This window comes from Zonotrichia leucophrys, chromosome 10, assembly GCF_028769735.1.
Source record: "Zonotrichia leucophrys gambelii isolate GWCS_2022_RI chromosome 10, RI_Zleu_2.0, whole genome shotgun sequence".
NCBI classification, from domain to species: domain Eukaryota; kingdom Metazoa; phylum Chordata; class Aves; order Passeriformes; family Passerellidae; genus Zonotrichia; species Zonotrichia leucophrys.
The window spans coordinates 6,863,411-6,930,157 of record NC_088180.1 but is presented as its reverse complement, the minus strand read 5'-3'; the positions used below and the strand labels follow the sequence as shown (position 1 = coordinate 6,930,157).

Here is a 66,747-nt window from a genome sequence, read left to right as displayed (position 1 = left end):
ACTCTTTGCTGACCATGTCCACAAGCACAGTGGGAGGCAGGCAGTGCCTGCAGTCTGCTGTGGTGACATTGCCAGGGTGGTAGCACAGGAAATGTTAGGATGCACTGTGGCCATGACATTAAACACCTGTCCTTCAGCTTTATTTGAGCAAAATAAGGAGCTTTCTTTACTTGTGCAGTAGCTGCTTACCTTGCCTCTTGGTGAGTGTTTGTATTCACCTGGTGGCTCTTACTGTAAAGCCTCACAATGCTTTTCCAGGGAATGCAGGTGCTTATGGCTCAAAGCTGGATTACCCAAGCCTCAGGAGGCTGTGACTAAACTGCAGCACCCATCCATGTCATTAGCAGCTGCAGCTGAAGGCCAGTGCAGGTGGAGGGAGGAAACTGGATACCAGGAAGCTCAGTTGGTTCTGCAGTCAGCTCAGCTCTGTTCTGTGGGGTGTCAGCACCAGTGCACAGGGTAATTCCTGCATTGAATAGGTCTCCACTCTGAGTGACTAAATAGTCCTGCACTTCCTATGCCTGCAGAGTCTGGAGCACTAGATATCATGTAATTGAGCTTTTATTCCACAAACTTTTGTAAAGTCTAGTAATTTTAGCTTTTCTTTTCAAGAATATTAAATTATCAACCAAGCACAGAGGCACTGTGCCTCTTACCACAGTTGTGAGTGTGCCCAGCTGCCAGCTGTGAGCCCTGGGAGGATGCTCTGAGGATGAGCTGAGTGGAGATAGAGTCAGATACAAGCAACACGTTTTAACTTTGACTGGCACTTTATCTTGTCAGTGCAATTTTTCTTACCCCCGTTGCCATTTTTACGAATTAGAAGTAATGTAGAGGAAAAATGGGATATTAACACCCAGTTAACTTTGCTGCTCCTCTGAAACGATTCTGTGCTTAGCAGAGCTTGGAATTTCTGGCTCTTGAGAAAAAAAAATACTGTTTTTCGACGTAAGACGTTTGGAAATCTTAAACTGGGAACTGCAGTGGGGTCTCGGCTGAGCTCCAGCAGGGCGGGGAGAAGGCGCGGGGAGCGCGGCCCGCAGGGGGCAGCAGAGCGGGGCGGCTGCGGCCCCTCGGCCCTGAGCGTCTTCGGTGCCTCCTCCGCGGAAATCAATTCTCTGCTGAAATCCGAGACAGAACTGCCAGGTTTCCCTTCGGGAAGTAGTCTGTTCAGAAAGTGACATGCTGCTCGACAAAAATCCTTTTCAGTGTAGAACCATAGTCAAAGTAGCATTCAAGGTGTTAAGGTAAATGAAGTGACTGATGTGAGAAGGAGGATGGTGCTTTCCTATCAAAATGTTGGTGCTGTAAGTACTCAGATACTATTGCAAAACTCTGTAAGAAGACAGAAAATTGAATGGTTCTGAGTATGAAGAAATTTACCATTAATTTATGAAGCACAGAAAAAGCACAGAGTATCTCATCTTGACTGTTCAGTGACACTGTAACAAGGTGACAACCTCCAGAATAGAGCAAGGATAACAAAAATTGGTACTTTAAAACAAAAATATACAGCATGATTAGACACACCGGTCTTGATGGTGATAATTTATCAAAACACAGAAGTTCACAGCTGGTAAGAACACCCATTATTCATGAAAATGTGATGGCTGGAGTTATGCCAGACAAAGATCAATCTAACCATACCATCTGTACGTGTGCTTGTGTGCCTTTCCTGCACTGCAGACATCCAGCCTAGAGATGAGGAAGTTTATGTCACGTTCCCATCAGGGTCAAAACTTCAGCCAAATATGTTTTTCTAGATGCTTCCTTTGTTGTCAGAAAATCACCTTTAAACTGAAATTATTCCAAATGATGATGAAATCCTGCTTATGGTTACAGCATATTTATGCAGAAAAGGCATCCTATTAAACAGGAAGATTTGTTTGTATGGGTAGGATGCATAAAGTGTTCTAGTCATACTCATCTTCCTTTGCAATTTACGCCCACATTGGGCACTGTCTTTGCATAACCCAAGGAGAGGAAAACAATAATCTATTGAGAAATCTACAGAAATGTTCAGCAGGAATACAATTATGTATTCCAATGTCAAATTCTATAGGATCTTTTTGTCTGTGCTCTCTTCTCTTGTTACTCCATCAAAATACTATATGTGTGTTTTAACAAAGGAAAACCCCAAAATTCATAGAGATTCTGTAACTCCAGTTATATGAGAAGTGGGAAATGTACCAAAATGTCTTAATAAGACCTTGCTAACCTGTCTGCTGTCAGAATATTTTGGTGTACTTTTCATTCCAATTCTTTAGCAAAATACACTGTCATAGGACAGTGGATTAAGGTTTTGAAAGTGTTTGTTTCTCCTCCATATGGTTTACTAAAAACAAGCTAGAAAATGAACAATCATCAGGTGTTTTCAATGTACCCAGTGCATGCTATTAATATATTATAACCTCTGTTCTACAGAAGTAGAAATTGCTGGGAATTTGGCTATGGACTATACAGGGAGGAGGATTGGATCTTGTGTTACTATATTAATCATTGGGTAAATGTTTCTCTAAAAGGTAGGATTATAGAAATTTCCAGAGGCAGACTGATGGTCTAACATCCTGTTTTCAACAGCTCTAATTCCCAGGGCCCCATAGGAAGGCAGATCCCCTCCTTTCCTTCCCCCCATGTCAGCTGTGTCAGAGACTGCTGTCAGTCTCTCTCAGGTAAATCTGGCTGATAACTCAGGCTGATTTCATGGCAACCATTCTGCCTGACCTAAAGCTGAGCCTGTAAACCCACCCACAACCATGTGTGTATCAACCTCTTCCTTCAGGGCTTCTTTACTCTGTGACCTGTGGCAGCATTGGATCTCCAGGTTAATTATAACAGGCAATAAGATATTTCCTTTGTACTACTTTAATTCTATTAACCCACATTAATATCCAGAGCATCTCCGTTTACTTTTCAGTTATTATCAGGTAGATGCTAGTAAAAAATGAGAGCACAAGTAGGGCAATTTTCTTGTCATGATTTTTGGTGTCTTTCTGTTCTTGTTCTGTACCAGGGAGAATTGGTGTTTCAGACAGGTCTGTTCTGAGCACTCATTGCTCTCCATACCCCTCTTGTATCTGTTTTCTATGCTTACATCCAAACTGTCACGCTTGTGACTGTGTATCTGTGAATTTTAAAAAGCTTTGTGAGTTCTTCTTAGAGAAAGCTAATGGGAAAGAATACCCCTTGCAGAAGCTGCATTTTGAAATAAATACAGCAGCCCTATGATATTTGCTTTCCATGGAAAGCTGCAACAGAGAATTTAAGCACACCTCTTGATATGCCATTTCTGTTTACTCCTGCAAGGTGATACAATTCTGCCCCAGCAAGAAATATAGGAAAATGTGCCCTATTAGGCCAACTCAAGGAGGCTTAATAGAATTCCATTAGTTAGTCAGTCCAGCCACTCAGGCAGATTTTTAGTCTTTCAGTAACTCCTCTCAAAGATTTCCTGAGGTGGGAATGGTGCTCTATTATCCTGTAGTAAACTCCTCAAAGAAGTAACTTGGTTAGGCCAGAACTGCAGCAAAATGCCTAAGCAAAGGGAGGTTATGACAAAAAGAACAGCAGCTGATTGTTCAGTGAAATGCAAGTTTCAAGTTAATGCTAACGACAGAAGTTTTATCTCTTTCTGGGCTGCAGCATCCTGAAGGATGACACATGGGAAATCTGGGGAGTGGCCATCCAGATTCACAGATACAGTGTGTGACCAAATATATAAGTGGTGAGGTGTGTAAATCCATTTCCTTTCTAGGACCAATTTAGAGGGAAGTCCCCTAGGTAATATTTAGTCATGCTGGCTCAGCTATTATTAAGTACCTTAACTATTTAGTCCTTCCTACGTTCCCTCCTAATAACTTTAGTCCAGTTAGACCCAACATTATCTTCTGTATTGATTATGACTTTACTTTTTTCTATTATTATGACCTATGCACAGAGGAAATGAGACAGTTCTTGGTAAGAGGATTAGAAAATTTCATCATACTGTAGATACAGAGATGTCTGCGAGAATACTTTTAGAGCTGGAGGGACCCAAGTTTCCTCTTGAAGGTCCCCTGATTTCATGAGTCATATGACCTGCTATTTTATGGTTTAATACCTCCCCTTCCTCCTCTTTTTATATGACTTCTAATAAACTTATTTTTAGTATGTAGAAAGGAAATAAATTATAGAACAAACAGAAGATCTTTCACTTACACTAAACAACTTTTATGGACAGCTTCCTGTCCCAGCTGTGTGTGTGAACAGGCAATGGGCTGTGAGAGTCCATTAAGGACTGATAAATTCCCATGTACATCATTCTGATATGAGAGACCATGGCATCTGTACAGATGTTCTAGACAAATGCCTGGTTTCCATCATCCTCTGCCCTGAAGCAGGGCTGAAGTCAACCACTTGCTATTCTGGTCTTCTATCATAAGATAGAGCTGAAGCAGAATATAGGTTTTGCCCTCTTACTCTTCTGTGTTTCCTTTCCTGTGGAGAAACAAAATGAAATATTTCATCTTCCCCTTTTAAACTAAAAGAAGTCAGTTGTGACTTCTTTTACGCATATAGTGATTTCCTGTCTTCATGCTCCCACTCCCTGAAATATGTCCATTCCTCACACCTGTGGAAGAACTTGCGCTCCACAATTTATTTCTGCCTCTAAAATTTCCTTATTTCCTGCCACAATGACAGTGCTGGAATCAGAAGAGATCTATCATTTGCTATTATCTCTAGGGAGTGGAACATGATTTTAAATGCAGCTGCCTGGCAATTTAACAGTGGGTGTGCCTGTTTTCTACTCTCCTACCTACCTTAACAGGTTCCATTGCATGACCTGGTCAAGCCACACCCCTGTGTGAACAATGCTGCTGCTCCTGTGCTGCATTATTTTTATATGACATCTCTGCTGAACTGTCCTGCTTGCATGACTGACTAAACCAAACCTGCTGCTGGAGAATGAGTGACAGGCTTCCAGCATTTCATGTGCATCTCCAGCCACATTGGGCTGTGACCCACTTGTGACTGAATGGGAGACCTACATGGAAATGGCGAAGATGAATCAGGGGGTGGTACTTTTTCTGCTGAATCAGAACTGCATTGATGCCCTATACACTTCAGCAACATCTGAAGTGATGCTATCTAGATCCCTTAGAATTTGTGACTGAAAAATTAGAGTGCTATCTTTTCATTCAGATACTGACACACATGATAAATTAAACTGTCCTATATTTGTCTCAATCCATTTCATATTTCTAAGTTGATTTTAAATTCCAGTCTTTTTTAAAATTTAATAAATCAAAAGTCATGACTATAGAAGTGTACAATTATGCAACTATGATTTATACACATGCTTAATGAAAAGCCCTCCCAAATAAAGGTAAAAAATACCTTTTTATTGAAAAACCTGCCCTTCTAGGGCTTTCCAGCCTTCTTTAAAATCTTAGTAGTGCTATTTTTTGTTTCTCTATAAAAAACTGCTTTTAACAGTCTGGCTCTAAAAATCACATCAACCAGGTGTAATTTTCATTTTTCCCACTGCTCAGGGTACAAACTGTGTGAAATGCACTGACATGGATGCATAAAGGTACACAGCAGAATCCTGGTACTATTATCATTACCTGATTGGCTTCAGTGGACTTGCTCTGTGGTCATGCCCAGACACAGCTTTTCTGACTAACCCATTCCCTTTTGTCCCTTCTGTCTGTTCCAGGGCAAATTACTGTCCATGTGGCATTGTATTACTTATTGACCTATCTAGCATTTTTTTGCTTTGTTGGTACATAGTTAAAAAGTATTTTGAGAACTCAACAGAAAGATGGACTTTGAGTAGAAAGTAGGACAATTAAAAGTAGAAGACATTAAAAGAAAGATTTTCTACAATTGTAGTCTGTTACTCTACATTATCAGTAAAGATGGAAGCAAGGTATTATTGCAGGTAAGTCCAGGAATTTAATTTTTACTCAATTCAACCATAACTGAAATTATTACATAAAATACATACTGAGGGTTTTGCACAAATAAAATGTGTATTCTGCATTTGAAACTCCTTATGAGGGAATTCCTAATTATAGATTTATGGGTGTGAGATCAGCAGGAACTCTCTGAGTTTTTATATTATAATCTTACATGGCTAATCTTATATTAGCCATGTACCAAGCATGAGAGCAAACAGTTATATCAATTGGTCTGAGAAGTGATTTGATGCTTGTAGCTAAACCAAGCTGAACATTCAGGTAGCTGTATGTGTTACATCAAATCAAAAGGTAACAGTAGGTGCAAATGCAGCCAAGATGTATTTGCCAGTGAAAGACAAAATACTACTTAAGAGAAAAACTGCACACTATTATATATTGGTTTGTATATTGCATATAAGAGCATCTATGGCAACTGACTTTGGGGGCTCAGTTTCTGATATGTGTCAGGCTGTTTTAGCAGGCTAAAATTTTCACATGAACTATAATATCCAAAAAAGAGAGCCTGATAATTACATGGGGCTGAGCTAAATGTGTGTTTGAGAATACAATAGTGAGAGCTGGCAGAAAAAAAGAAATAGATTTCAGGAAACATCATTGATCAAGCCTCCAGTTCTTACTAAGTCTGGTTCTGAAATGTTTTACATGCATCTGTCCATTTGATAATCTCTGCTATAATGGGTTTCATGCCTTAGGGATGATGAAGGCAGAATAGATCTTAATCCCCCTGGAAAGTGAAGGCTATTAGAAGTTAATTATAACCTCATTTTTGTAGCAATGCGAACAGGACTTTATAACCTTAATGACCACAGGTGTGAGTTCTTGTACAATTTGTGACTACAATTATTCCCAAATCTCATAGGATTAATATTCCACTTGATAATGTGTTACAGGAACTTTTCTTTTTCCTCTGGACTATGTCAGCAGTTAGCCTGAAGATGGACAGGAGATTTTGATTTAAAAAAAAATCAGCCTTTTAGCATGTCTACATTTAGGCAATTTGTTTTTGTAGGACCAGGCTACTCACTCCTGCTGTTCTACGAGGGCAGACCTTCCTCCTCCATGTACTGCATGCTCTACGTCCATCTTGTGATCAAGGGCTTTGCATAGAAAAGCCTGTTGATCCTGTGCCATCCCACTTCATTTTTCCTACAGCATAATAGTCTTTGGGCCTCCTGGGAAAAAAATATTTCAGTAATGCTGGTGATAGGAAACAGGGTAGTTACAAAAACCAAAGGTGTCTACACTTTAAATTTCTTGCTGTTTCCATGTAATTATATTAGCTTTTTCACAATAACTATTGCTTCAGATATTCATACTGTAGTGTAATTGTGTAATTAACCTACTGTGCCTTTGGACCATTGTAGTCAGAAAGCACCAGCAGGTTTCAAACTGAAAGCTCAGCATCCTGGTTGGATTATGTTCTGCCACCATATTGTATATTGTCTATGAGCAGTCTGTATGATAATGTATATGTTTTGGGCAGTCTGTCCAGCTGTAAAAATCAGCAGAATGGAGTTATTTCAGTGAAACTAATTCCCAAGGAGTGATTTACTTTTTATTCCTCCATCTTGTTTCTGTAAACTACTGCCATCTCCCAAGCAGAGTATGAAGGGCTCCCAGCACGTACAACGACTCTTGCAGGAAAAAAGAGCTGTAAACTGTGGCAAATCTACTTCAGATTATCAGAACCAAGGAGGTAAGGTCATGGGACCTGTTTCAGGGACAAGCTGAAACCAAGCACAGACTTCTCCCTGAGGTGTCAGGGAGCGAAAGAGGGAGACTGTGGAGAAAGAGGGAGTGACTGTGTTAAACTTCCAAAGGGGGTGAGAGAGACTGGAAAACATGGAGTAATGAGCTGCAGCCATGAATATGTGCAGAGTGTGCCCAAGGCAAGCAAAGCTGGCCATGGGAGCACCTTGGCAGAGCAGAGGAGACCTGTTGCTTGCTAGAAGCTGTCACCTCTAGTACTGTTGGTGGGGAGTCAATCCTGCCCAGGAGGACAAGGGAGTGTCAGAGGTCCTTTGACTGGGGAGGTATCAACAATGCAAACCCACATTCTGGGGACCTTCTGAGTTGTAAGCCTGTCTTCATGTTTCATAGCCCTAATAGCTTGTTTTCCATGAGCTTACCCAGCTACTTTTTGGGAGCATTTAAACTCTTCATGATCAGTGATTCTTCTGACATAATTTTCACACAGAAATGTGGTGCCCGGTTTTCTTCAAATCCACTATTCTCAAAGGTAGGAAATAATGAATAGCTATTCCCTGTTAACTTCTGCATACCAATCATGATCTTCTATGCCTCTGTCACTCATTCCCTGCCACTGTCTTTTGTCCAAGCCGAAGATCACAAATTCGCTTCTCCTTTCTTAATCCAAAAATAATTCTAGAGTTCTTTTTTTCAGCTCTGCTGTGTATGTCCCATATTGCTTCAACAGCTTCTCTTAAACTTTCTTTTTGCCACCTGGGGAGTCCCAGATGTTCACTCCATACCAGTGGTTGGCTACATAATTCCTTTAGTGTAGACAGAGCTTTGGGGATGAAGAAAAAGTTGTTCCAAATGTTGCTTTCATGCAGAAGGGTCACACAGGCTACACAAGGGGTGAAGAGACTGCAAATGGTTGCATGGTCAAGTAGCAAGGCAGCAAACAAATTACTCTCATTACTACACTTGTGCATCTTGTTGGCAGGGGAAGGGAAGGTGTTTCTGAGTGTCCAAAATAGGGAGACTACTCACCATGCATGTAGGTTATTTTTTCTTGGAGGATACTAATTTGAGGATTAAAATGAAGATGCTCCTTTTCAAACTAATATTGGTAAATCAAATAAACATGCATTTCTGCTATTTTCCAAGAAATGGAGAGAGCTGAACTAAAATGGATGCAACTGAGAAAATAATATTTTTATTGTCTGTCTATTATTCATGGACAAGTCTTTTCCTCATCTGCACTTATAAGATTTCCATCAAAATTATCAATATTCTCAAAGTTGGTGCAGACCTTGAAAAATTTCCCAGAGATCTGATTATTGTGCCTTACTCTCTTATGTCAATGATTATTGTGCCATACTTTTATCATATAGGAAGGGAGGTCCTTTTCCCTCATGTACTGCAAGTTTAGTCTCTGACTGTTCTTAGAAAAGCAGTTGTGTTTGTGCCTTGCAGCGACTGGGCAGCCCCACATACACACCTTGTTCCAGAGGGAAATACAGTCCAGAAGATACAACTTGTGACTAACCAGAGCAATCTCACAGGTCTGTGAAATCCTTCTCAGCTGCAGCCACAGAGGTCACCAGGTGTCTGCATACCAGAATTTAAATAGACTCACCAGAATGACCAGGAACACGTGCTAAGGGATAACCCCACGGGTAGACAACATACTTGAGAAAGACCATGTTCCTGTTGATGATCACACACCTATTATCCACCTGCAAACCCACAAAAGCAGCATTACAATCAGGACTTAAGACAGGGGGTGATTCATAGGGAAATGCAATTGTTTGTAGGAACAAGACACTTTGCCACAAAAAGAAATGTGTAACACTCAATCTTGCCTTGAGAGAAATCCAAGTACAAGTGGATGTTCTAATTCATCTGCCTTGGGCTATATTACCTTCCCCAGGAGGAGAAGAGAACAGTAATTGGGAAAACAGCAAAAAAGATGCTGAGTACTAAATGCAGACCCTTCATTCATCCCTCTGTGCTGGGCAATGATTTCTTCCTCTCTTGCTCAGATCCTTGTCATGTTGATAGCTCAATATCCTGCCCTGGGGACAGAAAGCTGAGAGGAGGAAGGGAGCAGAGGCATTGTACACAGAGAGGGTGAGGCACCCATAGTTCAGTGCAGTTTCTATTTTTCCAATGCAGATTTCCTCTCTTCAGCTCTCTGGTCATTACCATCTTAACAGGTAAGGACATTGCAAAGCCATAACTCTGTTTTCTGGTGGTCTTAATTTAATTACATGAAGACAGGAGATAAATTATTTTTAAAATGTTGTTTAAGTTATTTGTTCTGCCATTTATTTCAAACAAAAGCATCTTCTTTGCTTATAACTCCCTTGATTACTGAGGAATGTAGTGCTCCTGACAGATGCCCCAGGGCTGCAGATGAAGACTGTGTGCCTAGGCCGTGTAGGGCGGTATGGGTTATGGCGTTTCCTCAGCCCAGACGCGGAAGAACTGAGCATCGGAAATGCTGAAGTCCACACCTGCACTCTGGCTCGGGGCCAGCCGGCTCGGGCAGACCACGCTCACCTTGTTGGACCTTTGGCACTGAGGCGGATGCTGCCATCCATGCACTGAGCTGCACCGGCTTGGTGCCTGTCAACCCCGAGGCTGGCTGGGATCTGCGTGCTTTCTGATGAGCCTGGTACCCATTCCTGGAGCACGGACAGCAACTGACAGCCTGGGTGGCTCACGAATTGCCGTGGGAAGAAGAGGAGGACAGTGTTCAGCTTTCACAGAACACTTACAGCGCTCAGAGGTGGGTGCCAGAGATCGGGACTGAGTGGCCGCCAATGGCTCCTGCGAGCCCTAACCCCTGTTTTGCGGTGCCAGGGGTGGCTGTGTGACAGATGGACCTTTCTGGGTCTGCCCTCGAAGCTCCTCTCCCCAGGCTGCACCCCGACACCCAATATTCCCGTGAGCAAAGGGAACGCCACCCTGCCCTGGCACCTCAGCGTCCCACAGCGACTTTGCCCAGCGTCACGGCACGGGAGGCAAGCGGGCACTTGGGCGGCCCGAGAGCCGGCGCGGGGCCGCGAGTTCCGCGGGGCGGAGGGGGAAGCGGAGCCCGCGCAGCCCCGGCCCGCCCCCGCCCGGCCCCTGCGGCCGCCCGCGGCCAAGTGCGCGGGGGCGGAGCGGCGGCGCCGGCCCGAGGAGCCGCAGAGAGCGCTGGCCCGGCGGCCCGCGGGGATGCTGCGCTACAGCTCGGGACTCACGGTGACCGCCACCACCCCCCGGAGGCCGCCCGGCGACGGCGGCCGCTCCCGGCGGAAGGTGCGCGGGGCAGCGCGGGGGGGCGGCGGGGAGGTCCCGCGGGCGGGGTCGCGGGGCGAAGCGGAGGTTCGACATCCCCCCTCGTGGAGTTACCTGCGGAGTTAACACCCCCACCCCCCTTTTCCTTATTTTCAGTACTTTCGGGTGAAGCTTGGGGTGTGCGAGAGCATCTTTTTGTGCGTTGTTTTAGGTGTGGGAAAGGAAGAGTTTTTGGGGAGTCCTGCAAGGCTTTTGTAGTTCTAGATCCTGGCCTGTTCTGTAAATCTGCGAGGAAGGTGTACTTGTGTTGAAGACTTTCCCCGCATCATTGCAATGTGCCTGGATATTTACAATGCGAACTCGCCTATCCTATCCTGAGAAAGCTCACTGTAATGATTTAGATGGCAATAGTAATTTAACTGTTTAATCAATTCCTCAAATGCAGATATGTAATTTGCTGATTTAAAAAAATTTCTTAAATGCACTAAATAACAATCATCTCTTAATCTGTTTGGCTTCTAAAAAGTTGTTAAAACAAAGGCAGATATGATAGGAATGTCTCTACAGCCACTCAGCTTTAAATAGCCCTTTTCTTGCTTCTGTAACTACACTGATATCATTGTGAATGAGAAGAAAGAAATAAAAAAAAAGTGATAATCTTATTGTCACAAAAAAATACATCTATGTGACCATGATGGTTCTTGAATTATGCAGTTATTGTTTTGATGCTTCAAAAATATGAGTTCATAATCTAAAAAATGAAGAATGGTTTTACGTGATAGCAAGAAAGTCAGTGTGGTCTTCCTGACAAAAAGATCCCTGGTCTTCATAAAAAATGAAATTACTCATACAGAAGAAAAATTACAGTGACTTGAAAATCATAGGTATGTTCCCTATATGTCTTCTGTGTTCCAATAGAGTTTCCCTGTTCTAGTATTTCTTAAAGAATTTACAGTAAGGGAACTTCTGTTCAGGTGATAAGCTTCTTATTTTAATCCCCTTGATAGATTTATTGGGAATGATGAACTGCATTTGATACATTCTTTTAAGAAAACTGGTAAGAATTTAATTTGTGACTACAACCCACTGGGAAGCTGTTGTTCCTTTTTTTAGTGAAGTGTGGCTCCCTTACCATGAGTTGTCAGAAGAGGGGAAAGAGACAATTGGAATAACTGCTGAATAAAAGGAAGATGTGTGTCACATCCCTGTGTGCCTGTGGTCAGAGGAAAGTGCCCTTTAATTGTGTGTGGAATCTCATGGTAGAGATTTCATAAATGGAGCAGGGTAATCAACTAATAAATGACCAAAGAAAGTACTTTCTTCTTTGCTTTTTAGAACTGAAATTAAACAAGCACTGTTTGTCTGCTTTCACCTTCAAAGGTCTAAAGCCAACACTTAGTCAAAGGGAAGGATTTTTAGCCATTGAGCTGATAAGGTAGTAGGTAGTTATTCTACAAATATGTTGTCCCCATTTCTTTTGTCAGTATCAGCAGTATGAAATTCTGGTGATATAGAACTCCAGGGCTGGTTTGAAGCTTGCTCAATATTGAACCACATCTTTTTTATCTATGGGGGTCCTGTAAAATGCTTAGAGACTGGTTGCTAGTAGAATAGCCTGGTTTTTTCTGTTGCTGTACTAGTAACTTTTGTTATTCTGTAACAGCATTGCATTGATCATTAATTTAACAATTAATTTTAATGAAAAAATCTGTAATTATTTCAGCCTATAGTTAATTCTGATTAATGCCTTTCTGGATGCTTTGTTTTTTGGAAAGGGGGAAGAAGAGGCTGAAGAACATTACTTAAACTGAATCTGTCATCTGTATTTGTTTTAAGTTGCACCCTAGTGATTTGAGTAGGGTGGTAAACATACATGTGGATTGTGGATCTGGGCCATGGATTCTCAACATTTTAAACAAAACTAGATTGGGTTTTTTTCTTAACTGCCATATTGCAGTAGCTCTCCTCTGTGCTGTCCTACCAGCCTCTTAGAAATTTGGTAAAAACCATATTTTCACCTATCACTTTTCATTGCAGTCAGGAAGCTTCCAAGGTCTGGTGTTGTGTTGAGGTGAACCTCTCCAGTCCTTGCTTTCCTGTCTGTGTCTCTGTTTCACAAATGATGTCAGATGAGCTTTGGAAATGCCACTCATGGGTTGTTGGTGTCAAAAAGCCAGGAGTGAGCATAAAATGTTGGCAAAATTAAGATCATTAATAATGTTGATTTGCCAAAGCTGCAGATGCTGCAAATTAAACAAAAGTCAGACAGTCTTGTAGGACTGTTAGAAAGATACCTTGTTCTTCTTCTACCCAGTATTTCTTTTTAAAATTTGTGCTCACAAAGTTACAATGTTAATGACATTAAGGTAAGGTGGAAGTCACGTCTGTCCCTGTTTTCTCTCACTTGTTCTTACTGTCAGTAAGCAGATGAAGGAAATTGAATTGCAGCTCTGTCCCTGTTGGAGTAGTTCTCATTCTCCTCCCCATTTTCGTTCTGCATTGCCCAGTTTGTTTCTGGAAATTACTTTTTCATCCTCAGTCGCACGTTATCCTGCCACTGTTTGGCACTGAGTCGAGGCTCTTCCTGTTAGGATTTCATTTCCATTTTAAGGCATCACTACAGCAGTGTTTGCTGTGGGAGGAGGGCTTGCTGTGATTTCCATGTGAGCCTGCTCATTGATTTGGTAAGGAAAGTCACCGCCAAATGGCACAGTGTGTTGTTCCTTCAGGAAGACCTGCAGAGCAAGAACAGTGCATGTGCAGTGTTCAGAACTGCTTCTGGGGGCTGGAGGAAAAAGCAGTGCCTGTTGGGTTTCCTTTCCATTCTCTGTAGTGTTTCTGAATTTTAGCAGATGGATCTGTAGTCCTGTCCTTAGGTAGAATGCATCATCTGGTGCCCAGAGGAGCAGGACTGCATGGCTACTTTATACATTTGTGCTGTTTCCCCAGGGATGCTGAGGAAGTCCCATTGTTGTAAACAATGGCAGAGTACAGCCAGTGTAAGTTTGTTCTAGCAAGGAACTGGGTGGTTCTGTGCCACAAGCCTTGCTGGGCACAACTTCAAGGCTGGAATCCTTATGATTGCCAATTGGGGTAGGGTGGGGTAAGTCATTTGGGGGTAATAGATAAGGCAAGGTGAAAAGGGCAAGAAGAAACAGCTTAAATGATGACAACCTTGTGTTGTACAGTGGTTTTAGTCTCAACAAATGACTGTTGTTAATTTATATTTCCAGTGTAGTTGTGACGACATGACTACTGTCTGTATTGGACTTCTGTGATTTCCTTCATAGCAGTCCTGTGACACCTGTGATGTGAAGGGCAGTCGTATTCACTCACTGGTGTACAGGTACAGAGATAATTACTTATTTACAATCACTGCAGTGTGCATCTCTGTTAGCTATAATTAGCCTCATACTGATTAATAGGCAAGTTATTTGCTTCAGAGATTCATACACAGCCTCATTCTCCTAACTTTGAGTTGCCAGTCATTATCTACTTCTAGTTATTTCAGGCATTTTTAATGTTTCATCCTAGCAATATGTTAATTCCATTTTGTCCAGTTTTCCTTTGTTCAAAATCACTGTAAGAAAAAGGTGGCCTCATCTATCACCTGCACAGCACAAATTCACTTCTGTTTCCTATTTATGGCTCTGGCCTTTGTTTGCCTACATGGACAAATGCCAGTCTGTGTTTCCCTTCTTGTTGTAAACAGGAATGTTTTAAGAGGAAAGAGCCTTAATAAGCTAATAGGAGGAAAGGGCATGAGGAAATAGATGAGGAAAGGTGAAGTTAATTACCTTATGAATCAATGAGTTCTAAAGATGAGGAATTTATTATTATTATTATCTGGATAACTAATCTGTAAGTAGGAAGTACCACCAGCTTCTGTAGTATATGGAGACAGTCTGGTGTTCTTAGAACAAACCTAGCAGCCAATCAGTATCAAAAGCCAATGTACCAAGTTTCATAATTTTAGAATGCATTTCATTGTTTCAGTGTTCTTTAGCAAATATGAAAGCATAAACTGCTTTTAGGTTTTGAGGGCTTTATTTCACTTTGTGGCTTCTTGTCCTAGATTTTCTAGCATATAGATAAATGATAAATTAACAGGGAGGAGGCCCCTGCACAAAATATTGATTTTACAGATATGCCTACAGAAAAGGTTATATCTCACCTTAATCTTCTTATAGACTTTCCCCCCTTTTTATTCTTTATAATACAGACACATCTCACATATTTTGTAAGAACTTTATCTATCTTAGGACACTGTTTCTTACTGTCCTTGCAGACCTGAAAGACCAAACTGAGAGGAAGATGGAAGGCAGTACCTAATATTTCTAAAATACAGTTGAGAACATACCAGTAGTCTAAATGCTATTGATTTGTCCTCTCAACAGATTCAAAGGAATGCCAGAAAAAAATAGTGAAGTTGCAGATAGTTCTTCCAATTGTTTTTGCTTGGGAAGAAGAAAAAATTAAAGCCTGTTTGAAAAGTTGAAAAAAGTCTTTTGTCTGGCAATGGAAAATAGGGATGTGACGTTGTGATGCTGAATAGTGGTCTCTGAGGAAGTTGTATTGTAAAGAGGTTTGAAAATGCAGTCAAGGCAGCTTAAATGATTTGAAAGGTAGTTGGAAGCAATGAATTGTGAAATGGTAACATTTGGGGTGCATGGGAAGGGCTTTGCTGCAGTGCTCTGAATGCAGTGAGCAGAATTTATTGCCATTTTCAAGGCAAAAGGAGGTGCTGTAATGACCAAGATGTGAGCTGTTAGCTGGGACAAGTGCAGTGGGAAGGTGGGTGTGAAAGAGAGACACATTCAGCATGACTTCAGGAGAAACTGGAGAGATCCAGATCAGTGAGATGCTGGGCTGTAGAACAGTGATGTTGGCCCACAGTAATCATGAAAGAGATACTTACGAGGTTTAGAGGAAGAGCTTTAAGAGCTCTCTTTGTTGCCAGCAGACAGCTGGGATTTTACAGGAAAGTATTGTACAGCTTTGAATTTGGACAGCCAAATTTCTCATTTCATCATTTGCTATGCTCTGCTTAGGACTTAGAGCTTTTTCCACAAAAATGTCTCATGAATAGGACTAAGACTGAAAGTTTTAACCAAGTTTTTTTGTATGCAATGTATTGCTTGGAAAACACCATTAAAGCAAAGATGTCTCGGCCCAAAGCAAGGCAAACTGCAGCTGGGTACAGAACAGTACCATGCCTGCTGGCAAGAGAATGGCTGTTCTAAAATCAGATGGGAAACAACACCTCTTAACTTTTTTTCTGAAGTGTTTTGAAGCTTTACAAACAATTTGTATGTACCAGATTTCAAGAATGCTCCTATTTAGTGCAGTTGCAGTAGTGAGGTATCCTTGAATTAAATACTTGGCTATAGGCTGAGCAGAAAAGAAGCATTTACTGTAAAATACACTCTGTGTTTCTAAATAATCCCTTTTGAAGAATAAAAGTATGCCAAATCAGCAAGCAAAATTCAGAAAGTAGAAAATTATGTTCGTTGTTCTGTTATCTCAGCTCTCAGTGTCATTTATGAGTACCTAAGAACAATTTGTTGATTGAAATGGATTTTTGCTATTTCAGTTATGTAATTATGGGAATGCCCTTGAATTATTTTTTGCCAGCTAAAAACCCCTTTAATGTTTAATAATAATAATAATGATAATAATAATAAGCTGTGTGGTAGAAAACAGAAAATAGAAAGTTCAAAGCTGAATGTCAGTACCGTTCGTTCTGTAAAGCAAATTCTTAAAATCATTTTTGTAACACCTAAATCTTGTTCTTCTTTCAGATGAATGTGTGTAGGCTACGTTTAACAGTGCCACCTGATGAAGTGCCACAGCCTGAACAGGGACCAAAGGAAACCGAGAGAAAGAAAAGTGTAAGTTTTAAAAATCACAGTTAAATTCTCTATAAATAAGAAGTAAACATTGCCCTCCATAGATGTTGATATTTGTTGTTTTAGCAGCACAAAGCCCGGTCATCTTAGAAGATTTAAGAACATGTGGAAGGCCATCAAGTTGGGTGTGAGCTTTGAGTCTAAACTGTGGAATTAGGGATGGCAGAACTGCATGCAAAATAGACCAATGGTAGAGGAACAACAGAGATTGTAGATGATTTGTGACTGAGATACCTTTAAAACTTGATTATTTCATATTTATGTATCAAAGAGGAGGAAACTGCTACTAGGAACATGGTTCTGTCTTAAACAGGATCTTGATCAGGATCCTCTTGATCCTAAAAGAGCACTTTATATTTCATGTGCAAGATTTGAGCATTAATGTAGTTGGTGTGCTGGGGACGGTTGATGTTTGTGTGTGCCAGCTAATTTCAGTAAAGGGTGATGTACAAATAAGAAATTAAAGAATTCAGGATTGTTCTGAAGGAAAGCGATTTTGAAGGTCATGTGCTTAAAAGAGTTCAGAAGGCCATTTGTTTGCAGAAGTGCACACAGAAAAAAAAATTTACAATCTCCTTTGGTGCAGAACTTGTTCTATAAGAACTGTTCACTGCAAGAGATGATGTTTAATTAGTCTTAAGGATGAAGACTAAAAAGGGAAGCTGGAGGGCTCCACAACGTCATCACATTTATACTCTGATAAACCAAAATTAAACAAGTTGATGAAGTTTGCTAGACTCAATGTCTGACAATAGGAAGTATGACAACAGAAAGACAATAATGGGTTTTAGTAGAAATAATTTCTTTCGAGATAATTAAAGGCAAAAATTACTGTGAAAGGCATTCTAAGCAATAAAAATAATTGCAAAGTAAAATTCTCAAGATAAGGATAGGTTATCAGTTGTTTTTTGTCCTGGAATCTTTTGCACACTCAGGTTTTCATACACTGGTCTAGCAGAGTAATTGGTTCTTCAGCATCTAGAAATGTTACTTACAGAATAGTTTAAATAGACCTGAATGCAAACTATATTTGGGCTACCATTAAATAGTAATAATTCATTTTGTACACAGGTGTTTAGGTGTAGCACTTAGAGTAACTTCTCTGTCAGTCTCTTGTCAGCTTTTATGAGATTGCAGCAACCCTCAGACTGGCCTAAGTTTATGGGCCCATTGCCCTAAGAGGAATCCGAGTTTGCTTTTGAGGAGGATAGGTATTTACTCATGCCTTACTCACTTTATGGTTCTGAGTAATGTGATAATGACAAAGAATTGTTAAGGGTTAGGGCTGGACAATTTGTAGTGACTTTCTTATGTAACCAATGTTTTTTTCTGTGGTACCATGTATTTAATGAGCTGCTATTTTCCCCAAAATACAAGTAAAGGCAAGTGGGTTTTATATCAGAGAATGTTAAGGAGAGGATATGAAGATAAAAAATACATTATTTGATTCTATGTGCAAAACAGTGATGTTTAAGTGATGGGTTCTTAAAGCTGTGACCAGAAAAAACCATATGCAATGTAAGTATTGTATGTTCTGAGTAGTTTCTAAAGTTTAGTACTTTGAGACAATTGAAAGACTTAAAAGTCAGGCTTCAGAGCTAGGTGGGATCTACTCAGCCAATTCCATAGCAATTAAAAAACACAGAGGAATTGTGCCAACTACTTGTGTTTTATAATTTCTGTGTAACGAAGAAAAATAGCCATGGTGTATGGAAGCAGCTAGAAAAAAATCACTGCTCATGAAATGGTTTTTCCTCGTGTCTCTAAAGTCAGACAGCAATGTATTACCTGTAGATTTTTATTGTCTATGTAATCAATTGCTTCGTGTATTTGAATTAGTTATGCAGTAACTTACAGTGCACAAATGCCTCACGATTAGTCATGCTGTGATGCTTTTACTACACAGTTTAATTAAAAAAAAAACCTTCTAAAAACAGTAATAATGTATCTGCTGATCACTTGTTTTCAGCTGACTTTATGTTAATAAAATAGCTTAAAGCACTTTGAGAACAAGTTTTACAAATATTAGATAATCCTTACACAGTCCTGTGAGAACTGTGCCCCTTTTTGGAAATAGGGATAATAGTAATTAGGGAACTGCTCTGTTTTCTACCTTTCACTTTACAATTTAAGGTCAAAAAATCCAGCTTCAGCAAGAATCAAATTTAATATCAGATCCCTTGTTGGAATCTAGTGTTCTGTGCTGACTTTAAGTGCTGACTCCTAAGAAAACGGGAACATGAAAAATGCTTTTGGTATTTACAATACATTAATGTGACTTACAGAAATGAACTGCAGGGGTAATCTGTGGGATTGCACAGTTTTTGCTGGAGTTCTCAGCCAAGTCAGGCGGTCAGAGCCTGGCTGCAGGTGCTCTCCTGTTTGGGCAGGACAAGTCTCTGCCCCTGCTGCTGAGGGAGGAGAGAAAAGACCTTGCAGTGTCGGAGGGAATGCCAGAAAACTATAAATACACCATGGTGTGACATTTGGTTGTAATCTCCTCTTTGAAGTCTTTCATTAGAAGGAGGTGATTTTGAGCTGCCCTAATGTGACATGGTGCTGGCTCACTGTGTTTGTTACTTTTCTGCATCTCTCAAGCTCAGTACCATTAAGAGGTGTTTCAGTTCAGAATCAGGAGCTACACAGCAGCCCTTGCTAGTGCTGATCCTCCCAATAACTTGTTTTGCTGCTTGATGTCAGACCAGAAGGAATTCTTTATCAATTCTGTTGGTAGCTCTTGCATTAGCCTTTTTCATTGGAGTCCAAACTTGGCAGGAAATTTATGCTGAATTTCATTCAATCTGTATCAGTGCAGTAAGTTTCTAGATTAACTTTTTTACTGCTATGCATCCATTGAATAAAAATGAACGTGTAAGAGATTAAAAATGAAATTATGGATCTGGGTGGTTTTGTTGCAAGAAAATTGCTGCAGGCAATACTGTACTAGGGTGGCCTCTCCCTGCCTTTTGTGACAGGCTGGCAGATGGTACAGAGCTAGAAACTGATCACAGAAACTGAAGGGGGAGTGAGTTTGTGTCAGGTTGAATTTTTTATACTCATTTTTAGGATATGAGACTCTGAAAGAAGCATATGAGAACTTAACCCACAGGTAGAGGCTGGTTGGTTGGGTTGTTTGAATTTTTAGTACTTTAGGTAGAGAGAATCAAAACTATTCTGATTCTGTTCCATTATTCCTGTCCATGATAGACAATGGGTGACATTAGTGTGAGGCTGTTTACTTCACCATGAAGTACAAAGGAATGTTGTGCTTGGCAGATTGTATGCAAAATCTGCATATCCTGAAGCCTCTCTTGTCTTGCATAATAAAGGGCTACCAGACAATTGTATTGTCCCTCTTTGGGACTGGGCTTGTTTTATCCATCAGTCTCTTTCTTCACTGTCATGGTTAAATTTGGAAGTGTCATTGGAAGCTGCAGCTAAGCTTTTGAGGGCAGAATGTGAAGATATGTATAGACAGACATTTCTTTTTCATTTGGATACATGGACAAGAGAATGAAAATGAGATAACACTCTGGAAATCTGTGTCACTTTACTATCTGTGGCTTTCAGCCAAGTTTGAGCAGTGTTTAGTCTTAAACTCAGGTTGGTACTTTGGCCCCATATATCCTCAAACACTTTAATTTTCTTGGTTTTTTAAACATCACAACTAAAAAGTGGAACTCTTTTTACTTCCTAAGCAAGAATACAGAAGCATGGCAAATTTTCTTTTTCCCAGCAAAAAAAAAAAGTAGGCTGTAAAGAAGCCAGAAGGGGAATTTGCTCCTGTACATCATGGTGAGAATCAAGCAGAAACTTTTGTCAGGCCTGGTTCAAGAATATGAGTGCAGGGAGTGTGGGGCTGTGGTGCACATGGAATCTAGGACAGCTATTTTCTCTGCTGCTGCCAGCCCACTCCTGTCAGCAGAGCAGAACTTGTACCTGAAAAAATGTGGTTCATCTGCTACAGGTGATGTTACTGTTTCTCAGCCTCTCCAGCACTGGTCCCTTGATTTTTGACTCAGACTAATTAAGCAACACCTTTGTTAAAAAGAGCACTACATTAAAAATACAGAAAGAATTCTGCTGACTTCTGAGGTTACTGCTGTATTTGTTGTATCTTAGCTTTCCAATGTGTAAACGCTGGCATTGTGTGTACAGATTTCAGGGGTTAAATAGCACTTTGTATAATGTCTGGCACTTCTCTTTTGAGATGGACACCTAAATTCAGCACCCAAGGAGCTTCAAAGTTGGAAAGTGTTCAGTGACGCTTCTTGCATTCTTCATGAATTTAAGAACACTCATGTCTGTTGTGGCATGTTTTCCCTATTGTAATACGAGTTTAATGTAAAACATTCCTAAACATTCCTAAAACATTCCCATTTTTATGGGCTGTAGAGGAATTTGAAAGGACATAAAAACAGAGCTACCTTTTGTCAGAGCACAGTAACTTTTCTTGGTGAGCTCAATGTTATAAATGTGTCATTTTACTGAATAGAAAATATGTAACCTCAGTAACAACATGAATATTCTTGTTCCTTGTGTAACTAGTGAACAGGTAAAAGATAACTGGATGTTTTAGAAATGCCTGGAATGTGGCTGTTAAGAGAAAGATAAAGCCTTGTTTGACTGATATAATTCTTGTTTACAGTTTTTTGATGGTGTAGGTAAACAGAAGATCATGAGTCAGGAAAATTTTAAGGCCACAGGGATACTTAACACAGACTTGAGTTAAGCAGTACATTAGATGTCCTTTATTCTCAAAAAAGATGTGTCTTCTGTGCTTTTGCTTTCAATTTTGGGCCAGGGAGTACAATATATAAGCCTATCTGACTTTCATTTATAAAACTGGTAGATTAGGAAGCAGACCACCCCTCAGTGTTATTTATGTAATGCAAATTAAACCATGGGCCATTGAAAAAACAGCTAAAAACTTAAATTCAGGGTTTAGGTTTGTAATGTCTTCACCTCTTTCATGCAACTTGTGCTGCCTCCTTGGACAGAGACATAAACAGGATGCATGGCAATTATCAAGACTTTTGCAACCTTGGCGTGTAGGCTTCTGTTTTAAATATTTATTAGTTAGGTGCAGACAGTCTGTGTTTCTTTGGTGCATTCTGTGTGAGCACACCAAGTGCAGCTGTCTGTCACAGACAGGACACGTTCCTGCAGGCTGATCATCCTCAGCACGCGTCCTTGCTGTCTCCTTGGGCTCTCGTACAACTGACTGTAGGTGCAAAGAAATATTCACAAACTGGTTAAGCTAACTCTGCCTTTTCAGATCATTAGCTCACATTAGAAGGGATTTAGCTGATATTTTGACCTTAAACAGCAATGATTGATTAATCTAATGAATCCTTCCATCTTAAAGCACTATTCTGGTTAGCTTTACAGTATTTACTTGCTCCTAAATTCTTGCATGTATTTACTTACACTGTTATCTTCACTGAGATGCCTCACTGCAGGTAAGAGTGGAGACCATTGAGGACCTCCTTGGAAAAATATCTGAGTTCTGGGAGTGGGTATGTATGGGACACAGAGGAAAATAATGGGAAGTATTTGACTTTAATACTGTTATGTAGTTCTTGAGCATGTGGAAAATCCAGGATTTGTGAAAGAGGAAGCATGGCAGAGAGGATGTATCAGAGAAAGAAAAGAGAACAAGGCAAAAATGGAAAAACAGTGAAGGGAGAATGACAGACAAAGGTGGATAAAGTAGCTTGAGAGGAGGCAGACTGGCAGAAGTATACCCAGTGCATTCTTATGCTGCAGCTCTGTGGAGATATTTGAGAACTGAGCTACTCAGCAAGGCCTCCTTTAGAGGCAAAGCTGTGTTGAAAAAGTAGTTAATAAACAAAGCAACCATCTCAGCCCTGATTGCAACCTTTCTCCTAAGAGGAGACTGCATCAGGTGAGCCCTTTTTTGGGCTATTTATACAGAACCCTGAAACTAGCGGTCACTGAGAAGAAATTCAGAGTTACTAAACAGAAAAGGGTGAGTAGAAGATAAGCATGGCTAGAACAGAACAGCAATGAAAAAGGTTAAGGAAACATGAGACCGGTTACTTGTGTAGCTGTTGGCTCACACATCTTTAAAACAAGCAAGAGCTGAAATTTTAACAGGCACTGGGGGGATTGTGATATAAAGGAAGAATAAGGAGAGGGTAAAAACAATATCCTGTATTTTAAGTAGCTCATAGAACTGGAACAGTCAACAGATGATGGAGAGTCCTTTAATCTTCTGAAAGAGAAGAAACAAAGGCATCTTAGGAGGCTTGTGCACATACAGATAACAGGCAAGTTTAGCATTGTTGCAAGAGACATGTAACCAGTCTGCCTTTGTGTGAACCTAATCCTGCATGTACTGTCCATTATAATGGAAATTTAAGTGTCTGTTCATCTCTGAAATACATATGTAAGTGCCATGGGTGATTCTCCAGCTGCAAACCCATTGGTCTGAATTTGTAGGTCTTTCCTGGGGAGTGGGGAGGCTGGGAGAGGGGGCATCCTTCAAAGCATTCCTTAGGAATGTGTTCGTAATCTAAAAATAAGGAACTTGGATAGAATTTTTATGCCAGAGCTCTGCAAACAGCACTTTAGACAATTCTGCTAATGTTTCAGAGGCACAAAGAACCTTGGTATTGCTGGCATTCAGCTGTTCACCTCATTAAAAATGGGTGAGCATGGGCAAAGGGTATGGATTTATGAATTCTGCGTCTGGTGCCTTGGTAACCTCTAAACAATCACAGTGATTATTCATTCTGTTATCAGGAAGATGGAAACTTGTGTGTAATCCCTTTTTCCAGATGCAGGGGAGGAGCTGCAATGAACTATGAAAGAAACTGTACAACCCTGGAAGCAAACAAACACAAAATAATTTTGAGTCATGTCTCCATCTGGTTTCTGTATTTCTCTATTTCTAAGTATGAGGTGTAGAACTTTTGTTTGTGCACATCCAAACAGCAAAACAAAACCCCCAATAATACATAATTATGAAACATCTCATTTTGAGGATATGAAGCTTTTCATATAATGTTTTCAAAGTGCAAAATTACATCATGTATAGGTAGGGCTGGTTGCCCAATGTTTTCTTCATTAAGTGGTTTTAAAGCTTTCTTTTCAAATGAAGGCTTACAGCTTTGTTGGTCTATGCCTGAAATGTTCTTTATTGGGTGTCTGCTCTGTGATTGTTCCCCTCCCAGCCCTGCACACACACACACAGAGCTTCAGCAACATGCTTAAACTATTAATGATGTGGTAAAGAAGAGCGTGTAGGATTTCCAGTGTTGAGGAAAATCAGTCAGTGGCATGTGGGAAGGACACAATAGAAAACAAATGTCTGTCAATTTTTCTTAATACAAGTAAGTTTTTCTGTTAATTTCCCCTCTACCTAAAGAAGTATTTGTTCTTATATTGCCAGCATAGTTGTGTTGATTTTGCTCCTAAAAACTGAGAGTGCTGCTGCTTTAGGCTGCAGATGGTGTCCTCTCTTCACTGTCATGGTAAGGACTGGAGGTCTCTAGGAGGCAGCTGCAGATGGATATAAGATGCTGAGCTTTGTCTCTTTAAGCCTCTGTTTGGTGTCAAAGAGGGTATTTAGACAATGCTTAGAATAAAAAAACCAAACCAAAACATATTCTAAAGTCAATGTAATAAATGTCCTCAAGTGGACCTGTATCTGGTATATCCAGCATAAGAAGTAAGTTCAGTAAAACAATCTATGCCTGATTTTTCTCTAGAACTGACCTTTCAAACACAATGTGCAAAGCTTATCAGTAACAGCTGTGTTTCCAAATCCTGCTTTATCTTCAAGAGAAACAGATATTTTCTCTTTTAAAGAGCACTGCCTAAATGTTTTAATTTCAGTTTCTTAGAACTTTCTATGTTTTTTGAGTAAATTTGTGAATTTTTGTTTCCTGCAGCAGGGAGTTTGGGAAATGAGGGATACTTCTTTGGTTGCAAGAGTTTAGAGGGAACTAGCGACCTGACAGTGTTCTGCAAGAATGCAGAAATGTAGCATCTGGTGGTGAATGAAAATAAGCCAGTTTAACCTTTTCTTACATGCCTTTACCTCTCCTTGTACAAGTCAGCCTGTTGTCTCTAGCTGTGCCTACATGACTTCTATTGAAGGCAGTGGTAATTAGACATCTCTGTATTCTTTATCAATTCTAAGTTGGTCATTGCTCTTTCCTAAAACATGAAGGCTGACTCCAAAATGTTTGGGATTTAGTGTTGGGAGTTATATGTTACTGTGGTTTTATTTTATTTTTTTTTAATTCTAGTACTGATTTTTTTTTTTTAATTTTTAGGAGCTCTACCATGTTCCAAATGGGATGTCTCCAGGGAAGCTCTCTCATGGGATGGTGTATGGTGTTGTGCACCGAACTGACAACAACCATAAGAGAGAAATGGTGGTTTATGGCTGGTCAGCTGATCAGCTGAAAGAGGAGATGAATTACATTAAAGAAGTGAGTTACACTTTGACCTAAAAATTTGTTAAATACCCTTTCCATATATCCATATATTTCCATATATGAAGAGCTGTGAGAATATAATGGGATGACTGATATCTAGCCCAACATCTCAGTTTGAACTGGGAACCTACTCTGAAGCTAGAGGCTGGCCTTGGTAGTATTTGAGTTGGGGAAAAAAGCATACTTTATACCTGGGAACTGTGCTTGCTGTGGAAGAAGCTATGTAAGGAGACACCTGAAAGGATAAAGTCTCTCTCTTCCTCTGCTTCCCCCAACCCCAAAATCCCCAGCTTTGAAAAGGCTTCTAAATTAGGTGACATAGTAAAGTCACTTGGGTATATTTTGGGGCGGCCTCAAAATAGTCAGCCTAATAAGGATCTTTGTACTACTTTCTCTGTGCCTGCTCATTTATCACAGTTGGCAGAAGATCGCCTGAAAAACAAAAAATGCATTTCTGATCCTGCTTGAAATTTTTCCCTTCTTGAAACTCAGCATCTCTTTGCCCATCAGTCTTTGGCTCTCAGGCTGTGGCAGTAACACCCTAATTACCTCAGGGCAAATCATCTGACCTCTTTCCATCCACCTTCACTGCCCAGGAGGCTGTTGGTCAGAGCTTATTGTGTTACACACATTCAAGTGCAAACTGAGCTGATAGAGAAGGGAGGAGCCCTGAGTCAAGGGAGCAGTGCAAAGCACTGTATCATGTGTGCTCCTTGCCTGCCTGCTCTGTGCCTATCAGCACTTGCTTCTCTCCCTGGGTACACCCAGTTTGCCGGCTCTGGTGTTCACCACTCTCGAGCTGAGGTTAGGGACCGGCAGGGTCTGGCAGTGCTGTGGTGCTGCTGAGGCACACAAGCTGCCTTGGCTGCTGTTTTCCTGCCTAGGTATTTTCTGTGCCCTGCTGGGGTGGTGTCAAGGGACAGGTGAATTAGCACACAGCAGGGCCAGCTCCCCAAACTGCAGACTGTGGTACCTGGGGATTGCTTGGGCTGGGACCATCTCCCTGCCCTTGTCTGTCCTTTGTGGAGGGACACATCACACCAGGTGAACTGCATGTCTTGCTTGTGCATTCAGGGTACTGATGGTTTCAGGAAAAATGGGAACGACAGGGGAGGAGACATGCTGGCTTTTGCTCTTCTGTCTTCTGGTGTTCAGCTCTGCTACTTTGTGATCTCTGGTCTGCTAGAGTATGTTGTCCTTAAAAGCAGAGCCTTAAACAAGAGTCCTCAGCTTGTGCCATGTATTTGCTGACTCAGATAGACCAAAAATGATGGGCCATGTCAGAGCTGCTGACAGCTTCCTCTGCCTGAGTCAAATTTGCATCGTGCAGGAGGGTGTGTGCCTGTGCTTGTGCTGGGGAGGCACAGGGTGAGCGGTGCTTCCCTGAGGTGCCGGCAGGAGGCAGCTCCCTCCCCTCTTCCCCATCCCGAAGGGATCCCGCGGGCAGGGAGCACTCCCTGCACAGCTCTGGTGGCCAGTGCCCCTCTTTCTGGAAGGCAGGGGGGGATTCTGTGCAGAGCTGCTAAAAACATCTCCTGCTGAAGCTCTGTCCTCACCCTGCTGTGCAGACACAGTAAACTCACTGACCTAAATGATCTGCAATCAGCCTGTGCTTGGTAGAGGTGAGGAAGGGAAAAAAAGAGGTTGAATTATGTAAGCTGTAGGCAAACATGACTGCAGTGGCACGTAAAGCTAAGCTGGAAGCCAACTTGGGGGTTTTTGGAGTGATTTTTTTTTTTCCCTAGAAAGGCAAAGAATAATTTGCATCCATAGTTCTTGAAATCAAGTGGAGTTCTCCATTCTTCAGTCTAAAAGACTGAAATTAAAAGTGTTTATCTGCAAAGGATACCCAGGGGAAACCAACCACTTTTAAAAGTATGGAGGTACACAAAATCTGTGCTTTTTTTCAGAAATAAAACAATACATTATCAAATGACTTTTAATTCATTTAGTAATCAGGTTAGAATGACTTATGAGTATTTAATTGAAATTAATTTATCTAAATTATTAATTTACAAGTGTTTAAGCATGTACAGAGAGGTTTGGAATTACTCATAGTGACAGTTATTTGTATCATCCCTATGTAGACAAGTCTTGAGACATAAGTTTTTGTCTTTTTCTTGAGAATAAATTGCTGTTATGCAGTGGTAGATTAACAATGGAAATTATGGAAAGTAACAATGAAGAACACAGAGAAAAAAAATCATGTCCTACTGTATGAACAGTATAATCCAAAATTTTGATAAAGGCATTTGATTTTTCTGACACCAGGTGAGAGCAACTCTGGAAAAAGTAAGAAAGAAAATGTATGGTGAATATGATGAAATGAAACGAAAAATACAGCAGCTTACAAATGAACTGAAAGTAAGTACCCATTCATTTGCAGGGAAAGCCTATGGGAAAAACTGTCCCAGTGTTATCTAGAAACTTTTCTTTTGCTTTAACAGAACAGAAGTAATCTCCCGAACCACTCCAATTCACTGATTTGACATCTGTTGTTTTCTTTTGTTATTTATTTTTCCATCCAGGAAGGGAAAGCAGGACAGGAATGCTTTTTCATATGAAATTACTAACTAGCCGGAAATTCTTGGAAATAAAAGAATTATTTTGATACCAGTGCCAGTGTGTATTGGTAATTAATGGAGATGGATGTAAGAGCTTGCAGTGAATAAAATAAAATTGATAATTAGGAGAAACTGATAACTTGGAATTATTTCAACACTTTGCTCTGTTTTACTGACTCTGTTGTTTAAACATTAAGTAAAAGAAGTAGCAATATTCGTTAGTATTAAAGTGCTAAAAATTACTTACCTTTTGGTTTTTAATGGAACATTTCAATGGTCATTCAATGACCTGTCTTTTTTCTGATATGCTGCTTTAGCAATAAAAGCTGTTGCACTCTGTAAATAGCCTTCATATTAAACTGCTGAGTTGTTTGATCCAAAAAATCCCCCTGAAAACTTGCTTTGAATTTATGTTCAGCATTGATTTTCACACCCCTGGTTCCGAGGAAGCTCTGGCAATTAAAAGTATTCTAACTTCAAGAGACTGGGACCTTGACTTGTGCCCTTCTGCCAGCCTCATTTGGAGGCTGTCAGTTCCCTGCGTGCTGTATTAGGTACAAAAATCAGAACTTGCTGTAAACTGGTACTTTCATTCTGTGCAACTGGTCTCAAAAAATAGAAAAAAAAATCACCCTGACTTGGGAGGAAGAGAGAAAAAAACCTCAATTTCTGCAAAGTGTGGTAAATAGTCATAATGCTGCCAACAAGACTCACTCTCCCCCCAGCATGCACGTGGTATTGCTGATTCAGGTGCAGCTTTGTTGTCTTTGCTGCTGATCTTTATTGAATAGCAGTGATGATATCCTGCACTTCCAGAACTTCTGTCAGACCAGTAGAAATCCTGCATGAGTCAGAAATTCTTCTTTAATTAAAGGTTTCTGACCAGCTCTGACAGAATATCTAGTTCTCCAGCAAATTAGCAGTTCATGAAGCTTCCTTCTGATATAAATGGTACATTAGGAGACATCCTTCCCTTTTTTTAGTACTCTAGACTGGCTGAAAGGAAGCACAAATGTTGTTCTTCCTATTAATGTGAGCTTTTTGTTTGGTTGGTTATTTGGGAGCTGATTTTGGTTTTACATGACTGTTGTCTTTTGTGCTATTTCTGAATCCTGTTTAAAATCCTTTCTATACTCTTTGCTTCAGCTTTCAATCACTGTGCTTTTATCTTTCCAATTTCCTGGACAACTTTTTGTGCATAAAGTTTGTTTGAAATTTGCTCTTCCAGTATCCTGTCCTGGGCTTCTTCTCACAAGTTCTTCCCTTGTAACTTAATCCATCCAAAGCATTTCTGCTTTCATTTGTTTTACACGAGCACACCTTTATGGAAGGTTAACAGTGACTACTTGTCCTCTACTCCCTGTGCTGACCTAATCTGTGTGTGGCTTGGTTACTGCACACTTGCCCCCTGTATCAGTCCCTGGTGTTCTTCTCTTTTTATCAAGAAGCAAATCTGGTCCATCTAAGAATGTGAGCTGGCTGGCTTTCATTAGTAACACTCTTTTCCTCTTTATTATTGGATCATTCACAATTATTTACACTGTTTGAGTTTTAGTCTCTTCTTGAATGATGTAATTTTGTGTCTTTCCCCTCCCCCCTCTCAGTTTTTAAGCATGTGTGTGAGCACCTATCAAAAATGTCTAATTTTCACACAACAAAGTCCTCTGGCTTCCCCTTCCTGCTTTGTACTGTTTCATCCTTATGTCTTCTTGATGTTGCTTCTCCATGTACCTGATTAGTCAGTTCCTTCTTAATTAAGGCTCTTCTACAATTCACAGTTCTAGATTTCCTTATTTCTTGCATTCTTCTGCTTTTCACTCTGAATTTTTACAATCTGCCCACAATGTGTATGTAATCTGTCTGAATAGACAGCTGCCTGTTGTCCTCTTGTCCTTTCAAAAAGAACAGCTTCTAGAGTGATTGCAGACTAACAATAAACTTAGATACTCATGCCTTATTTCTGTTAGATTATTTGGATTTTAAGTTTTGTTTCTTTGTTTGTAAGAATATACTCTGAGGCCTAAATATTTTAAGCATCCTAGTACTGTGAAAACGACCTTGGTGTCTTTTTCTTCTGTAGCTCTCTTGGGAAGAATAGGTAAACTTGATCATAAACTATATAAAACTTTTTCTTTTTTTCCCTGCTCAGGTGACAAATGCTCATCAGGAGTCCTTAGAGAATCATGTGCGAGTGCAGGCTGCAGCCTTAGATAGCTTTAGCGAAATGAACAGCTCCTTGACATCAGCATCAATAGACTTGCAGGTACATCCTCACAGCTGCTTCCCAGCTCACAGCTGCCTTTGCTAACATGGATTTCAAAGCATACAGAAAACATGGGTGACAGATACAGATTCTGACACTAAGCAACACCATAAAGTACTGTCTTGGATATCTAAAGCACCTAATTTAGGAAATAAAGAAAAACGTTCCAGAAGTTCTTGTGTTTAAAAAAATTAAAAATAATGTGCAATAATGAGATACTGATATGCAGCAGACTAATAGCACAAGTCATGTCTCTATGAAGGATCTAAGGTGAAAATGTGATTTGGTCTGTATAATACAAAATGGTGCATCTCCTTAGTTCTGCCTTCAGTTGGTAAGAGAAATGAAGTGGCATGTTTGGGTGCCAGATACTTGTGAGATTTTACATACCTGTGAAATGCAGGGGGGGGATGAGGTGGGAATGAATTTTAATTTTTAAAGACTTCCAAATTCCCATGTATCTGAGCTGAACAATGTAATGTCCCTGCTTTCTTGTATGTAACAAGAATGTTATGTTCTTGTACATTACTTTCATGTTTTCAGTCTACTGCATTTTGTATGTATGGCATGGCCCTCAGAGAGAAGGGAAGATTATTCATGCTGAAATGTATCCATGTTCCTTTTTTTTTTTTTAATTGTGTTCCAGGACTCGATTTCACTGAGTATGCTCCTCACAGAAACACCTTCTAGCAAAAACAAAAGCCATAATTTTAAATGTTAAAACTTGCAAAACTGTTCACACTGCATTAATATGTCAGAAAGCTCTTTAAATGTGCTGTTTCACAATATCTTGCCTATATTAATTTATCAAATTGTTTCTGATTTTTAATATGTGCTTTGCCTCTTTCTTCTAGAAAACTCTAGTGGATGTTACATTGGAGAACACAGACATAAGGGAACAAATAAGGAATTTAAAGCATACACATGAGCAATCTATGGAAAAGCTGAGAGAGAAGCAAAAGCAACTGGAAACGGCACAAATTGAAAATCAGTTACTGAAGTTAAAGGTGAGGTATATAAACTCCCCTAAAAATACTGCACAGTAAGGGCATTAGGTGGATTTAAAATAAATTCCTTGGCCTTATTTGTAAAGGGTTCTTCATCCTTCATGCCCTTGTCATGCCCTCGAGCTCCCTTGTTCCTGTGAATCAATATTGGCTTAATAACAAAGAATCTCAGCTGGCGACAGGCAGTCTTCCCATAACTTGGGATGTAACATAAGAGACAGAGATGTTGGCAGGTGAAAATTCAAACCATTAAATGGTTATTAGTGTCCATAATTGTTAAGTGAAAGAATATTACAACTCTGCACATTGCTACCTGAATTTCTTGGTGTTGTTTCTTTAGTATTGCACCATTTTTAATAGGTAGTCTGTTAAGTCTTATGAGCATGTGGTCAGCAGGTAACAGCAAGCATCTTCAAAAGAGAATTAAGCTATTTCTTTCAGAGAAATGCAAGCAAATAAAACACAAACTGCAAGGTTTGATATGACAGAAAGCTCAACCATGTTCTCCCCTCACAGCCAAATGTATTCCTTTAATCTCAAAAAAACCAAGCCCACAAAAACCCCAAAAAAACCAAACAATACCCTCTCCCTGCCGGAAACCTTTGTCTCTCTTAAAATAGCTCAAAGTAGACCAATTGGGATATAATACATCAGAATTCGTCAAAGTTTGAAAAATTTCTTTCCATTTTTGATAAAGTTTCTGAAATTAAGGTGACTGTAGCTACATTCATGTTTGATCTTGTGAGAGAAGATATTTCTTTCTGGCTGTTTTGCTAGTGACTAGCACTCATGCTTAATGATGAATGGTTAAACAAGAAAACATAAGTGCATTTCATGTTCTGCTTTCCTCTCACAGTGAAGCTCTACAGGCTGTAGAAGTAGCTGTATTTTGCACCTGCTGTTGTCAACAGAAAATAAAAAGAGGGAAAAACCAAGTAACAGATGCAAAGATGATGATATTAAGATTTTAAGACAGAAATTTGGGCTTCATTATAATATTAAGGACATGCCCCAGCAAGTCAGGGAAAGGTATGTCTGCTTCTAAGGGCAAGGACCTGCAGCTCAGGTCTCAGTTGAACTGAATTCATAAGGATTTGTTTATCTTCAAGCATGTCAAGCTCTGCAGAATACATGCCCTGCATTTACAAAGCAAAAGCGTAAATTTTGCCCTCACACTTTCAGGTTTAGTACCAAGTTAGTGAAAAATATACCTCATTACTGTCTTTGACAGTTAAATATAAAATTGTGTCTCAAAAAGTGCTACGAGTTCTGGGAATTCATTCCAGGAGTGAATGTAAGGGGATGGTGTGGCATCTGGGAGGTTAGTGTTGAAAAGCAGTAACTACTGTGTACCATGATTACAGTCTGGGTGGAGAACACACCTGTGGGGCTTATTAAAGAGGTTTGGTTTATTAATAAATCTGTAATAACTTAGAGTGGGGATGTTGCTTAAGTGTATTATAACAGATGCCCTGACACAGTCACTTTTTAATGCTTGTTTTTACTGTCCTCATTGCTCAAGGTGTAAGGGAGGGAATGATGGCGATAAAGGGCCAGAGATCCTGTTCCAGTTCAGTGTATCTTAAGGAATCTGGGGTTTGATGATTGGCTTTCTCTAAATGATACAATTCTCTCAGGCTTCCTGAAATGTGGAAGGTTCATTAAACTCCACACCCTCTCATGAAGTGCAGGTCACTAGCAGTGCCCCAGGGTTGGCCTAGGTGAGATGACAGAGGGGACAATTGCAGTACAAGTGGAGTCCTTCAGGGCTCATCCCTTTTCAAAGAATGAAGCACACTGTTGTTTTTCTACAGAGTACTAAACAAGCTTGTTTCTGCCATGCAGGATGGACCCAGGGGTTTACTAAACCTTTTGGTCCTTGAATTAGAAAAAAAATCCAACCCAAAACCTCAATCATCAGAGCTCTATTTTGTAGCTGTGTTTAGTGTGGTGATCAGCAGGGAGCACTTCATTCCTCCTCTTCCTGTCACTTTTGTAGCACCCACAGCATTTCACATGGCTGATTCACAGCATCTCTAGGAGGAGAGCTAAGTTCTGTACTAGCTGTTTTACTTCACTTTTATTGTGGTTTACACAGTAGATGTACCTGAGCTGTGAAGATCCTATCTGGTGTTTAATTACTGAGGGTGTGGTTAAGTCAGTGTTTTCAGCCAACACAGGAAATCCTGTCTCTGAATGACCATTCTGCCCTCTTTCCCAGAGCTCTAGTAAAGTTTCTGGTTCTGTTGTTAAAAATTAACCCTTCCACACACCTGAGAATTGGCAGTTTGATTGTAGGGAAGGTACTGCAATAAAGTATTGCTTTGAGTGTTCATGCTCATTTAGAAAGAGGAGTTGAGTCTAGTCCGTGCTTCAGTAGAGCAGGGGGAGACAGTATCATTTCAATGGGGAAACAAACCAAGTGACTTGGAGGCTGTTATGAAATGGTTCAGCAGAGAGGCATGGCCTGATCTTGGATCAGCAATGACTAAATGAGCTAATTTCAGACAACATGGAACTTCATGGAACAGTAACTTCTACAGATTCAAATTATGTGAATTCTGGCACAAGGCTGTAAATGGTCTTGATGCAAATGGAAGCCTACTTTTGCAATGCCAGATTTATAACAAGGGGGAGCTTAACTTCAAACTCTTATTTTCTCATCATGTGAACTCTCTTTCTCCTGCTGCCAGCAATACTGTACTTACTGATGGGGCAACCTTCCTCTCTCATAGGTGGAATCATCACAGGAAGCCAATGCTGAAGTCATGAGAGAGATGACCAGAAAGCTGTATAGTCAGTACGAGGAAAAAATGCGAGAAGAGGAACAGAAACACAAGGCTGAGAAAGAAATGCTCCTGGTATGTAGAGCCAGTCTGTAAGAGCCGTGCTTAGCTTGGATGTAATTTCTCAATTGCTTCATACTCCAGAGTTGATGTAAATTCCTCCACTCCTGTCTCTGTGATTAGTCGTGCTATAGTTACTAAGTTTTCCAAACATTTGGGGTTGTAGGACTAAGAAAAATATGTATTCAAACATAGTAATATCAATGATAATCTAGATTTCAAAATCTGAAATGGGGTAAGTAGGATTTTTAAACTTTTGATTCTCTAAAAAAGGAAGACATAATGTCCAATTTTAACAAGTGACAGTTTAAGAAGGAGAAAGGGAACAACTTCACTGGATGCTACTGGAGCAAGAACTCTTGTGTCCCCAAATTTCCCTCCACCTCAAGTTAAACCTTTCTATGAGCAGTCAGTTGTTGCATTTTTTAAAATTCTAGAGTCAGATAATGATAGAGATTGAAGATAGATGCTCCTTTTTATTCATATTGCTCTACATGTAAGGAAAGTACAAAGCTGAACATGGCCAGCTATGGTGTTTAGAAAGCTGTCTTTTGCAGAAGCATATTTTTCTCATGGTGTTATTTAACAGCATCCTCCCATTCCCAAGGGAAGGGAAATCAGCTATCTAAGAAATGGGTAAAAGTTTCTCTTGGATTGTCATAATGATGCTTTACTAATTCCTGTGTATTTCAAAGTATCTTTTTGCTGTATAAAATTCTCTCTCAGGGTCATCACTCTTCCAGATTTCTGAGCAGGTGTAGTGAAAAGCTTTGAGCTGTTTAAGAGCTGTTAGCCTGGCCCTAGATCCAAAAAGAAGAAGAAATATTCTTCATTAATATGTTAGATGCTAACATGACTGTAAATGTTCTTGTTTTAGGAGGAAACAAATCGACTTCTGAAGGCTATTGAAGAGGCAAACAAGAAGATGCAGGTTACAGAAACAAGCATACAGGAGAAAGACCAGAGAATTGGTGAGCTGGACCGGCTGATTGAACGCATGGAAGAGGTAGGAGAGCTGACTGCTGCATGACAGGAAATGCACCAAGAGCATGGAGGAAATTCCAGATGTTATTGTTCTGCTCAGCTCCCTGCTCAGTGACATACTGAGCTGTTTGCATCTTAGTATTTATATCAGTAAATGGGCCTGGACTGCCATAGAGACCCTGTGATGAGGAGGTGGTTCTCTCTTCCAGGTGGTCCTTACAGGGCAGCATTTATTTAGGAAATGAACCATTATTTTAAAGAGAGAATTTAAAAACCATTCAGAGTGCAAGGTGTCTTAGGCCTAATCAAGTAATAATCATAAATGACCCAGAGTCTCTTAGAAATGTTGCTGTGGTGGGTCCATAGAGTGCACAGAGCTCTGTCTGGGGATGGGTAAGAAGTTGATGAAGAACCTGCAGGGTTAAAGGGAGGGCAGGGACAGGTGACATCAGAGTGGGGGGCTACTCAGCCAGGAAGACTGAAAGGATGAGGCCCTTTACAGACAATGGGAGCAGCCTCTTGTTCACAAGCCCTGGTCCTCATGGGGATTTTCAACCACCCTGACATCATTTGGAGGGACAACACAGCAGAGCATAAGCAATCCAGGTTCCTGGAATGTGTTGATGATAATTTCCTTCTCCAGCTGATAGAGGAGCCAGTGAGGAGAGGTGCTTTTCTAGACCTTGTTCTCACCAACAAGGAGCAGCTGCTGGGGAATGTGAAGCTCAAGGGCTTCCTTGGCTGCAGTGACTATGAAATGGTCTTGGATGTACTTTGGCATTTCTCATTTCATTCAATAGCAGACATCTTTAAAGATTCGTGCCTCGCTATGTCTAATACAGGAGCAGAGAGTGTTTTAGTCAGAGGAGGGAGTAAAATCTTCTGCTCTTCCCAATTAAGTGTTTTTCTTTCATTTTCTTTCACTAATTTCACTTTATTGTAGTACATATTTAATATCAGTATCTACTGAGAAGTAGATTTTTATAAGCCAGTCTTTTTGGCTTGAGTTGTTAGTCTAATGTGCATTGAGTCCCTTTTGTCTAATGCTTGCAAATCCATTAGTAGAATTAATGATTACACTGAGAAATTACTCAGCCTAATAATAGCCCCTCTAGTGGCTCCATTAACTTCATCTGGGCTTCAGCCTACAGCTTTTAAGTGTTATGCAGTGAATGTAGGATTGCATATAGTTCACAAGTACAGAGGAGTTCCTTCACTTTAGTTCTTTAATCTGTTCTTACCTGGCTCATACTCACCCAGTGAGACTGAATGCCTCTTAAATTGCCCTCAAGGTGGATAAAACACTTACATTTCTCTGTTAACTTGTTTGACTCAGACCCTAAGTCCTCACAGATCTTCATAAGCACTATGATGGTGGGCACTTAAACAGAAATACTCTGGGGGAAGAAAATGCAGCAGTACCTTTTAGCTCAGCCTTGGATTGGGAGATCTTTTTGGAGTGATAATGTGGACAATTTGACTTTATGTAGTTAAAGATTTTGATGACTCATCTTTTTAACGAAAAAAATCAGTTTCAAGTACAGCCATACATCTTCACATAGGAAATTGAAAATTGATCTTGTTTCCATGCATAGCTGGGAAACTGATTTTATTATTATGTATTCTGTCCTCCTTGGCTATAGGAAATGCATGAATTTTGTTTAATCAGTTTCTATTTTAATTTCACAAATGATGTTTTGAATTGCAATGAAATGTGCTTTGTGAAGCCTTTACATTTCGATACATGGAGAACTGAATGATAACTTTTCTTGTTTAGGAACGTCACCAGCTGAAAAAACAACTTGAATTAAATGAACTACAAATATCAGGAGCAAAATCTGAAAACAACTCTGACAGTGAAAGGTGAGATATAACTTGCCTGTGGAACTTCTACTATTGCTAGGAAACATGGGGTTTTTTGTTTTTGTAGACATCTGAATTTTGCCTTTTCTAACTTTAAAACTGCAGTATGGTAGGGGGTAGGGATTGTTCATCTGAATGTAGGTTTACTGACATGTAAAATATCAAGACAATTATTTTTTGCAAGAATGACCACCTTCATACATCTTTTCTGAAAAGTTGTTTGCAAATGTGTGGAGTCCATTGTAGGTGGAATAAGCTCTGACATATCTGTAGCTTGCATTTTTCTCAAATATGCATTCCCAAATTCAGAAGTGTGTGATCCTGACTATGAATACTTTCAGTATCTAAACTCAAAGGTTTATATGACACTGCTCCAGTGGGTAAAGATGAATTACAACCAGAGACTGAATATATATATAACAGTACTTGATTACTACTTATGGTTCTGTGGCACCCAGAAATTAAGTTTTAAGGTTTTGGGCTTCCTGCTGTCCTTTGGGAAGCACAAACATGAAAGAAGGTCCCTGCTGAGAGCTTCTCAGTGCCTTGTATTGATCTGTGACCAGCTTCTCTGGTTTCAGAGTAAGAATGGCTTTTCACAGCAGCCTGTTAAAATAATAATTTCAAGTGAACAGCTGTTGCTCACATACAACATAGAATATGGAGATGAAAGATAATTGGTGTTTTCCTTTACCTCTGAATAACACAGACACTTCTTGCTTCAGTGAATCCTTTTCAGTGTAAAGTTATGCTGCAGTAAAAGGGTACAGGCAATGTCCAGGCAGGAATTTGTGCAAGGCAAGCAAGCTCACAGTTGCAATCTATGCCATGCAAGCAATGACTCTGTGTTCAGATGATGCTGATTTATTCTTAAGTTGTCTTTACCTGCCTGTACCTTATCAGACACTCAAGCTCCACCTTAGGAAGGATGTCTGTTCCATTTCTCCATTGCTATCAGTGCTTAAGATCCTGAGTCTTCCAATGAAATAAAAAATGACAAACAAAATATGTGCTACAATTGCAATTAAAATATAAATTAAAGTTTTATGAGATGTTAATACACACAACTGAAAAACCTGCAGCAATGCTTTGAATTTTTTGAGTCCTTGTCAAAGTGCTGCAGTTACATTTCTGCAGAGTACTTCACTGTTAATAGAGACTCTTTTGGGGGAAACAGGATACAATTCAGTCATTCACTGGAATCACGTCTTACAGTTTGCCATCTGCTGCTTTGTCTTAGAATGGTTTTTCTATTTGCAGCTTTAACAGTTTTTTTTCTGCTGTGCACAGACCAAGATGAAAAAAGCCTTTTTGTTTTTGATTCCCCTCCTCCCATTCTCAAATTCTGTCCAGTCCTGAACCTAGGAGTACAGCAGTTTATTTTGTAAGCAAGAAATTGCTTTCTTTGACAAATTTTAAGAATTGGACATTCAGATAAAAATGGAGACTCCCATGGCCAAAGAGACAAAAATTTATGGAAAAGCTTCACTCCGGTTTCCTTGCATATTCTACAGCTGCTTTTCTGACAAGCTGCCAAACCAGCTTGTGGCAGGAGTTCTGTGGGAGTTCACTTGCTGTATTAAACAGATTTGAAGAAATGCAGAAACTATCTGAAGAGTTGTACGGACAAATTTAAACCATTCATAGCATTCCTGCTGACTGCTGAGGGGTTAATACTATTCCAGGTAGCATTCTGCTGCTGTTGGCAGCTCTGACAAATTCTTGACTCCAGGCTCCCCTGCAGTAAGACAGCTTTGAAAGCAGACCTGCTTCCTGGCTTTTGTTTAGCATACATTTCCGAAATATTTGCAGGTAGTAGTAAGTCAGCCTAAATGTGTCTCTCTGAAGCTAAAGATGTAGTTGTGTCAAAGCCTTTCACTAAAGGGAAACACACCTTGAGATGAGTTTTGTCTCATTGTTTAATTGTCAGCACTTCAGGCTCTGAGTAATCATGTCAGTATGCAAGACAAAGGTGAGATAACTTGGGTGGAGACAGCCACTTGGACTAAGATCACATTAAAATGTACTTTGGACAATTTGACATCTGTCAGTGCAATTTGACTTGCCTGGCCTGATTTATGGTGGACTGTGGGAGTTGTTCTTATTCTGCTTATACTGCAGAGCTCCCCACTTACAGGCTTGATGCTTGCGTGTTTTGCCAGGTCACAGCATTTGGAGCAGGAAGCAGCCAGCCTGAGAGAGAGGATCAAGCATCTGGATGACATGGTCCACTGCCAGCAGAAGAAAGTCAAGCATATGGTTGAGGAGGTGAGATGTAGTAAAACAACTCAGAGTCTTTGGGGAGCACTAATTCTTTTAGTACATAATCCAAAGAGAACTGTTCTTTGTGTAGTTGCCTTCTGCCACCTTTGTTACAGTGGAAGTTGAGTTAAGCATCTGGAGCCAGTGAAGCAGAAAGAGTAGATGAAAGCAGTTTAATGCAGTGGCTCTGGGTTATATACTGTGATCTTTAGGCTGACACTAGTTCTGTACCTCTCCATGGGTGTTCAGGAAATGCAACACAACTTCCAGCTCAGAGGGTACCTCTGATGTGATGCACTCTAGTCATTAATGGTCTCCTTCCTGTACAGAAGTGGAAGGCAAAAGCTGACCTTTAGTGCTTTGTTCTTCTGGTTTTGGGAGATTTTGCTTAGGTTATTTTTTTGTTTGTTTAATATGATTCCTCACAGAAATAGGTGAGCAAGCACAGATTTTCACTGCTCGTCTCTTCTTTCCCTGGTCTGGGGACATTGTCTTAGCTGCTGCCATTTCCTGTAAAATTTTAAGTGGAATTTTGCTGGATAAATGCTTTAGGTTACGGGCTACCTGTGTGTCAGGAAACTGTTCTGTGGTCAGAAGGCTGTAATTGCAAACATTTCTGTTTGTCCAAGTGGAAAGAATGACATGGAAAATAGATAAGTTTAAATTGGAGCTTCACAAAGCTGACAGCTCTATTAGATGAGCCTCCTACTGCACAGACGATGGGCGTTCATGAGACACTTTTGATTTGTATCTGACATCACACACTTAAGATGTCAAATGTTTAGAAACCACTCAAATCTAAGGCATTCTTTCTGCATTTGTATTTATATGTATTTACATATGCTTTGTTTTATAAGATTCTGATGCAGCCCTTCCGTATGATCAGATGAGTGATGCTAGTGTCTTTTACACAGAGAGATTAAAGTTCTTCTGTTGTATCAGACATATCAAGTCCGGAGGTTTTGGTTTTAATTTAGTTCACCATTATCACTGTTTTTAAGCATCCTAGCTGGTCTAAAACAGAATTTACAGTCTTCATACCATGGTATTTTAATAAAGAAAGTTTCTCCAGTCCAATAATCCAGTCCATCTAATTAATGGATTATGGGAACAATTAGATAATTGATTATGGGAACAATTAGATAATCTGCTTTGTATCTCTGTACAGAGTTTTTCCTGAAGGATTTGTGATATATGTGGCACCGTGAATGAATCTAGTAATACATGAGGATGGTGGCCTAAATTTTGCCCTTTATTAATAAATATATTTTAAACTTCTGGTTGTAACTTGACCTCTAGTGGGCTGCATTGGTATAACAAGTCCTTTCAGCTCTATCTTTTGTTTTGGAATAAAACCACATATAAAACTTGAGCCAATGATGATGATTTCATTAATATTAGATTTAATGGGTAAGTTTAGCTAGCTAATTACTTGTACTATATCTCTGCTGGTGCCTTCATATACACAGAAAGCCCTTCTAGACCATCTGGTTGTCCTATTTAATGAGTGTTAGGTGACCAAGTCACTACTAATTGTCAAACATGTCTGCTTCTAACTCCTGTCTGACTGCCTGCTTTTCAGATTCAGTTAAACCTCTATCACTCTTGACTGCCACCTAGCCATAGGGGAGATATTTCTGCTCTTTCCTTTAGTCCCTGTGTGTTTTAATTTTTATTTTAATTCAGCTTCCTTCTGCATGAACACCTGCGTAGCTACGTCTATATTTTCACTAGTGAGCTAGCTAAAGACTCCTGTACCAGAGGTTTCATCAGGTCAGGTGGTACCAAATACATCAGACATTTAATGTTTGGGGCTTGCTTTCTTAATTTTGTGCTATTTGTTGCTCGTGTTTGTACTGTGTTAGAGAAAATATCTAGAATATAGTTGGCATGCCCTGTTTTAAACTAGACTCTTAATTAAAGGCCTAAAAATAGCAGTTTTAATAATGTGGAGAACAGTAGCTGTTCACCATGGGGCAAGAGAAAAAACATTGCAGATATGTATGTCCTCAGCTATCCAAGCATGTGGTGCTTTTCATGATTTTGTGCTTTTCATAATATTAGATAAGTATTTTTTGGCTCATTTTAAGCAAACACTTGCTAACTATGCCATAGAAGCTGAAAAGTTGGCAACAAAAATATTGAAAAGGAATGCTATCTGAAGAGCTGTTCTGAAGTTAGGTTGAAAACTAGTGAGCAGCAGCACTAAAAATATCTGCTAGAGCAAATAGGGAAGATTGCACTACTATTTAAGTCCCGGAAGACATGTTCATCAGGGTATATTTAAACACACATCCTCCCTACACTAAATTTAACTGATTGCAGAATGTAATGGCAAGGAATATCAAGAAAAGTGTAATGAAAACCTGCTCTGTTACTCATTGCAATATTTTCATGGCTGGTATCTGTAAAGTAACATGCCATCTTGGGTTTTATGATGATATTGATAACTTTCATTTAAATAATTGAGAAAGATTAACTAAATAATTCAAAATCTAGAAATCTTGCTTTCTGAAACACTTAGCTTCTCTGTGGCAGTCAGCAGAGTGAGAACAGGCTAGCCTTGGAAACTCAGGAGAGAAGTGGAAGGAAAGTAAGTAGTTAAAATTATCAGCAGAAATTGAAGCTGAAAGAGGGCTACTGTTTGAGCTGCTAGGTGAGAAAGCCTAAACTTGCTTTACTACAGGATGAACTTTGGTTACAATTAATCTTCATATATTGGACACAGATCTGAAGTATAAACAAGGGCTTCACTCTTCCAGTGTAAATCACAACGAGTTTATGCTGTTACCATCTCCAATTCAGAGAAATTGGAGAAATGAACATCACTTCAGAGGGATGCTGAACAAACAAGATATACTGCTTCAAACTCATATGGAGAACTGTCAAAATTGGACAAGTACTGAGATGAATCTCCTGGCTGGAAAAAATCACGGAGTAGATTGCTCTTAAGCCATTTCTGGGAAAGATGATGGATCCTTTGCAAATCACAGATGCAGGGCATTCTGTAAAAGAACAGCAAGCAGCCAGGAGGAAGTGAAAGAGAAGCTTTAGAATGGAATTTTGAGATGCAGCAGGCAACTCAACACCTCTGGTGCTATTTTGATGGCATTTAAAAATATGTTAGGAGCTGGTGGTCAGTCCTAATTCAGGCATGAAAGAGGATGTGCAGAGAAGCATCAGATGTAGGAGGCCATGGAGGTAGAGTATTAACACCTTCCTCTTCACAGATATCATGTTGGTACTGAATGCAATGGTTATGTGATCTAGGGAATTGAGCCCAGGCAGAGGAGGACACTCACAATTCAGTGTGCTTGTACTTCTTAGCAAAAAAAAAAAAAATTGCTTCTATTTTTTTTCCTCTGAAAAGAAATCTTTCCATCTCAGGCGTTAATAGAACCATTTTCAACTTGATCTAGTCAAACCAGTCATAAATTAAATAGAAGCCTAGGAAATAACTTTCAGAAGAAAAAATAAATGGGAGAAATAAAATGGAAATTTTCTGGAGATGGTGACCTTCAACACGTCTGTGTGTTAGCTCTCATGCACACACATTTTTCATCCTCATAGGGATTCTCTTCTGTGAGAGCAAAAATTGCTGCTCATTAGTGCACCAGCTGAGCAGAAAGTTATCCTGCATAGTCTTAAAGCCTCATGTTCTCATTAGAGAGAGATTGCAGATGATTTATGGCTGACAGATTTATCCCTGTGTTGAACTTGTTTGTTAAACAAATCTATTTGTTCACAGCTTAGTGTAGTATGATTTAAATGCAGTGCTGGCAGTTAAAAGTGCAGGACTTGCATTTTGCAGGTGTTTAGAAACCCAGCCCTTTTCTTATACTATTTTTACATCACAGGCTTTCAAAAAACAAGTGAGGAGAGACAGATGGCCAGAGTGGGTCACCCAAGGCTCAGATTTTTTAGCCCTTGCCTTTGTAGCTGTGTTAAAGAATGGCTGGGTAGAGCAAAGGCAATCCAGGAAAAAGACAGTTTGATGAGAGGAAGAATTTGCAGGGAGACTCACAGGTGAAAGGCAGAGGCACATAAACTTCAGGCCCTTCCACTGAGGAGTTTCCCTGCAGAGATGGCACTGGGCAGGCAGATGCAGGCACAGGGGCACCACAGGAGGGCATGGGAAGCTGCTAGCACACTGTTCCCTTCAGGGCTGCAATTGCTCTTGTTCTGTGAGAGGGGTAAAAGCTTCTCTTCTATCTATCCGATGGTCAACCAGTTCCTCCTGTCGGTGCCACTGTAGGGAATGAGACTTTCATGTAAGATAAATGAAATACAAAGCATAGATTTTAAATTAGCAATATAATTATTTTGTGGCTTGATCTCAATTTCAAACCTGGAGAGATTTAAGAGAGGTTTAAATTTGGAGAATTATGCAATTCACTTTGAAATGGATTACAATTTCATTGCACAGTAAGCTTATTTTATATGTAATGTTGTTTCGTTATTGAGAAGCAGAGGAGGGAAGGAAATTAGCATTTACGTTTTATAAGCAAGGCAAGGGGGCTGATGCAGATATAGGAAGCTGTTCTGAAGGGAGCTGAAGAGAGAAGGATATTTGATCTCATGCCAAGAAATTATCTGCAGAACTTAGATTTCACATGAAATTCCCCTAACGACTGAATTGAACTGTCTCTAGGTCATGGCCCATGAGCTGTTCTCCAGCTTTAGTCTCAGATTCCTTGGATAATAAATGGTGACCAGACATCAGGGAGAAGCTGTCTCCTGTCTGTTGGGGAGGATACTTGCATGAAAGGACAAAGTGCTAATGAACAAATGATATCCCAAATACAGAAGAGACTTTGTATTGCACAAATGGGGTATAAAAAGAAGAAATTTTTCCAAAAAAGACTTAAACATCTGAAAACATCTGTATCAAGACACTCCAACTTCAGCTATATAGTGAAATTTCCCTCTTTTAATATGGAAGAACAGTTTCAAGGTCATGTAAGAGAAGCCACAGAGAAGGAGGAGAACATGGAACTACCGACGACAGATGCCAAACTTTTATTAACCAAGATCTGCATTCCATAGTACCTGCCATAAAAATGAAACAACAACAAAAATGCAGAACAAGAAATGTAGAAAGAGAAACACACCTTGGGATCTTGGAGGAAGAAGATAAAGGACAGAACATGAATAACTTCCCACACCCTCCTCCCCCCCTCCCCAGTACAAGTGTTTGGCATTCCTCAGTGGACTTGAGCAAGCAGTACAATGCTTATCTGTTGGCAGAAGTAGAATCACTGCTGGTGTTTGGTGAGAGGGTTTATATATGCACAACATCAGCACTTTCAGCTGGGAATTGCCCGGCCAAGTCATCAATTAGAAACTTGCCCATTACTAAGGTAATGCTTAACGAGGTGGGTTGTGTGCAGACAATGAGCCAATGTCTGTTACTCATTAGGACATGTCAGCCCCTACTTCAGCAATACATGGACATCAACCACTGGATAATGTGTTCATGGAGCTCATTCATTTAGGAAGGTCTCTACATTGGTGCATTAACCTAAATCAGTCAGTTACTTCTTCTGTAAATGCAATGTGAGGTTTAAAATACAAAAGTATAAGTTTAAGTGGATAAGTTGTTCACGTGATTTAAGGAGGATTAAAAGGCAAAGGTGCTCATTCCTATCACTGCATTATGCCCCCTGAAAAAGTTTCAATTCTTGTCTAGCCTCTCATAAATACCAGTTCAGGTCCAGTGAGATACAGGACTGAGGAAAATCCTGTTCTCCTTGTACAGCAGTTACCTCTGCGAGCTCAGGCTGATGTATGTTGCAATGTCTTGTCTGTCTTGTTTTGTGCATGCTGTGTAGCATCTGTTTGTCCTGTGCAGTCATAGTTCTGACTAATTTGTTCATGTCTCTGTATTGGTGTTACTGATGCCCAGTACATTAATGGTGGATGAATAAGGAAAATATAGGTATACTTGAATAAAATGATACTTATATATATTAAAACTATGTGCTGGTAAATATTTTAAACTAATGGATGATGCTGTTAAGTGGTAAATGGTGACTGAGTTTACCCAATAGCTGGATCTGTTCCAATGCAGGAGGTCACTGTATAGTTTAATGTCTCCAAGTCTGTATCTGAGTTACACAGAATAAAATAGTTTCCCATTTCAGGCCTTCATAAAGGCTCTACATTTAAAAACAATTTTACTTTTCTCTCAAGATGCTTTTTCCTTCTGCTTTAATAGCTTTGTAATTCTGTTGACTTTTCATTCTGATACCATTACTCACATATCCAGCATTTCTTTACAGACTCTTCCTTTTAGATCTTGCAGTTCTCCAACTCTTCTCTTCACTGTTCTTCTTAGGTATTCTGTCCATTAGATCAGTTTAATGCTGTTGACTCTTTCATCCCACTTTCCATCTTAGGGAAGCAAAGTTTAGTATGTACACAGTCCATTCAAGTACCTTGACAATTGTTTGGTATTTGGAGAATCTATAAGGAGCAGAAATGAGAAATAAAGAGATCTTCATCAATGGGATGGACAAGAAGAATTGAATTTTCTGGGAGATGCAGCAAGATAAAATGACAATCTGAAGATTGAGGCAGTTTGAGAAATGACCTCAGGTTTTCTGAATGAGGCAAAGGCATAGAGGTGGTGACAGCAGTAGGGCAGAAACAAGGATGAGAGATCTAAAAAAGAAGTCAGTGACCATATTAATCCTGAGTCAGTGGATAAATTCAGGATGATTCACATTCCATGTTGGATCTTGCATGCTGATTCAGTTCACTGGAAATTGCAGTGGTTATGTGAAATGCAAGCTGCACACCCAGCACCACTGGCAGAAACTTCATGGATTGTGCCAGGATGGGGAGACATTTGGTGCCCCTTCTCTGCCCAGCAGGGAAGTGCCAGGGATTGAGATGGGGTGGCTGAAGGGCTGAGTGCATGTCGTGCCCCTCAGTTGCTGGCACACCAGAGAAATTACAAAGTGGAGCTTGGGCCTTGTAGCTTTTCTCTTCCCAGCTTTGGAATAGTCAGATGTCTCCCAGCTGGAGAAGGGAAGGAGAAACAATGGATACAGTGGGTTGGGGAGGTAAGAGAGAATGCAGTGGTAGGAAGAAGGGTGACTGAGTGGCCCAGGGTTGCTAAAGTCACATTAATGCTGTTGGCAGAACTGTTTCAAAAGGAATGAGCGGCTCATTAATGTAACTGATATTTCTGAGTAGGTTGCCAGTTTTGTTTGAGTGCTTTATGTAGACAGGAAGGTTATAGAAATACAGGTAGAAATGGGGAGTCTTAACAATGTCAGGTCAAGAATTAAGGGCTAGGGAAAGTCTGTCTGGACATCTCTGGAGAAGGTTGGCAGAGAGAGCCTGAAGGATGTACCTGAATAGTGCTTGTGGAAAATTATGAAGAAATCTGAGAGGGTAGTTGTGCAAAAGCCAGGATGGGAGCAAGTTGCTGAGTTCTGTGAGCAGAAACTCCTGAAGTCTGCAGGCACAGCAAGGATGAGGTGGATTATAGACTGTGAGCACTGACAAAATAAAACATAGGAACACCTTGATGATAATTTTATCCTGAAGTCAGTCCAGAAATTTCTTGGATACAAGAGTCAGTCCATGGAATCTGGGAGTCTTTGGCTTGCACTGATTTGTTTCTGACCATTCTGAGCAGACTGTTCTGGCCACCACTCAGGCCTGGAGTTGAGTGTTGTGTTTGACCCATCTTGCTTCTCCGCTTCTCCTCCTTATCTTGTATTCAACCCAGAGTCAAAATCTATTGCTCTGACACCTGCTAGATGTTCTCTTGCTTTATGCAGCTTCTAGAAACAAAGAAATTCTCAAGATGTGCATTTGTGGGGTTTTTAAAATTTAATATAATAATATATTAATATATTAATATAATCTCTTAGAGTTATTCCTGTTTTTCCTGGTTCCCTGTGACATACCCTTGTCAAGGATTAATCAAATCAGCTTTTTCGTTGCTGGTGTTAATGGCATAAGATGATGTGTACCCAAGTCCTTGTTCAGTAAATAAACTTATATTTTATAGTAAATTACTGTGCTGGGATGTGTCATCTGTGTCAGGACACTTGTTTCAGCCCTTGGCCTGCAGTGGCTGCTGAGGCAGCTGTTTGGCCATGTGTCTGGGGGTGCAGAATTCCTGCTTTCCTTCTGCAGTGGCCTCACAGGGGCTCTGCTGTGTCCAGGGAGCAGGACTGCAGGACATTTTTCCTGGTCCTGAAACAGCCTCTCATTTTAGCACCTCAAATGCAGCCTCACTGCTGCATTTATTTCTCCTGAAATGTATTTGGGATGTGTGGCTGTGTCTGAGTTCCTAATGTTTAAAGATCCACCCAAAGGTTTTATATACGTTACACAATTCACAGCCTGATCATTCTGTAACCTGCATGGTCTAACCACACCGTTCTGTCTGGCTGCTTGACTGAGACACAGAGCTTGTGATGATACAGTACAATATTCTCTGCAGGAAAAAAAAAAAAAAAAAAAAAAAAGGAAGCTGATTTTAAAAATCTATTGTAATTCTGGGGCAAGGGCATGGTTTCAATGGGTTCTGGCTGGTACTATGTAAACGTGTTACAGAGAGCCTGGAGATGCTGTTGTGTATGCTTCAGTCTGCTGCTCCCTAGAGCATCCTCACCAAAATACAAAATGTCTCTTTGGAGTTCAGTTCTGTGTTTGGGAAGGGGAGGAAGCTGTTTGTCAAAGTCTTCCTTTTTGTATTCTGTGTTAGATTTTAAGGTGTCCATGCTCATCTTTGCCTTCAGACTATTCAAATTAAAATAACTCAAAAACATCCATAGGGAGCTGTCTTTCTGTGGCCAATGTGAAAAATAAGCAGAACTTTAATTTTAACTTGCACAAAATCTATTTGTACATGATACTGGTGAACATAATGGTTACTGTCAGTTTATTTCACATCTTAGGATCTTTCTATCATAGAATGAATATAAGTTAAGGTAAATGTATGTGAAACACAAGAGTTGTCTTGCTTTTGGATGACAGATAGTTTGATCACTTATTTGGAAACAGAAATATTTTGTGTTTGATGTAAAAACCAGCCTAGGCAGCTGATGGAGTTGATTATTTTCAATAACAAGCAAGAATGGCTGTGTGCCAGTGTGATCACACAGCTGTGCTTGGCTTTGGGCTTCTTTGTGTGGCACTGATTATTGGTGTTAGTAATATTTCCTTATATGCATAGCAGGAGAATATTAATAGAGAAGAACCACTTGAAAGTCCTAAGAGAACAGTTTATCTTTTCTAAAGTGGAGTTTATTGGCAGGACTGAAGCTGCTGAACCAGGGAAGACATAACTGACTTAATTCAGTCATACTGTTAAACAAAGTTGTGATTAAATATGAAGATCAAGGTATGTTCTAAGATTTTCTGAAAATGCTACAGGATGAAATAGGTAGTTTTTCTATGGACTTTAAAAGAGGAAAAAAAGGAAAGATCTGATTTTGAGAAAGATGGATAATGACAGGATAATACTCCTGTATTCTGTAACTGTTCAGCTGAAAACACTGTATGGTGTTGATGTTTTAGCTTTTCCAAGTAACAACTGATCATTGTGTCAGTGACATGTGATACCTGAAAGTCATGGAGACTAAATTAAAGTTCACTTGGTGTTACAGCTTTTAATTTTTCAGTTCAATATGTGCATTTGTTTTGCTTTTTTTTTTCACAGTTCTGTATGTTTTTGTTTAAGTATTTTATAATTTCTACCAGTAAATTTTTGGGAGAGTATTGTTTTCATTATTGTGCCTTGAGTATTTTATCCTTCTCCTTTAGCAGGATGGGAATATTTATATTAATCATTGGTTTCCAGATATGCTGAAAAATTTTACACTGGTGAAGAGGATGTTAGTGTTTGTTCACAGTTTTGATTTTAATATACAGAGTTAAAAAGTGACTGGTAAGAATGCATGGAAAATCTGATCAAAGTATTCAGAAATGGTCATTCTTGCAATGACTGCCAGAAAAAAAAGAATGTGTTCTGAGTGTTCCTTGATTTCCCTTTAGCTGTTCTGCAAAATGAATTCACTTTAGTAAAAGTCCACTACATCTGGTAGCTAATCCAGGGATTAAAGCAGTTTGTGAGTACTTACAGGTATTGAGTTGTTTCTGAAAAATAATATTAAATATGTTTTCTTCCTGTGATACCGAGATCCTTTTCTTCCTTTTCCCATCCCCATCAGACTAAATGTCTTTGTTTTTCTTCATAGATTGAAATGCTAAGGAAGAAAGTAAAAGAAAAGGAATTATTTATAATACAGCTTTTAGACAAAATCTCTTTCTTAGAATGTGAGGTAAGGCATTACATTTTAAGTTTACATTATTGTGATTATTTTATGAAACCAAATTTAATTTGAACCAGTGTCATCCAGTGCTATCTGAATGTACAATCACTGTATGTATTTGCTGTTCTTCAAATGGAAATTAAACATATGACACCAGTCATACAGTCAGGAGTGTGTGCAATAAAGTCTCAATATTCACTCTAAGTTTCTTAACTTACAATTTTCTAATGGTTTTATAATGACTTAGACCAGAAGCTTCTGAATAAAACTGTTAGTTTAATTTATATTCTTTCCAGAATTAAGGATTCCTTTATTTTATCAGTACATACTTTTACACTGTTTCTTTTAGGGAAAGGGCAATGTGCAATTTTATTTCCTTGTTTAATTACCATAAATAAAATAAACTTGTGATGAAAATTACTGTTTCCCAGAATAAAGAATTGCAAGATAAACTGGACTACCTAATGGAAAACCAACAAAAGACCAATATAGAGACCAGAGATACTGGTGTAGAATGTGATCTTCCATACAGGTATTTACTTTTTCTGCTTGTTTGTAGGAAAATTCCTCATAATGTCCCTTATCAGTGTTGTATTAGTGAATCATTTTGCTAATGAACTGTTTGGATGTGGAGTTTAAAAGAGCACTTCACTCCTAGGTGCAGTTTACATAAGTGATTTATGGTTCAGGATTTATTTTTTTCTTAAAGATGCAAACATACTGCAAACTCGTGGGGAGCAGTTACTGCCAGTAACGCAATTTCAGTCAAGTCAGAGAGGGGACAGTGAGGTGTGGCAGGTACAGGTGCAGGGGCCGCTGGCAGCGCTGGGGGCACGGGACAGCTCTGCCCTGGCTTGGGGCACACCTCACTCTGTGCCCGAGGTGTGACCGGGAGCACTGGGGAGCAGGGAACACCCTCGGGGGGCTGCGGCATTCTGGAGATTCCGGGCCCGGGGCGGAGGATCGCCGGGTAAACAGCGCCGTGACATCGCCACGGCTGCACCAGAACGCTGCAGCTGCTCCGTGCTGCCAGGGCTCTGAGCCCGGCTTTGGAAAGCTCAGGTGTAGTGACAGTGGCTCTGCAGCCTGGCTTTGCAAAGTCCGGGTGTGGTGCCAGAGGCTCTGAGCCCAGCTTTGGAAAGCCCGGGCTTTCCTTCTCGCCTGCTTTCTCTGCCCTGAGCCTGCAGCAGGGCACTGAGCTCTGGGAGCAGGGCTCTGCACTTGCACTTCAGTTTTCCCCACAAGGCCCCACAGGGAAGAGCAAAACAGGAAACAAACCAGTAAAATAAAGAGGACCACTTCACGTTACTTTTATTACCAATAAGTAAACTTGTTGTTTGTAACTGCTCTGCAAATAGAATTGTTTAGTTTGAAGGAATGTAAATTAGCCTATGAAATCAGCAAGCAAACTAAAATTTACTTCATAATTTAAAAATACACTAATTTTGGAGTTCAGCTTAGAGCACATTTTAATGGCATGTGTTTTGGAACCTTGAATACACTGTTTTTTCACTCAGATTGTCAACAGGAACCTATCTTTGTTGCCCTCTCTCAGGCCCCTCCATATGTAAGCACAGCCCCTACTTATCTGATATTTTTCCTCTTTTTGAGATTTATCTCTTTGAAGGAATGCACCTCTGTGCAGTTTAGATTTCATGGAATTACTCTTAATGATTAATTGTGTTCTTAAATGCAATACCACTATCTTTCTTTGTTGCAGGACTCTTAATCCTAATAACTTTATTCCTGGGCATTCCACTGTGAGCACCAGCAAATGCTGGCCTGTAAATATGTCAGTATCTGCCACAGTTTTTATCAAATACTCTTTGTGGCATTATAGAAAAGAAATATGGAACATACCAAATGCACTGATAAGTTTAATTTTAGCCTGTCAATATCAACACAAGGGCACAAGTTCACTGCCATGGCATTACAGCTGTGTGATATCTGACCTTTACACTGTAAGCTTTCTCTTGTCTCCTGAACAGCACAAGCTCTGAGAACAGAGCTCCTGAGAGCCCGAGGCCGGTGAGGACGTACACGCCGTTCAAGAGAGTGCTGGAATTCAGCACAAGGAGCAGCACATCCTGAGAGCCCAGCTCAGCCAGCTTTCCAAATATGAGCAGATCTTTGCGCCTTGCAGCTTCGTTAGATAAGTTTGTATCAGTTTAGAGGAGAGCAGCAGCATGGAGTCTTGCTAAATTTATCCTGAAAGCAGCTCTGAAGTTACTACTGGTGTTAACTGTGAGGGAATAGGGAAGCAGCAGGCTGAGCGAAGCAGCAGTCAGGTAATATTGCTTCTTTAGAAGCTGTCTAGTGCAATGTGTCATTTCAAATGCCTGTAAGGACTTGTATAGCTGTACAGTTGTTGGGTTTTTTTCTCTTTAATTGTGTTGTAATTCTGTTTGAGTAATGAAGCTCTAATGTATTCTGTTGTCAGTAGTACTGGAGCAGTACCTGAAGCTGTGCTGGCAGAGGGAAATTGTGTGGAAGCTCCGAATCTGCCCAAACTGAGGGTGGCTCACACCTGTCCCAGAGACCTGGGGCAGCTGAGGGCTCTCTTCCCCTGGGAGCAGCTCTTTTGTACCCAGCACTCTGTCTGGGAGGGAGAGATGAACTGGGCTGTTTAAAACAATTCCCTCAACACATGGCAGATGAATATTGTGTTTGCTGCTCAAAACAGTAAGGGATAGAGCAGATTATAATGGAATTTGCTTTGCTGGACTGAGGCACTGGTTTGCACTTCCTCAGTCATGGGACAGAGTGACCATGGGTGACACATTCAGTAGCAATTGTGTAGGAAAAACCCTGACACTTTATTTATTTACTTTTCCATTCGAGGAAGGAGTTTTAATTAAACAAAAGTTTGCCTACTGCAACCTGCAGCAGTCCTTGCAATTCCAACAGCAATAGCAATCCTGAATCAGGATTTGGAGTTTTGAGTATTATTTTTTTTTTGTCCAAACCACTTAAAAATCTTATCTTTGGCTTCAAAGTAGCAGCGGGAGTGACTGTATCTAGTACTGAACTAATTTAAATATATATATAGGGTATTATTTACATCTTGTTTTGATCTTCCACTCTTAGTGAGCTTAAAATGAAGTAGGAATATATTATTTAAATTCTGTTAACATGAATGAAGGACTCTTTTCTTTTTTCTAATTACAGTACCTGCAGCAGAAAACAAACAACTTAGGTTCTGTATGATCAATATTTCATGCAGTGTCAATCCCAGGAGGTGCTCACCTTGCCACAGAGCTTCACAAAGGGATTGCTTTTATCTCCAGCCTAATGCAATTCAGTCCTGTCTATTCAAATCAAGTACACTTACTAAAGCTGTATTTTAAATAATAATGTTGAACACACAAGAAGATGAATAACAACTGATTTCAGGGATAAGCTTTGTACCCATGAAATCTTATCTCCATCTAGTGGCTGATAACAGCAAATATTTGGACAGTATCTGTTTTTGAAGAAAAGGACACTAAAAACTAATCCCAACAGGTATATTAATGTCCATTAGGGATGCAACTTTAGGTCTTACAGAATGTTTTTAGCATTTCTGTGTCCAAACAGTCCCTCTGTAATTAAGGACTTGAATTCTGGACCATGTTTTGTGAGAATTACTTTCAAACTTAAGATGAATGGATGAAGGTGGTAGATAAAACGAAATGCATGTTGCTGTAAAAGACATTAACTGACTAGTTTTAAAAAGTGAAAATCCTGTACTCCTCTGATTTTGGCCAGAAGTCAGGAAACAGATCCTGATGACTATGAGGTGCTCAATGAATGGTAGTAGAGGGCAGGGTAAGTATCAAAATGCTGTTTTGACACAGACTCAGAGGAAGTTCATTCTACATTTAATATACTCCTGAGAATCTCCTGAAAATGCCGCAAGCTATTTTTAACTCTGAGACTTGCAACATTATGGTAATCTGCTCAACACTTTAGGAGGAATGCAGCAAGGCCTTACGTTTTTACTGTAAAGGTGTTCTGTGTAAATTTTGTCTTGACTGTTTGATGAAATACAGTATTTTTTTCTAAACCAAATAAGGACTAAAGTCAAAGCTGTATTTTAAGAGCATTTTGACGTGCAGTGAGCTGGATGACTATCACTTGATTGGACTACTGATGTAGATTTGGTAACTGAAGAACAGGAGAGGAACTGTATTTATATTTATATCATTGTGTTACATGAAAATGTATAGCTTTCCAGTCAAATGAGCAGTAATGTAAACTAGCATAGATAATAACAAACCTGACTGAAAAGACTGTAACACTTCTGGATAAATTTTCTCAATTTGAGACTGAGTTAATTAGTACTATCACATTAGAAACTAGTAAAATTTCTGTAAAAAGCAATAAAAGCCATATAGGAAGGTCCCAGAAAGTACACTAAATGTAAGTCAATTGTATGACTACATTTGTACCATGATAAGTATTCTTTTGTGATTTATTCCAGATACTCTGGAAAGTATTTTGGGATACACTTTTCATATATGCTGTACAAATAATGTATTACATGTATGCTTTTAATACATCCGGTATGTAGGACATGAAAAGGATAAATTGCAATAAACACTGTATTTAAACTTGTTGTTCTGTTGTGTCAACAGTCTTTTGGAAATAAACCTACCTTAAAAGGTTGCAGACTCTTGCTGTTCACAACCTTGTTTGTTCCAAACATGTGGGACTGGAGAGCGGCTCCTGCGGAGCCTCGATGTTCCCGTCGGTGTTTCCTTTGGCACACGGGCTCCTGAGAACAGGAAGGCACTCCCTGGCTAAAGACTCCCAAAGCCAAGTCACAAAAGTAGATGAACTCTTTCATGAAATAAAAAACTATTGACTTGCACAGGATAAACAAAATCTGGGCAGCACAGCTCTTGGAAAAAAGCCCAACAGCTTCAGATCATCCAGATAACATCTGAATCCATCTGGGATGATGCTCTCCAGGCTTCAGCAGGATGAGACTGGGATGGTTCTGGCACATCTTTATTTACAGTTTATATCCACTTACTGATAATAGAGATTTATTTTTAAGACTATAAAAATAAAGCAATCTACATGTCAGCTAAAGAAGAGGTTGTGCAAACACGATAATTGCAGTGTCACAGGTTTGTAATGCTCACAGGAAGAATGTCAAGTTTTTAACTCAAATACTGCTTTCCTATTTATGTGTATTCAGCTCAGATTGCCAACAAGCCCTGATAAAATCTTGTTGAGATGGGCAGTGCTTGGTGCTGAACCTACAGCATGGGATTCTGGGAGCTGGATACAGATGCTTTTCAGAGAGCTTTAAATATTTGACATTGAACATTTCTGCATATGAACAGATGAGAAGTAAGTTCTCTATGCATGAAGTGTGTAATTCTGCACAGGAACCCCCTGCTCCACAGAATGGAGATGGACATGCTGAGAATTTTTTACATTTTACTTCATTCTTGTTCAGCCCCTGGGGCTATCTGCATGTGTAAAAGAAGAAAAGTGCAGAGAGACCTGAGTTAAGGCCCTTCCAGCCCTGCCTCAAGCACAACATGGAAGGAGCGCAAGAAAAGGAGGACACAGGAGCCATTTACAACTCAAGGTATGTGAATATTTTACAAATAAAAAGGAACTTGTTGATTTAAAGAGAAAATACATAGAAGTTACAATATTCTGTAAAGGCATATAGTATGTAGGCAATGCAGTGATCTGATGCTTGCTTCCCAGAAGGTTGATAGGTATAAATACATATATATGTGCTTTTCAAGTGTTTGGGGCTTTTTTTTTTTTTTTTAAGAAATAAGTTTAAGGGAGGAGTTGTTTTTTTAAGGAAAAAAACATGAATTATTATAAAGGTGCATCATGCTGATAAGAAATTATTTTTTCCCTAAATGCAAGAAAAATTATTCCGTTAAATTCCAAATACTCATACCATTTTTCTTGTTATTTTGGGGGTGATTTACATTGTATGTGTACCTTGTTTCCTCTCCTCCTCAAAATTCCTGAGCAGAGAAACAGTAATGGTAGTTCCTGCCCCCCCGCCCAGAAAAATTCCCTACAATCTAAAGGTTTTTTTCGCTCCTTTTCCTAATGAAAAGAAGAACATTTTATAAAGTTGAATAATAATACTAAATTACTAAATCTATATGTCCTTCTTCAGGTTTGTACTGAAGTTGATGCTGTTTCAGTAGCATGGTGTCTAGATACTGCCCACCTGTTCACAACCAAGAATATATTTGTTCCAGCACCTTCCAAATTTCAGCTACTTGTTCATCATTCTGGAACTGTGGGGTACCTGTAAACAGACAATGATATTCCAAAATTTAACACTCCCAAATTGTAAATATGAACAATATTCCTTCTCAGTGAACAGTATTCCAAGTGAGGTACAGAATGATCAGGTGTGACTCCCAGAAGCCATGTTATTAACACTTTATTCTCTTCATTTTTTGCTGTACTTTCCTCTGTGTTTATGCAGTTTAGCACATAAATACTTGTTGCAAATACTGGCGTTGCTTTTCTGTACATGTCACAAAGCAGCTGAACATTTTGTGAGAGCAGTGGTCTAATGAGTTTATTCCTTCTAGATTCTCATTTCCCTGCTGGCAGGAGCAGTTTCTGTGCCGTGTTCTCCACTCTCTCCTACCCGCAGGACCCAGTGTTCTTTCTTGCGGGATGCACAAATGTGACAGAGGTGCGTCACTTAAACCTGTGTAACAGAGACAGCAAATTCAATAAACTTGCGTCCTGTAACTGGGGGGGATCGCCCGCTGAGAAAAACTCAAGAGATTTCCCTGAATCATGGGCAGAACTCCCCCAGGGGATTTTCCACGGATGATCCAGGTAGTGCGTAACAGATAAAAGATGTCGAGAAACTTCGATAGAATACCAGATTGGTATTGTGTGGACTGTGGAGGGGGAAAAGTTAATGTCTGCTGCAGTGCTGACTCAAAAATTGCTAAAAGGTGTCAAATTGCTCTCAAACTCAAACCCAAAGGCTTTCAGCGCTGCTCCGCACGTGTCGTGCGGGGCACACACCGCAGCTTTCCCAGCTGTTGATGCGATTCTCGTAGGATTTAAGGCGGGTCCCCGGCGCGGGGCAGAGCCGCAGCCCCGGCGCTCCCTCAGCGCGGTCCCAGGGCCGCGCCGTCCTTCGCCTTCCGAGCAGGTCGGGCCCCGCCGCCGCGCCGTCACTTCCGGCAAGATGGCGGCCCGCGGGGCTGTCCCGGGTGCCCATGGCGGCGGCTCCGGGGCTGCGCGGGCGGGCGCTGCCCGAGCTCCGCGAGATGCTGAGGCGGCAGGAGCGGCTGCTGGCCGACCGGTGAGGGCAGCGGGAGTGCGGGCGCCGAGGAGCGGGCCGGGCTTCCCGCCGACTTCGCCCGTCCCCTTGCAGGCGGCAGAGGACGAACCGCCCGCTCCCGTTTGGCGCCTGCGGGGCCGGGGAGGGCGCGGGCAGCCCCGGGCTCCAGCGGCTGCGGGCAGCGCTCAGGCTGTACATGGCGTGCGGCTCTGCTGCCCGCGGGCACAGCGATGGACACCTGCCCTATGAGGGGAGGCTGGGAGGATTGGGATTGTTCCGCCTGGAAAAGGGAAAGCTTTGGGGTAACCTAATCTGCGGCCTTGCAGATCCTGAGAGGAGTGTACAGGAACGATGGGGCAAAACTATTTGCGGGAGTATGTCGTGAGGGACGAGGGAAGGAAGGGGTTCAAATGAAAGAGAGTGGGTTTAGATTAGATACAGAAGGAATAAGTTATGCCCTGTGGGTGGGGAGGCACTGGAACAGAAGCTGTGGCTGCCCCGTCCCTGCAGGAGTTCAGGGTTGTGGGGGCTCTGAGCAGCCTGGCCTGCGGGAAGGTGTCCCTGCCTGTGGCACGGGGTGGAACGAGATCATTTCTAAGGTCCCTTCCCACCCAAACCATTTCATGGTTCCTGTGTTTCACTGACAACATGTAGGTAGTGCTGTGCTGCAAATGCTTTGCATCTTGCTGTGTTTCAGAAGTTTAGTATGTAAATAAGCTGATGTTGCAATGTGAAACCTGCTCCATTAGCTATTCTAATAAAACTTGTGTATCTCAGGTTGAAACAGGATTGTTAGTAATATTGTTTGTTTGTTTGTTTGTTTTAGGAAGTTCATTGCTCGGCTTCCAGATAAGGGTAAGAAGATCTCTGATTTTGCTGAAAAGCTGAGGCTTGCCATTTCCCAAGAGGAAGAAGTAGCCAGGACAGCTGAGCTGTTATCTGCTGTCAGGTTGGAGTTTCAAGCAAAACAGGAGGAGATTAACATAAGCAAACAGAAAGTTGTCCTAACTGAGGACACAGTGAACAGTGCAGATTCCTCAGTCGTTAATGAAAACTCTGACATTAAGGACATTTCTGACACTTCTGCTGAAAGGGAGGAGAAGGCAGAAGAAGATGCCACAAATCAAAGGACTCAGAGGAAAAATAATCAAGCAAAGACTGTTACAAAGGATCAGGATAGTTTTTGTGAAGATGTCTCCAAGTCATCCACAAGCAATCACCTGACCAATGATCAGCAAGTGTCCCAGAGCAACACTGAGGATGGGACAGAAAGTACAGCTGCTTTGGACAATAGTAAAGAAGCCTTGGTTGATGCCTTTCAAAGAGTTACAATTGCAGATGGGGAAAACAGTGAAAAAGTATTGGAAAAAGAGCAGGATGTGGCAAAACACAAGGGCAATGTATTTGGAAGCCAGCATCCCAAGACACCACATTATATTGAAGTTCTAGAGGCCAGAGCCAAGAATCCAATCATAAAAAAACCCAAATTTAAAACAAATGCGTGAGTACAGATCTTTTCTATGCGCATAAAATGGGAAATGGTACAGAAAAAGCATAATGGCTGATTAAAGAGATTTAAAGTCTCATGACACACAGGGTTCATATGTTGGCTCTGTAGCTTTAAGTGCCACAGAATCTCAGTGCTGAGCAGTTGTTTCATTCCACCCATCTGAAACAATTGACATGAATCTTCAGAGAATTTCATAGCTTAAGATGCAGAACTACTAAACAATTGGTAAAACTTTTGGATCAGTTCTGGAGCATGTAGAACTTTAATAGCTGGAATTGTTTTGCTTTTTCCGCACTTCTAGGAGAATTGCAGTCTATGTTGTCTGTTGTGGTAGCAGTAACAGTTTGTACCTTGTGTGACTCCCACAGCATTGCTACTTCAGTTTGCTAATAAATCAGCAAACCAGTTTGGTTTATTGTCAGGGGTAGCTTTTGATACTGTCTCTCTGTGGAGAAATAGTTCTGTTTTCTCTGAGTGCTGTTTACTTTTTATTTGTCTGTGTTTTCATAGCACTTCAGATTTATTTTCAACTCTTAGGTGTTAAAAATAAGTTTTGAAACTGGTGTTGTTCAACCTTGTGATGCAACTTTGGATCACAACACAGGTGTTTTGTGTCTTCCAGACTGTCAGGAGAGCAGAGTGGATCATCTCATGGTTCCTCTTCCAGTCGGTCACCCGGGGGTTTGCACTCTCCAGTTCCTCCAGAAGAGAGGAGACTCAGAGATAAGAAACATTTGGATGACATCACAGCAGCTCGACTGCCACCACTGCACCACTCCCCTGCCAAGCTGTTATCCATAGAGGAATCCATAGCAATTCAGATACAGCAAAAAGAAGCTTATGAGGTATGAATTTACAATTTAGTCTGAAAATTACATAACCAGGATCACTCCCAAAACAGAAAAGATAAAGGGATCTTTTCATAAAGGTGAATTGAGATGGAAGGACTTTGAGGAAAGGTACTTAGGCTTGTATTTCGTTCTTTTCATGATATAATTGACAAATGTATTATTGCTCTCTGAAAGTGTTAGTCCTACATTAAACAAAATCTATGTGTGTTAATATGCTGACCTTATTGCACTCACTTCACCTCTGACTAGAAATTTAAATGTACACCTTCCCTATTAGTGATGACAGAGCTTTTGTCCTTGCATAAATGAAGGCCTAGCAGTATTTTTTATTCTTAAAATATTCAGGTATCTACATTTGCTTTTATTTATTCTGTGTCTGAAGAATCCAGGTTCTGAGGTTCTAAATTCTGCTGTAATGGATTTTGACTTTTCAGGTAGTGTCAAGCTAATGCTTAAATTAGTTTCTATTTTAGTATATGAGTTTATTCATGAGAATGACAAATGAACACTTTTTCTAACCTGTGTCCTTTTTTTCCTGACGTAGGAAATGCAAGCCAAGCTTGCAGCACAGAAGCTTGCAGAGAGACTGAATATAAAAATGCTCAGGTTTGAACCAGAGGGGGAGGCCTCAATGCAGTACAGAGAAGTGAGAGATGAAGATTATTTTTCAGAAGACTGAATGCATGGAAGGCTGTCTGTGGATGAGCTGTGTAACTGATCTTTATGCAGTACTTCTTAAAACCCAAACCTGAATATTGAGAATGCTTCATCTTGTCAGCTTTTTCTTAAAATTTTCACATGACAGTTCCAGGAAGGGTTCAGTGTAGACATCATAAATATACATGTCACAATTATTTATCAGTCTTCTTTGGGGACTGTTTTTTTGAGCCCTTGGGGCAAAATTCTTGTGGAATGCCCCACAGTTCTCAGCTTTAGCAAAGAAAGCTCTCTGATACAGCTTTGCAGGATAGGATGGGTCAGCTATAAGAGAAAGTTTCTTCTGTGCAGAAATGTGATAGCAAAGTGCTTTGGCACAAAATATGTCCATAAAAAAAGCTGAGGTGCCTGTGAACTGCTCACGTGTATGAAAGCTCTTGTCTTGTATAAGTGTGAGCTACTTCTTTTACCTATTGAATATTACCTTTCATGGTATGGTGACAATACCTGCCCAGAGAGTCACAATAAATACCTGATCTTTAGGCTGTAAGGTAACTTCTTACCACATGAGAACTTGTTTCTCTGCCTGCACCTTAAAATAACACTTGCTGCCCTTACCTTGTGAATAGCTAAGAATTTAAAGTTATTTTGTTACTCAAATTCTGTTTGGGCTTTAGGGACTCTGCTGTTTGGTTTTTGGTTATTATGGCAAAGCACATCAAGAGATCAAGTTCATCTGAAGACTTTACTATTTTTATTAAAGATTTTTATGGTTTTCTGTATTTTTGTACACTGCTTTCATACTTTGGATGTACTGTTTGTCATAGTCCAATACTGTAAATTAAGGGATCCACCCTCTGGTTTTGTTGGAGGAGGGGTTGTGTGTATTTTTAAGTTTTGGCTGTTATTTGAAGACAAAAAACCAATCTTCCTTACACGACCATGAATAATAATATGAATTTTGAAAGATAAGAAACACACCTGACAAGTATTTCACAATGGTATTTTCACTGTGGACTAGGATTTTCTGAGCCTAGTTTGAGTTTAGTTCCTTAAAGCAAACCTCAGAGATTCCTTGTATAGCCTGGCAACCTGTTTTCCAAGATGTTGCCACAGCTGTGTGTGCAGGGCTGTCCCTGGATGTTCCTGCAGGAATGATGTCTTTGGAAACCAAGGCTGCTCCCGCTGCAAGTCATTGAAAAAGCTGCATGGGATGAAAATGTGGGAGGAAGGTCTCAGCCACTTGTTAGTGCAGGCAGCACTTCCCTAGCAGGCAGGAACTCTCCCAAGTGCTCCAGAAGCCCCCCTGGGCAGTCCCTGTGGCACAGTCCCTACCCTTGCACTGCATTGGACAGGTGCAACTGCTGCTAAGCTACTTGTGATGGTTTTTTACTAGATCATCTCCTGCTCTTTCTTGAACCCTTTCCTCTTGCAGCCTTCTGGTTCTCATTGTTCATTGGCTTCTCATCAGCTGCTCTTCCCTTTTTCTCATTAGGCTTACCTGTTGTCACTAAACCCAATATTCTGCCTCCCTTTCCAAATGACAGGCTGCTGTGTGTGTCTGTGTGTGACTCCTGCCACTGCCATCTTACCTTGCTTTCTGGAACTCCATCTAAGTACCAGCTGTGTGCCTCCTATGTGCCTCAGTCCATTGAGAACCTCACAGAGACCTCAATATCTTTGTAGTTTTGTCATGACTGCTCTCCTGAGGCTTTTCTTATTTCCTGATTTGATGTCAGGTGTTTGTCATTTCCAGGCCTTCTCACCTTTCTACCTTCTTTTCGTACTTGGGTTTTTTCCCCTCCTCTCTTGTCTATGCTCCTTCATCCTCCCAGCTTCTCACCATCACTGGCCTCTGTCAGCACAATTCTTTGGCTTGTTTTCAGCCATTCACATTGATCCCTCAGCATCCCTGTTGATGACCCAGTGGATCTCAGTTGTGTCTATTTCTGTTCAGCACGTGGCTCTGACTCACAGGCCAGAGGAGTGGGTTCATCTCTCAGATCAGTGCTTTCCGTGCTGCCTGTCCACCTGCTTGTCCAGCTGCATCTCATCATCAGCCCTCCCATTACTGCAGTCTCTACTGCTCAAGGACAAGCAGCCTCAGAATTGTATTGGCTTTCCCTCTGCTGTTTCATGAAACATAAATCACCACTTCATGCTGTTTGTATCTCTTGCCCTGGTTGGCATCCTTGCCCTTATCCTGTGCTGTCTGTGCTCTCACACCTCTGTGAGATGCTGTGTGTGTGTTTTCTCTCTGCTGGCTTTTCTGTGCTGAAGGAATTCACACAAAGCTATGCAGTTAGGGACTTGTTTTCTGGAGTACTCAAATTTATCTCTACCTAGGCTTCTGCTGGGCACACACTTCTGCTAACTAAACCAACTCTTTTTTTTGTGTGTGTGCTATTAACACATACTTTTGCTCTCTAAACTTTGTAAATCGGAGGCAGTTTTCTTGACCTTTATTTTGATAGCATTCAACATGTTGGGGTTTTGCCAAAATGATCCCCTGAATGGGCAAACTTCCCCTTTAAGGGGAGGTAGGGTGGGGTGCCAATCACTGTGGTAGCAGGTGAAGTTCATTAAGTGCTCATTAAACAATCAGAAGCTGGTCAGGGCAGTTTTTGGGAGCTCTTGTGGAGGAGAGTCTTCTGTGCATACAAACCAAGCTAAAGGTATGAATTTTAATTTATTATTTTAAAGTTTGCAAAATTTAGAAGCTTTCCTGGGGGTTGTTGCTTCTGAGCAGAAGTGTGCACTTTGAATTAAGATTCTGTGAATGATAAGAAAGCAGTCAAGTTTAAAGAGTCCAGTGTTGAGGACGTGCAATCCTGAAGTCTGTGAAAGGTTCGAGCACAAGAGGATCATGAAAGGATTTGCTGGATAATGAAAGGATGAATCATTAAATGGTTTAGTCACATTGAAAAAAATTTCTGATTGAGTATGGTATTCCTGTTGTGTATTTCATTGTTTCCCAGTTCCAGATCATGTCAAAATGTATCTTGAGAGCTGAGGAGCTTGCTCTCTGTTTTGAGAATGGACTGCCATATTGGAATGGGCTGTTAACACAGTAAAAATAAAAGAATGGATAATATATTTTTGAAGTTGTTCATGTGAATAATGTTTTGTTTTGACCATGTAAGATTTAAAAGAGAATGGGAACTCTTTTGCTTCAGTGCTTTACAAGGAAAACATGGAGATGGAGCTAGGAAACTATTGCTGTATAGGAAAAGAGAGCTAGGGATGCAGATGGATGAGGAAAGACCTGAGAGACCTAAAGCTGGCCAATCTCGCAGGTGTGAGAGATGGCACAGAGACACAGCTTCAGTGTGACCTGTGGGTCAGAGCTGTAGCAGGTGAGGCAGGATCTGCACAGCACCAGCTGTAGGCCCTTGGTTTCTGCTGTGCTGGGGCACCTGATTCCCAGACTGCTCAGAAGAAAAGCCTTCAAACAGATTTTCTGTGCTGCAGCAGCTTTAACATTTCCTGGGGGAGAGAATACGTAGTCTGGTTTGCCTGCTATGGTGATAACATAATTTAGAGAATTTAGCCACCTAAAAATTTATGCTAGTTATTTAGAAAATAACATTTGAAGAAAAGTCTAAATACTGCTGGACTTTATTTTTGGCAGACTTGAGAATCAGGGTAGAAAAGACACAGTGGCTTTTCCTGTTTTTAGAGTTCTGTTGAGAGTGGACTACTAAGGGCCATGTGATCACAAAAAGTCAGTGACAGTGAGCTGTGAGCTCCTGTGTGGAGGAAATGGGGCTGGTAAATTGAGAGAACTTGGAAACTGTGGAATTTCTGAACCTGCCACAGGGACACAGTATCAGGAGTCAGGCAGAACACTACCCAGACACTACTGACTGATGAATCAGAAGCTGAGTGGGAAGCCCCAGCAAGAGCTGATCCCTGAGCAGCCCCGGGCGGCAGTGTGGGGTTTCAGTGCGGATCTGCAGGCACACCACCAGCTGGCAGCCTTCAGCAGCCTCCCTGAGCAGCCCCGGCTGTGGCTGCTGCTCTGCTCCTCTGCAGCTCCACTGCAGCGCCAGCTCGGCATCCAGGAGCCTGCAGCCTCTGCCATTGCCGTGCTGGGTTTTGCCAGTGGAAATGATCTGGAGCAGGACCCAATTCTGGCACAGTTTGAGTGGTGTCTGGCTCCTCCTCTGCCTTTAGCAAGGTAGTGCCTGCAAGGAGTGTACTTGGGCCAGGGGAATTGCAAATGGCCTTTTATTACAAAGGAAAATGAATGGCTTTAGGAGGACAAGCAGAGTACTGTGTTGGAACAAAGCTGTGTCCTATCCTGTGGACTCTGCTGTAGGAAAAGGCAGCTTTTCTCAGCTTTCCCAGCCCTGCTGCTTTTTCAGAGCAGGATAAGAAAGAAGCATAATTTCTCCAAAGTATTTTGTAAGGACAAATTTTTCAGGGTGTAGGTGTTGCATGTTGTTGTCTCATTCCAGGGATGTGTTAACTGACCCTTAGTTTATGGTTTACAGGTTTTCTTGCAAATTCACTGCTTTTAGGTGGTATGTGTGGAGATCACCATTGAGATTTCCCGGTCTCCTAATGTTTGGGTTTAGGTTGTGAACTCCCACGTTCTGGGAGTGAAAGGGAAGTAGAAAAGGCAGCTGTGTGAATACATTTGTTTTGTTGTGGTATTGTTTGTTTTCCAATCAGCTAATGAATGTGTTTTGTTCTCATTCTCTGCAGTGCTATGTCATTGCTACCACTATGGTGGGCAAATGTTAGCTGACTACAGCCCAAACATTTTCCAATCACACTGACTTTTCATGGGATATGGATGCACAACTGCATTTGACTACTTTGTAAATCCACACTGTAATTATTATTATTATTATGTATGCTCTAGAGCTTTAGAGGCATTTAGTAATCTCTTGTTTAAAGCAACTGTTCTGATCGCTTGGTTATTTTTATATTCAGCTTTCACTGAATTGTCCTTTGATTGGGTGAAGCATGAAAGCTTCACTGTAATACTGAATTGAAATCAAAGCTGGATTCCTCTAGGAACATATATGTGCAAGTGCTCTGTTGAACTGGGATATTGGCTCTATGTATTGTTTAATCTCTGTGTGCAAGGCAATTTGTGAATAAGAGTTGTGAACCAGTTACTGGATGTGAGGAGACACAAACGAATCCAGTGAAATGTGTGTGGGAAGCAAATTGATTTTCAACTTGCTAGAATCATTGAACTAAGCATTTCACTTCTAATCACCTAAATATGAGTGAATGTGTCCTGCAGCAGTGAGTTTAAGAGTGGTTTCTTGACAGGAAAATTTGTAGGAATTTGTATTGACACCCTCGCTGCTTTTCTTTCAGGTTTATATTGGAGACTATAATTGTGTCATGCATGAGTTGGCAGATTTCCACTGAAATCTTGAGGGATATAAGTGGAGCCATAATGCTTAATGAACATATTCCTATTTCCTCCCTCTCTCCACACAGCTGGTATTAATGTACTTGCTTATTAGATCAAGACAGTGATATAATGTGGCAAGTGGTTGCAGTCCAAGGTTTGCCGAGTCTCTGAAACTGAGTACTTGATAGGAGATATTCTTTACACACTTCTAAATAGAAATTTCAGTTGTAAAATTTCTGTGCACTTTTTCTTTTTTTTTTTCCTGAAAAAAAGTTTTCTCAATTGTTACTTGATGACAGTAACACACACATTAAATTTACTCAGAGAGTAGTCAGACAATGGTGGAAGTACTGCAGCTCTGGCTTAACAGCACAAGATCTCCTGCACCCATTTTTGAATTGAAGCTGTCATCTGCCCTGCCCAACCTGTGCTGCCCTGGGTCCAAAAACTGGGACAAACCTTGTCCTGCAAAATCACAACTGAGTCTGGAGGTGCAGTGACACCATCTGTAGGAGATCTTGGCGAGGGAGACACTGCAGGGCTGAATGCTCAGCTGTGAGGGCTCTGCCTGGTAGGTGGATGTACCTTCCCAGACTGACACTGTAAGGAGAGTAAATTGCACAGTCAATGAGATTTACATTCCCAAGTCGGTTTTCCATTGAAGTTGCCAGGTGCCTGTCTCTTATAGATCAATGAGAACTAAAATTCCTCACCAAGAGAGGAACATGGTATTAGTACCCGGGCACTAACTTGAAAACATGAAATGGCATTGGTTCTCTTTCCTTCAGCCTCTTATAGCTCTAATGCCACTTATATTGAATTAATATTGATTTTATTCTGTTTTCTTACAAATCTTTAAAAATTAATCTTCCAGAATTTTCCTACAAAATGAACCCTCTAATTTTGGGAAACAGATAACAGATATATATATAAAAACATAAGCTGTGCTCTCTGGCCATTATTTGTATTTGAATGTATGAATCCTTCAGGGACTGTGTGATAAGCTCTTTCTGTTTAAGTCACTGTTATGAGTGGTCTGTGTTGTCTCCTGGTTACTATAAAAGTCTTGCTGTAATTCTGGTATCCAGAGTTACAGATCCATCCATTCCATTTGTAATTATGTGTGAAATTATTTTGTCATTGGCTTTTTCCCTGCTTCTTCCTTATGGGGGGAAAAACCAAACCCAAGCCACACAGATTCATAAAGCCTTTCTTATATGTAATAATATTTTCTTTACTGACCCAGGTTATTTTATATTGATTATAATTTCCTGAGCCTTGGTTTCATGTGTCTTTCTCAGAACTGCTTTAAGTTGGCATTGTACTGATTATAGGACTGCTTAAATGATAGCTGATGATAAATATTATCCGTGCACAGACACTGGGCATCACCATGTGTCATGTCTGCAGACCAGTTTTTTTGCCTGCACGGCAGATTTTTGTGGCTGTAAGCCAGGAATTTTAATGAAAGAAAACATCAAAGTTGCAGAAGAAATGAGAATATTAGTCAAGGAAGATACACAGTGATGCTCTCTGATAACCCCTGGTAATTGACATTAGAACTATGTGGGAGCAACTTAAATAAACATCTGGACACTGAGTTTAGACATTTCCAGTGACAAAACCCAGACAGATCTTCTGGACTTGCAATAATAAATATTTCAGC

The 66,747-nt window shown here is 40.5% G+C and overlaps 1 protein-coding gene across 2 annotated transcripts; it reads left to right on the top strand.

Annotated features, from left to right (window-relative positions):
* Positions 1-10,825: 10,825 nt before the first annotated feature.
* MYZAP (myocardial zonula adherens protein) lies at positions 10,826-62,800 on the top strand. 2 transcript variants are annotated; one of them, XM_064721876.1, is made up of 15 exons: positions 10,826-10,958; positions 16,739-16,828; positions 25,153-25,311; positions 27,589-27,681; positions 30,031-30,144; positions 30,999-31,151; positions 33,887-34,012; positions 34,875-35,003; positions 36,759-36,844; positions 39,007-39,112; positions 49,330-49,413; positions 49,836-49,936; positions 57,513-58,187; positions 58,819-59,041; positions 59,592-62,800. In XM_064721876.1, exons 1-15 carry the CDS (start codon positions 10,875-10,877, stop codon positions 59,724-59,726), a joined length of 2,358 nt encoding a protein of 785 aa, XP_064577946.1. In that variant the 5' UTR covers positions 10,826-10,874; the 3' UTR covers positions 59,727-62,800. The 2 variants fall into 2 exon arrangements, with proteins under 2 accessions (XP_064577946.1, XP_064577945.1); XM_064721875.1 differs by lacking the exons at positions 57,513-58,187; positions 58,819-59,041; positions 59,592-62,800 and adding an exon at positions 51,393-54,001.
* The last annotated feature ends 3,947 nt before the right edge of the window (positions 62,801-66,747 follow it).

What these genes read in the sequence shown, in the direction of transcription:
- MYZAP (XM_064721876.1), top strand. Translation starts at nt 10,875, where the DNA reads ATGCTGCGCTACAGCTCGGGACTCACGGTGACCGCCACCACCCCCCGG. An exon ending in ATCAGTTACTGAAGTTAAAG is followed by an intron (nt 31,152 to 33,886) that starts GTGAGGTATATA and finishes CCTCTCTCATAG; the next exon opens with GTGGAATCATCACAGGAAGC. An exon ending in AGCAAAAAGAAGCTTATGAG is followed by an intron (nt 59,042 to 59,591) that starts GTATGAATTTAC and finishes TTCCTGACGTAG; the next exon opens with GAAATGCAAGCCAAGCTTGC.